At 31.4% G+C, this 72089-nt stretch overlaps 3 protein-coding genes and 1 long non-coding RNA gene across 4 annotated transcripts; 1 reads left to right on the top strand and 3 right to left on the bottom strand.

Moving 5' to 3' along the window:
• Positions 1–8203: 8203 nt before the first annotated feature.
• On the bottom strand, positions 8204–9040 carry LOC105436001 (zinc finger MYM-type protein 1). The gene has a single exon (XM_011660124.2). It carries the CDS (start codon positions 9038–9040, stop codon positions 8204–8206), a length of 837 nt encoding a protein of 278 aa, XP_011658426.2.
• A 2273-nt stretch (positions 9041–11313) lies between these two features.
• LOC105435819 lies at positions 11314–12723 on the top strand. Its single transcript, XR_004217740.1, has 3 exons — positions 11314–11477; positions 12376–12452; positions 12534–12723. It is a non-coding gene; the product is annotated as an uncharacterized LOC105435819 (long non-coding RNA).
• A 22077-nt stretch (positions 12724–34800) lies between these two features.
• On the bottom strand, positions 34801–39344 carry LOC101205697. Its single transcript, XM_004149324.3, has 5 exons — positions 39188–39344; positions 37251–37447; positions 36352–37075; positions 35381–35544; positions 34801–35270 (listed from the first exon to the last, which is right to left on the bottom strand). Exons 2-5 carry the CDS (start codon positions 37335–37337, stop codon positions 35106–35108), a joined length of 1140 nt encoding a protein of 379 aa, XP_004149372.1. The 5' UTR covers positions 37338–37447; positions 39188–39344; the 3' UTR covers positions 34801–35105.
• Positions 39345–53541: 14197 nt separating this feature from the next.
• Positions 53542–55518, bottom strand: LOC101205926 (transcription factor bHLH30). The gene is made up of 2 exons (XM_004149325.3): positions 54924–55518; positions 53542–54340 (listed from the first exon to the last, which is right to left on the bottom strand). Exons 1-2 carry the CDS (start codon positions 55191–55193, stop codon positions 53852–53854), a joined length of 759 nt encoding a protein of 252 aa, XP_004149373.1. The 5' UTR covers positions 55194–55518; the 3' UTR covers positions 53542–53851.
• Between the last annotated feature and the right edge of the window lie 16571 nt (positions 55519–72089).

The following is a 72089-nucleotide window of genomic DNA, read 5'->3' as shown; positions in this document are numbered from 1 at the left end:
TTTAAAGACTTCCGCTATTGAAGATTTTAGGTTTCATGTCACGTGTTAGTTGAGGTTGTTTCGAAGGTGAATGGCTTCAGCTGACAACACACCACGTCTTGGGTCAAGCAAGTACGTGCCCGGGGCAGGTTGTGACAATTAACCTACTGATGCAAGACTAAAGGTTAAGTTTGGAGTACGTATTGGGAAAACTCAAATTTGGAGTATATCAATTGTTCCAACATGAGTGATAATCATATAATTTCCCTCAACAATATAAATAGGAGGCAGTGATTTTGCAGGATTAGGTGTAATCATAAGAGAAAAATCAAATGTAATGTGATTGCAACAAACAGAGTCAAATAACTATTGATTACCTAGTGAAACAACAATAGTAGAGAAAGTGGACTACAAGAATTTTGGTCTCTGCTGACGTAGAGAAATGTTGGCAGATCTTAAGGAAAATGTGAGTAGAGCTTCTATCGACATTATTTTTTCGTGGTAACACTTTATGGCTGAAAGCTCAGTCGTCTTTTCACTTGCCCACGCTGTTAACATTATGTCGGTAAAGCTAACCACACCAATTAAATTTATGGGCAAAAAAGACATTTCCGCTCACGAAAGAAACGTCGACAGAAAGATATTTTTACCCAAGATCATCATCACGCCGCCAAAATTAAACTTTCTAGCCACATTTGTTTGGTGGGTAGAAACTATTTCTATTAATGAAAGTACTTTTGTTGGCTAAAAGAAAATTTTTTCCCATGCTAAATTCGTCGGTAGAAGAAACTTTCGCGGGAGTTGTTCGACGAGGAGTGCGGCGAGTCGACATCGACGTTTGGATGGTAGTGGCGTTGAGGGAGAGGCCTGCGAGAAGAGGAAAATGAGGGAAGGGGTGTCACTTCCCGCTCTAATTCACTCTATGTGATGGAATGCAGACGTGACCGCCTAGACACACCACGCGGGATTCTCCATGAAGTAATGTGTGGAATGCCTAGTAAGCGAAACTAAGAACATTTACAATAATTTAAAATGGAATGTGGACATAGATAGATTTAGAAAGTTTCGTTGATACTTCAAAATGGAAGTACATTAAAAACTTTTACATTAATCAATACATAAATTCTAGACATAACTCAAATGACACTCAAACTTTCCTCGCCTAGCTACTATATGTATACGAGTAAACAGTAGACACTACCAAGATGGTACAATAGGGAGGCACGATAGGCGATCAAGACTGCAAGTTTAACATTGGATGTCCTTCGCTACCTAGGGGGGAAGGGAGAGAATAAAACATTTGAAAGTTTAGACAAAATGTCTAGTGAGTGGGATATTTCACAAAAGCCTTAAATAATTAGATTGGCCTTAACGCGACTAACCCATTTTCATGAATCATATTGCAATTACCTCTTTTTAAAATCCTTCATCACAACTCATGAAAATCATTTCTTTTTAATTATTTCATCGTAATTCATGACGTGTTGCATACATTATTCTTATGACATACTCATCTTGTAGAAATCATTCTATTTGTTTAATTACATCTTTGTACCATTTTCCTCAACTCAAGCGTTTACTACACTCTTTTGCCAAGTTGTAGCTATGCAGAGTAATTCCAATGCATTTAGCAAGTTATATCAATTAACATTACACATAACACGTCTTCTAATGCCAGATCATACACCAAGCGAAGGGCATCATATACCATATCTCACAGCAGGTATGAAGCACCCTATTCAAGATCACATAACATGAAAAGGGCATTCTATTCTCACATAGTAAGAATATAGCATTCTATTCCATATCACATAGCAAAAATAGAGCATCTTATCCCATATTACACAGCAGGATAAGACATTCCATACCAGATATCACAGCAAGTATCCCATTCTCATCACATAGGGTACAAAAGATCATCTAAAACTTTACCAAATCTCATATACTCTTTCAAATACATCACATCAACAATCAGTCCAATTTATTTATAAGTTATATTCATTTTAAGGAAATCATACAGATCATGGTCTCGATAAAAATGAATTCAAGGATTTAAACACATTTTAGAAATCTTTTTTTATTTATTTTGGAAACATTTTATAAGAAGAATCACTCACTGCTGCAATCAACTTTCTCTTCCTACTAGCTTTTTTAGCCAAGAGTCTCCTTGCACCCCTTGAAATCCTAGCCAAAATCAAGCTCGTTTTGCGTCTTTGAAATTTTGGATACTTCCCCAATCATTTCTTAAACAACTTAGGACACAAGCAACTTCAAACTAACCTAAATTTCTTCTATTTATAGGTCTCTTCCAATGAATTTTCTCAATGATTACCCTCACCAGTGGCGAGAACTGGCCCAATCTCAAAACACCACGTGTCTCTATCCAACTCTATCCTAAACTTTGATTAGGTAGCAGGGTCCAATCAATCATCAGCCTACTGACAGCAGGGTCACATCACTGTTTTTTTGGTGAAGTAGATCAAATTGATCTGTCATTCGCCGTGTTACCCTTTCTGCGTAGAGTCCTTCCTTCTCACACTCCTTTTAACGTGTTTAACTAATGACGTCCCTTCGAGCATTTTCTCTACTGTAGGACCTTCATTGCGTTGGTGGTACACAATTAAGGCCTTACAAAGGGTTTGTGAGAAGAAGGAAATTAGAAGGGGGTTGTGTGGGAGAAAGGGAAAAAAGTAAGAAAGGGGAAGAGTAAAGGAATTAGTTTTTTTTTTAAAAAAAAAACAACTTATGCCCACATTTTTGTCACCATATGTATAAATCTTGCATCGACATAAATATGTATAAAAAACTTGGAGTTTTTCGCCACGTAAATTACGTCGACAAATATTTAAAATATTTGTCCACACACAATATGTGGTCATAAAATAAAATAAACGTTGGTAGAAATTCAACTTAAAAGTTTTTCTTAAAACCACATAACTTTTTGTCCACGTATATATTTTCATGGGCAAAAACGATGATGTGTCGACGCAGTACATAACTAATTATCGATATATCCATAATTAGTGGTACCCATATACTATTGTCGACCATTTCACCTATAATCAAGTATAAAAATATTTGTTTGTATTTTGGATATATCCATAAATGAAAAGATTCAACATTAATATTAAAAATTGATACATGTGTACAACATTTGTTATAAATATTTTGAAAAAAAGAGGCACCAATAGAAATAGCACGAGAGTAAAAACAAGTTAAACTATTTATTATCTAAATAAAATTTATAAATTTGTTGGATTTACACAAAATTTTTAAAAGATCCACGAGACACATGTGTTAAAAACAAAGGCCCACAAAACGTAGGTGTTGGAGGATAACAACATATATCTTTCCTAACAACAACAAAAATTAATCAAATGCTCTATACCATATCATACATTAGATTTGACATTCTTATTGAATGAGATCCCATTTGTACAAAGTATACCAAATATACACATAGATACAAGTTTAAAATAAGAAAGGAAAATATAAACTGTGGCCTAATTTGTGCTAATTGATGCTAAATATGCACAAAGATATAAGTATAGAATGAAAGTGTAAAAATGAGAAAGGAAAATACAAATTCTAGCCTAATTTAAGCTAATTGGCAGCTAAATACAACTTGCATGTGTTAAGCTTTATTTACCCCTTACTTTTAAAGTAACATGGTGTATTTCAACTCTTATAGTGTATTTCAAACTGTTTTGTGAACTCTTTCATTCAAAAACTATCTAAAACTATAACAATTTTTTATTACGGTGAAAACTATTTAAAAGTCTCTAGTTAGTGATAGTAAACAATATTTCAAGGCCTTTCATTTGCTACGATATTTACTATTTTACATTTACTATTTTTTTTAATTTTTTTTGCTATAGTATTTACTATTTACTTCTCAAACTAAAATAATTTACACTTCAAATACATATATTATAACTCAAATTAAAATAATCAAAATTAAAATAATCTACACCCAAACACATACTATTATAACTTATCTATAATAACATATGATTATAATAATTCACGCTCTTTGTTTCAAATGCCTCTGATTAATTTTATCTCTTTTTTTCTCGCACCATAGATAGTGAGATATTCATATTATATCACTTAAGTTACGTGTGTTATGAGAATATTTCTAATGAATAAGTAGATTTTAAAAAGTTTATAGATTATTGCGTTACAATTACTACTAGTCATCTCAATTCTAATCAAGAACACCATTGTCCTTCAATCTTTGTTGTGTCTAATTCTTTCGAGTTTATAAACATCATCAACAACTGAATGAGTGATCTTTCTAAACCTAAATATACTGTAGAAGAAATAATAGTAATCTTCATGTTAAATGTTGAGGTTTGTCTAAGACAAGGTCGAAAGCTGATGGATTTGACCTAAGCCCATAAGATAGTAGGAGAAGGCATGGAAGGATGTACGTGTGCCCCAAAGAAGAGAGTTGATGAATATATAGCAATCGAAAAATAACCAAAGTGTGGGACCTTGCAACCTCTAGGGTTGAAAACTAGCCTCATTTGACATCTCCAAGATGAAAGAGTAAATAGTGTTTGCATGAGGTACTTTACATTATTTGTATTAACTTAGAGATCATGAAGTATTGTATTAACTTAGAGATCATGAAGTGTAGTGGGGTTGGACAAGAAACTAGTATAAGAATATGTTAGATGAGTAGTGTGGAAGAAACATTTGGAAAGTGTAGTTATGTAGTGAGAGAGTGGTGTAATTAAGGAAGGAGTTGGTTAATGATTGTGTTGGGTGTAACAAAAGGCGTTTAATGTTTCGAAAAAGAAGAAAAGGAGTGGATTAGGAAGTAAGTAGCCAAGTTTAGAAGGGTGATTGAAGTCTTGGTATCCTAATTCCCATGTATGGGTAAAACTATGCTTGGATTTTTTTAAATAATGAGAAGTATTGCTAAAAAAGTATATATAAATGGAAGGTCAGTTGGGGTTGCAACTAAAATAAAATTATATTATTTTTTTATTTTATTTTATTTAAAAGAAAAATAAAAAGGAGAGATTGTACGTTTGAAATAAATGAGATGTAATGAGAGAAGCCCAGTTTTTATTGCCTTGGGTGGGCCCCACTTTATTAAAGAAGCAACGCCCTCTTTCCTTTTAACGTTTGATCCATAAATCAATAATAAATAATACTAATACTATTCTCTCTCACTCTCTCACTCTCTCTTTTATTTTGTTTAGATTTATTTTCTTTTTTACTTTAACCAACAAAAACAAAAATCTATTCCCCCAAACATCATCACAAAAATAACCATATATACACACACACCCACCAATCTAACTTTTTAAACTTTTTACAATTTCAAATCATATATCATTTGTTTATATAATTATTAGTAGCAGTTATCATTCATCACAATTCACTATCACTAATACCATACTACTCATACCACTTATCTATCCTTTATGTTCATTAATAATACATTTCTCAAATTAAATGTAATGATCCAACCTTTCAAACTAAGTTGAAGTCATTATTTTAGCATAAACACACTTTGTTTGACACAAAATATAGTAAAATTTAATTAAAGAAACTTTATTCATGTCGTACTTCAAACAAAATAAAAAATTTAAAGTATTGTTTGTAAATCATCAATAAATAAATAGTTGTTCTAAATATAAAACTTATTTCAATCACCAAAAACTTGAAAACGGTAAAACATTAAGCGGAAGCAATTTTGGACATAATGTCCCCATATGGCGATCACATATCCTTCTTGTCTCTTGTCGGTCTCCCTCTCGTATTACCTTTGCCTGAAAAAGTTAAACACGAAAGAGTGAGTATAAAATATACCCAGTAAGAGACCCACTACTTGTCCCATTAAGGGTAAAAATTGTTAACTTCATATTGGAAGGTACCTTGCATCATAACAGTTTTGTGATCCCGTAGGATGCACATAATCAGTCTAGTGTCCTCGAAGGATGCACATATCGGTCTAGCGCTTTCGAAGAATGCACATATAGGTCTCGTAGTCTCGAAGGATACACATAATCAGTCTAGTGCTCTCAAAGAATGCACAACAAGTGGTGATCCCGTAGGACACCTACAAGGTACACTACCCCATAGATAAAGCTAACAATTTCCCCTCAGTCCATTCTAACAATTCAAATATTCCATTCAAGAAAATATAATCCAACCCATTGTCAATGTTTGAGTTCAACACATAAACAGTCAAATTAACTATATTAGTATATAAACAATCATAAGCATAACAATTCACCAAAACAGTTAAACTTATGCATAACAGTCAACCTCCTCAAATCAGTCAACAGTAGACCAACAATACATTCTAAGGCATGGCAGTCAAACATTCTCAATTCAAGCAGTTCAACCTCTCAATTCAGTAAATACATTGCAACTTTGATATAGGGATCAGTAGTAGAAAATCTCTTACCTTAGATTTACCTAAGCTCCTTGATCAAATTAAAGTCCAACGAATCAACCTAAACATAATGATAAGAAACTCAAATACTTTCGAAAACTAATTCCCTCATTTAAATCATTGAATTGTGACATCTGCAAACTTACCCATGTAGTGGAGAATCGTACTCCAACCCAAACCTATTGAATATTCAAGGATTCACCTGCTAACTTCAAACAATATCTTCAAGAAACAATAGCAACCAACTAATTAATCCAATATTACACCTCAATGTATTTACAATGCAAAACCATAAAACCCACCAAATACACACTTGTCACCAAAACCCCTACTGTTCGTGGCAAGGCAAAAACGATAGTGCACGAGATGAACCAAACGGTGACGTGTAAGGCAAACTTGGGCGTGGATCAGCTTACTTGGAGAGGTGAGCATCGAATAGCAACTAACGACTGAAAGAGGAGGAGTTGCACGAAGGCTATCGGAGAAGGAGAACTGAGTGACGCGAGGTGGACTACAGCTCGGCTGGCGCAAAAATTGAAGGCAAAACGACAACAAACGAAGAACGTAACAGCGACAGTGCTTTTGCAAATGAAGAAATGACGTGGACAAAATCGAAAGCTTTAACTTGGCTTCGTCTTCAATGGAAGACAGAGACGACCGGTGGTGAGGGCTACCAGAGACACGACGATGGGGGCATGATCGGTTGACATCGGCTGCACGCAGTGGCGAATCCAGAAAATTTATTGACGAAGGGCTTTATAGTTTAGTCAAAATAATTTATAAGTGAATGGTTCTAAAAGTTAATAAATTTACTGATTTTCGTACATCACAATTGTTCTCTACAAGATTTCATATTTTGAAATCGATACATAATAACTTCATTATCCATCTTATCAAATAAATCTCTCTCAATATATGTTAAAAGACAATCATTCATCCATTGGTCTCTCATTCGATTGCGCAACTGAGTCTTTATAATGCTCATAGCAGAAAATGCCCTCTCCACGGTAGCTGTTGTAACTAGTAAAATCAATGCTAAGCTAAGCAACCAATAGACTAATGGGTAAACTTTATCTTTAGCTGTTATCATCATTTTTGAGAAAGATCACCAATACTTGTTAACTCAACAAACATATTATCTGCACGTACATCAATGATGTAATTTTGAAGTTGATCGTCATGAATAATAAGCTTTGTAGTTGAAAAATCTCTAGGATAAAATTGTGCAAGGCAAATGAGTTTTTTTCTGTCAAAAGTAGTAAATGAGTTGCTCGGATTGAGACATGCCGCACAAAGAAGCAACTCGGTACTTTTTTCAGTGAAACGATTATTCAACTCTTGAAGTTGCATGCCAATAATTGCATAAAAAATCTCAACACGATAATGATGTATATTTGTGATTTCTTGAGATTTTCGTTTTTGCCTCCCTCAAATCAAAAATGCATCATCCATTTTAAGCATTAGAATACCATGCTTATTACAAAAATTTGAAACTTCATCCAACAGTGATTGTCATCCCGATTCTCTCATTGACTGCAATCTTACTTTACAAATCTTGACCAAATTCATTGCATTCACAATATCTTGATCTTTTCTCTGTAGTGCTTGAGACAAATCATTTGTGATTCCCAAGATAGCTTTCATAAGATGCACATGGAAAATGAAATCAAATGATTGGATTGAATTCATTAGAACCTTTGCTTACTTTTGTTCAGAATTTGATCCATCATCTATGATTGTCTCAAGTACCTCACAAATTGATGAGAACATTGAAATGCATCTCACCAAAGTGATGTAGTGTGATCCCCATCATGTATCTCCCGGTCGTTTAATCTTTGTTTCCTGATTTAATCCTCTTCCACTTGACAATTCGCCATTATTCAAAGCTTCAAAAGTGTTGGCACTATGTTTCTCTTTTAACATGTCTCGATGCTTTTCTGATGCACCAATAACACTCACCACATTTACAACTAAAATAAAAAGACCAACGATCTCTACATGATTTTTTGCAATAGCTACCAAAGCTAATTGAAGTTGGTGGGAGAAACAATGAATGTAAAATGCACATTCATTTTCTCTCAAAATTAATATTTTCAATCCATTAAATTCTCCTTGCATATTGCTTGCTCCATCATAACCTTGTCCTCGCAAACTCGCCATGCTTAATCCATGTATAGAAAAGAATCTAGTAATAGCTTCTTTGAGTGATAATAAACTTGTATTGGTAACATGGATAATACCAACAAATCGTTCAATCACACACCCTTTGTCTACATATCTCAACACAATTGACATTTGCTCCTTTGAAGATATATCTTTCAACTCATCAATCAAAATTGATAATAACTTATCACCATTATCTCCTATGATTCCATTAACAATTTTTACACCAATACAATTCACAATATCTTTTTGGATGTCTGGTGCAGTCAATTTCAAGTTTTCAGGAGCATTTCTTAAAGACACGGCTTCAATATGTTTATTATAGTTGAACCATTGTAGGAGTTCAAAAAAATTTCCTTGATTTTTTGAATCTTCAGTTTCATCGTGCCCACGAAATGGAAGACCTTGTTGTAACAAAAATCGAGCACAATCAATTGTTGCACCTAATCGAATCCAATAGTCAATTTTTGCTTGATCAGACATCTTGTTAAAAAATGTTGCAATTTGTTGTTTTTGATTTAAAAGAGCTTCACATTTCCCCCAAGCTTGGTTATGTGCACTATTTGGTCCTTCAAGATAGTTTGCAATTTTTCTTTTTTCTTCCAATATGAAAACACTCACCAACAAAATGGTTACGTCCTGATTGTTCTCCAACTTCTGGTTTGAATAAATAACAACATAAACAATAGGCAGAATCATTTGAAATACTATATTCCAACCAATTTGGATATTAATTAAACCTTCTTGACTGTGACCCAAATTTCTTCAATGGAAAAGTATGATTTCGAAGTTGACAGGATCCTTTTTGTAGATATGCTCTACGAACTTCGTCTCGAATATTACAATCGTAATCAAGAATTCTAATTCTTAGATCTAGATCTAATGGCTAAATCATCTAATTTTACTTTAGTGTACCTCTCATAACTATTATTAGCTCTCTTAAAAGGAGATATGGCCCAGTCAATTTTCTCTTAAAATATTTTTCTATTTGGATTTCAAATTAAATCTACAACAACATAAATTTGTTATTTTAAACATTTGACAATGACCTCCACAGTCGTCTTTTCTAGATTTTGGATCTAGTTTTTGTTTCGTTATGTTGAAGATGTTACATATTTATTTCTTAAATTTCAATTTGATTTAGTTGTTTCAAGATTTACACCATTAATTTTGAAATTTCATTAAATACTCACTTTTTGGTCATTGTCAAATGTGGATGAATGTATTTGAAATAGTTCCGAGGTGAATTTATAAATTTAATTTTAATAATGATGCAATCTAATAAAATTTGATTTATTACAATTATTACAATTATTGTAAATTAATTAAAATACACTAATATTAAAAAAGAAAATGTTTCCTAAAAGAATAATATTAAAATTGAAAACAACTATTCAGTAAATCAAAATAATGAATAAAAGTGTAAATCTTGAAATAGGGATGAAATTGAAGGAAAAAAATTCAAACGAAAAGTAAAATTGTTATGTTTTGACAATTTGACAACTAGAGACTAATAATATTAGGGTTGACATTTTTATTGAATTGAGATCATATAAAAGTTCATTACAAACCAAAACTTATAGATAAAAAATGTATTTTTTTTTCTTTTATTTCTTTTAGAAACAAAAAAGCGTGGGTTAACTTATTATTAATTTTTTCAAGGTTCATACCAAATTATATAATTTTAAAGATTTTACTAATTTTAGTACTATTTATGTTTATTACGTTTCAACTATAAATAATGTATATGATCTTCTTCCAGAGGTCAAATGTTTAATTCTCCATCTTTATACTTATATTAATTTATCGTTAATTCAATTAGATGTCAAATATAAAATCTCTCATATACGAATCAAGAAATTAGAATTGAATCAAATGAAAAAGTTGAAAAGATATAATAATACTTAGAAGTTGAAGAGTTATTTTGACAATCCAAAAGTCATAATATTAAATATTTAAAAAATTATGTATTTATGTGTTTTAACTTATTAGAATAGTTGAAAGGACGTAAAATTAAATGTTGTGACTTTTCGTTTAATCTTTTAATTAGTATAAATAGGTTTATAATAACCACATTTAAAAAAAGAAAAATTGGAATAAATGAAATCTGAAATTTCTAGAATGTAAAATTTTATTTTCTTGTGATAGAATGCATGAATATGTGGAGCATTCAAATGAGAAGTGATCTATCTTACTTGTGGAATGCAATGAAGATCGATGGTTGATGGAAGTTTCTAACTTTTTTCAATTCTTGGTTTCTTAGATCATTTAAAGCGATATGTATCTAGCCTATTTTAGAGGTTGAAATCAAATTGGTTTTGGGATTGATGGAGTTGTGTTCTGCCCAGAGTTTTCATATCACTCAGGACATTACAATTTTATTTAATTATATACCACACTAACTAAATATCTACTGTTTAATATATATATATATATATATATATGTGGATGCACCCCTCCCAAATTAGTAAATGAAAAGAAAATGACTTTAATAAGAATATTTTAAAGTTAAAAGAAGATGAAGATAAGTAAAAAGATTCTTTCACAAAAGCTCTTTTATGGATACTAATTTTTAATTCTATTTTCATCTTAATCTGATGCTGCTTTCCCTTTCAGCTTTTATCCTTTCAAATGTTCTGTATCAACTTTCACATTTTACTTTAAAAACTATTCTACTTTTTACTTTCAAATTTTAAAAAGTATAAGCAACGTCTGAAGGATCAAACTTTGGGATCAACCTCTAAATATTTGTTCTATATATCAGGTCGTTAGAATTAGTTGTTGAGATGTATGTGACGCTTACTTATTTAGTTAATTTCTTTTTGTGTATGACACTACTTTAAGTAGGTAACGTTATGATATTGTTTGTAGGCCGTTCAACATCTCAAAGGAGAAAAAACCAAGTTTAAAGGTTATGAAGGTATGTAAATATCGATGGCAGGATAGTTATAAATGAATTGTTATATTTAACATACATATGATTATTGTATGTGAATGCACAATGTCCTAAGTAATTAGGAGCAGTTGAATGCGATTATTATGTCATGCAGTTTATGCATGATATGATTTTGTCAAATAGTATTTTGATTATAGACATAGTAAGCATAGCAATTTTAAAACTATCATCATGTAATTTATTAAGAGTGACACTCATTTAAAACCACTTTTTTTCTGTCTACAAATGAAATGTTCACCCTGTAGTTACACACAAGATGACATTGACTGTATGAGGTCTGAATGGGCTAAGTTTATAGGCTTGCCTGTATATTTTGCTTAGCATCAGATATTACTGTTTTGAACTATTTTGTTACCTATTTTGGTGGAAGTTATGTTTTGAAGACAAATGACACATATATATTGATCAATTCATGCAACTTTTAAAGGAACTAAAACAACACAGCCGTAAGTTTCTAAATCTTGTCTGACATTTACATATTTTTATCTCACTAATATATTAGAGATTAATGTGTGTATTTATATTTTATCTTAAAAAGATCCCATCATTGTTGAAGTATAAGTGATAGTTGAAAGAACCTACATTTTTAAGGGTCAAGGAACTTTGTGGTGGCAAATAGGTACAAAATTTTTGCTAACCCCCATAAGAGAAGAGAAAAAATCAGTCAATATAACAAAAAAAGAAATCTCAAACTTATGACATTCTTATATGTTGTCTTCATTATTTGCATGTGTGGTATTGTTTAACTTGAAATTGTTATAGTGTATGTTTTGGGTTGTGTAGATAGACCTTTGTGAGACTAAGATGGGTATAGGTTAGTAAGTGTTTTGTAACTAAAACAACCACACAATAAACATTGTAGGTACTCATAGTTTTTAGTGTGCGTTAAGACATCAATTTCTTTTGGAAAGATTGACGACTGTGACAACTAATTGCAAGGTAAGCACACATATTGTATCTATATTATTGACAATTTTTGAGTAGTGTGAACTATGTGGTAACCCTTTGCTTTCCTAGTAGGTTTTACAATAATCTATTGAAGTAATGAAGCAACGGTAACACTATCATTATGTTCAACTCTACTATTTCCTTTGTAGGATTTAAAACTTGGATTGCAATGTACTTATCCTACTTTACTATATCTAGATTCTTGTAAACCTTTTACTAGAAATGATTATTAATCAATCTTTTTGTACAAAAATATTATAAAGTTTATGATAACGTATATATATTAAAGTGTTGACTGTTTGTTTCCATATGAGTAAGTAATTAGAAATACTTTGTAATTAAACTGGTCTATGTAATAGTAGGACTACAAGAAATAACGACCTTCAATTAATGTATTTTCTTGTAAAAATATTGTGTTAATACAAGTATATGACATTTGATTTTTAAAAATATGTTAAGGTAAAGATATTTGTTACATTCAATTATAGTCATGCTAGGCATGTTATTGACATTCAATGATAGTCATGCTAGGCCTATTCTTGACATTCTATGGAAGTCATCCTAGGCATGTTCTTGATAGGCAAAGCATGTCAAGTTATATAAATTCATGATATTTTGTAACGACAAACTTTTCTAAAAGGTTAAGGTCATTACTATTTAAATAAATATAGACTTTTTTAATTTTTTAATTTTTTTAAAAAAATATACAAGAAAATAAATTAGAATTTGCAAAAAAGCTTTAAATAATAAAAATAAATCAATAATTAAAATAACTAATCAAAATACTAGTTTGGGCCCATAAAATAGAAGAAATACTTAAAGTAATTGAACCGGAGTTCTGAAATAAACCTATGAAAATATAACTACTTAAATATAAATGCGGAAGAAAACTTAATTATTTCCTATGGTGATCCTCAATCACTTATTATCATTCGCCGGTTTGCCCTTCCCTTGCCTCTACCCTTACCTGAAAATTAAACATTTAAAGGAGTGAGTATAAATTTATACTCAGTAAGAGACTCATATTAGTCTTACTATGTGTCTATTAACATCTCGTTAGAGTCCTGTAACATGGTACCGTATACTATTGCGCTCCCGAACGCATATTATCCAATGGTCCCGTAGGGACACATCTGGGCTCTCAGTGAACTCGAAGGAATCACCCTATAGGATTCACATCTCAAACTAGCCACACAAGCATACATATGTGGTAACCTGAGGGGCCCCCATACGGCACGACTCTAACAGACAAAACTAACATAACACTATAGCCTATACATGCTTATCATAACATCAACATCTTAGCTCAGTTAGACATAACTCAAAAGTACATATTTGGTCATAACATGCCTCAATAAATAATATTGTATCTAAATCATAATATGGTTCCCGAAGTAACTATTTATAAGGTCATCTCAAATATACATATTATACATCTCTTAGTTACACCACTAAACAAGCAAAAGAAATAGTACTCCTCTCATTGAGAGTCAAATCCTCCCAATAAACTCAGTCCTAAAACATTATCAAAATTAATTATAAATTAAACTTAAATCCTCCCAATAAACTCAGTCCTAAAACATTATCAAAATTAATTATAAATTAAACTTAATAATTTTTTCGACTTTTAATTAGGCAACCAACTTATCTAAACTTACAGCAGGTTTAAAGTTGATCCCAATACAACCTTGAATGGAAATTTGCACAACTCAATTCCTCAAACCACACCTTAACCTTTAAACAACATAATTCAACTCATTCCAGCGCTAACTCTTTTAAGACCGAAAACAATAATTATTTGCGCATACCAAACCCAACCAGAACTAACCAAAACTCACTAAGGGCTCAAATATATTGCAGACGACTAAAACTGAAGGTGGCTCGGCTAGCAAGGGCTTCGGCTCGGGTCTTGGACTTCCGGCTCGCGTACGGCTTACATAAGAATGGCTCGATACACGTGGCTCGCGTATGGCTTACACGAAACTGGCTCAGTGAGTGTGGCTCGCGTACGCTCACACGAAAGTGGCTCGGTTTTACGTGGCTCGCGTACGGCTTACGCAAAACTGGCTCGGTGAAGGGAAAACTGGCTTGGCTTCGCGAGAAGGTGGCTCGGACGACGGACTCACGTGACAGACTGTGTGCGGAGAGAGACGTTCGGATCTGATGAGTTGAGGCGGTCGGTGACTCGCGACGGTAAAGAACACGGCGCAGACGAGGACTCACGCGACGGGCTCGGCTTCGACAGCGTACAGTGGATGCTTCAACTTCGGAACGGAAGAGGATTGTAGTCGAGATGATGGAGATGTACCGCTTGCGAGGGTGGCCAAAGATGCATGGTGAAGAGGGGTGGCGCTAGGGCTTTAATCATGAAGGAAAGAGGAAGAGTGTGGAGAAGAAGGTGAATAGTAAGTTCACGCTTCCCAAAATTACTCTATTTAATAATCATATTATTATTATTATTAATTATTACTATTATTATACCTTTAATTTTTCCACCATAACAAACAACCTCCTTATCTCTCCTTAATTAATAACTCATTCCATCCTCTTTAATCTTTCTCTTTTTCCAACAAAAGATACATTTTCCTTTATAATTGTATTTATTTCAAAATAAAATTAGTCTCACTCCTCCATGACTTAAAACATATCCATAAAAATAATTATCCATGCACTTTTACTTTACCAACTTAATTCACCAATACTATCACTTCAACAATTAAAACTTTAAACATAGAATTCATATTTCCAAAAATTAATTACATGACCTTCTAAAATGCTTAATTTCCACAATTTCAAACAATTTCTCAAATAACACCAAAATTCATTATATTAAAATTAAGAAATTTAACTTATTATTTTTAGGGTGTTACATATTTTATAACAGACGTCAATATTTAAACATAAAGCTCATAGTTGCACTCCTTATCTAATTTGAACAATCTAAATTATTTAAACATAAAGCACAAAATTCATATTTTTTATATTTAAATCATATTTAAACATAAAGCTCTATTTCAAACTAATAACCGACGGTTATATCATATATATTTGTTGGTTTCTCTCTCTTTATCTAATTTGAACAATCTAAATTATTTCATCATATTGTTCTAAGTTAATTCCATATGAGCTAGCAAATGATCTAAATGGACTTATAGATCATGGGCTCCAACGATCTGAGATAAACAAGCTAAACCTTTTAGATATCGAGCTAATCAACATTTATTAACTAACATGTCATTCCACTAAAGTCTCATAGTTGCACTCCTCGCACAATAGAGATATTTGTCTCCATATGATATAACCATGATCAGTAAATTAATCTTTTACAAAAAGTGGTTCATAACTTTGGTTGCTTCAAAATATCATTTTACCTCTGAGATTACATCTTGATCTTTAGTCACATTGATTCATTATTGAACAATTTGTTTTAGGTCAAACTTATAAATTGAATCCCTCTTAGGCCAATGAAAGAGTGGGGCTCTTTGTTCAAGACTTGGATTCAGTCCTTAAGAGAACAACCTATCTACTAACCTTGTTAGAGTGAATTCTCTCTGGCGCTCTATGTCCTTAGATATCCACCCAAATTTACCCCTAAAATAGAGGCTTATTGGGCCAACGTTGTTGAGATCTCCCCATCTACGCAAATCTAAGGATAATTTTGTGTGAACAGAAGTTCATAGTTATCTCATGATTAAAAAGTTACCTAGTTCATTAGTAATCGAAATAATCAGTTTTAAACAGTCAACGATGTTATAACATAAAAGTGACTTGTTCATGGTTCCACTTTTATGTAAACCTTTTACATAGGATGTCCTCACTTACATGTCTCTACATGAGCAACTTAGGATCACATCGTTTATACTAACTACAAAGAGAGTTGCATCCATAGTGTCCCCAGAATAAGACACCTAACCTTATTCCTATTCATATACTATAGACCGTTTAGGCTATATACTCAAACTTGATCCACGTTTATGTCACTACATAAAGTTCAAGTTTATACTAGATAGCCTCAGGACCTTAGTTTATTGGATTCAAGATTATAGTATTCAATTTTCACTAATAAATTCTCAATAACAACTTTATAGAATAGAATATAATTTAAACTACAAACTACGAGTTTAAGGACATAAATTCCAACACCCTTTATGTGTTGGGCGCACTCCTTACATTTATAGCCATGACCTTAAACATACTCAAGTTCACTCCTCAAGCTCACACATGTGTTTTTGTTGGGTATCCTCTTCATGAATGTGCTATACATGTTTCGATTCTCCATCTCGTAAGTACTTTGTTTCCATAGATGCCACTTTCCTTAAGGATCGACCTCTCTTTCTCATTAGTCTGCTTCAAGGGAAAAGTGTAAGTGAAGAGGTTAATGGTGTGATTCCCTTAGAGTCCAATAGTTCTACTTCCTTAACTTTATCTTACCTCAAATCCTCACAATATTGTCCAACCAACAAACCAAGTTCCTTCGATAACTTTTTATAGGAGGAATCTAAAAAAGGAAGTTGGGTTCCTTACTGCTCAATCTTCCCCGGTCTAAGAATCTGAATCATCACAAGGCCAAGGTATGATTGAATCTAATGACTCATATGTTGACAATAAAATGGTTGAGAATAATATGATCGATATAGCCATTCTAGAAGATATGGATGAAAAGGGTTCTAGAAGATGTGGGTGAAAGAGGTAGTGTTGATGAAATTAAGATTGTAGTAAAACTAAAGTTGATGAGACTAAATTAAATCATTTCAAGCAATCTTGATGAGCATTGTCCATCCCTTAATAATTCTATTGCACCGAGAAAAGAAACCGAGCTTTGCACGAAGCACTCTATCTATAATAATGTGTCTTAGAAGAACCTATCATCCCAGTTCGAAGCATTTACAACTAGTCTTGGTTCTACTACTATACCTATGAATATTCATCTTCCCTTAAATTATTCTGAGTTGTAGGTTGCATCCATGGAAGAGATGAGAGCGCTTGAGAAGAACAAAACTTGGGAGCTTTGTGCTCTCCCTAAATAGCATAAAACAGTGGGATGTAAGCAGGTGTTTACTCTAAAATACAAATATGATGAAACTTTAGACAAACACAAGCCCAAGTTAGTTGCAAAATGATTTACTTAGACTTATGGGGTCGACTACTCTGAGACATTTTTTTTCTATTGCAAAGTTAAATACTGTTAGGGTTCTTTTATCTGTTGTAGTAAATAAAGATCGGCCTCTGTATCAGCTAGAGTTAAAAACACATTCATAAATTGAGACTTGGAAGAAAAATTCTATATAAGTCCTCCTCTAGGCTTTGAAGCTCAGTTTGACCATCAAGTCTATGGCTTCAGAAATCCTTGTATGGTCTAAAACAATTGTTGATATTATGGTTTGACAGGTTTACCACATTTGTTAAGTCTCAAGGATATAGACAATGACATTATGATCACATTTTGTTTACAAAAGTTTCTAAGTTTGGACAAATTGTTGTGTTGATCGTCTATGTTGATGATATTGTGTTATATAGAATTGACATTATTGATATTGTCCAACTGAAAAAAAGGATGAGGGATGAGTTTTAGATTAAAGATTTGTGAAGTCTAAAGTACTTCCTTGGGATGGAGGCATCAAGATCAAAAGAAGGTATTTCTGTATCCCAAGAAAAGTAGGCCCTTGACTTGTTAACGAAAACATGTATGATGGGATGTAGACTTAATGATACTCTCATTGAGTTCAATGATAAACTGTATAATTTTGTAGATAAACTTTTAGTTAATAAAGAAAAGTATCAGCATCTAGTGAAAAAGTTGATTTACTTATCTCACACTAGACCATATATCTCCTATGTAGTGAATACTGTTAGTCAGTTTATGCAGGCTTCTTATCAGGAACATATGAAGGTAGAAAACAAAATTATGAGATATTTGAAAACCACTTCTAGTAAAGGTTTGGTGTTTTGAAAGATCAACTGGAGGTGTATTGAGGCTTATAATGATTATGACTGGGCATGATCTGTTGTTTGCAAAAAAAATCCACTTTTTGGTACTGTACGTGGGGTAATCTCATAACTTGAAGGAGTAAGAACCAAGAGGTTTTTTCAAAAGCAATGCTGAAGTTAAACACAAAGATATGAGTTTGGGGATATGTGAGGAGATTGAGCTACAGAAGATTCTGGTCGATCTTCATCAGGATTATGGTGCCTATGAAACTATTATGTGATAATAAAGTTGCTATTGGCATTGTCAATAACTCAGTTCAACATGATAGAACTAAATGTGGAAATTTATATACAGTTTACTAATGAAAGACTAGACAACGACAACATCTGCATTTCTTACATTCCCTTAGGTTAACAAATTGTTGATATTCTCACCAAGGAATTTCTTAGACAGAACTTTGATTCTTGTGTTAGCAAGTTGGGTCTTATTGACATTTATGTCCCAACTTGACGGGGAGTGTTAGAATTTAGGGAATTGTTTGTTGAAAGCCCCAAGGGTATTTATGTATTCTTTCGTTTTATGTTAAGGCTCATGTTGCCTATTTATTTTTTCCCTTTGTATTTTTCTTATTGATAAGAAAATAATAAGAAAAAGTTCATATTGTGGTTTTTCTCCCTGTACAAGGGTTTCCACATAAAATGGAGTGTTATCTCTTTTTTGTCTCCTTGAATAATGGTGTTCCTCTTGAAGATGTCATATGTATCGACAACATGTTGGCAGCCTTATCTACTTAATAGTGACATGTCTTGACATTGCTTATGTTGTTCATATTTTTAGTTAGTTTATGGCTACTCCTTGGACTATCCACTCTACCGTTGTTCTTCGCATCCTTCGCCTTGTCGAGTACTTTGGGATAAAGCTTCAGCTCTCTTTCTAGTCATCCCTTGTATTATCTGGCTATTTTGATGCTAATTGGGCTAAGGATCCTATAGATCAACGATCTACTGATAACTTGAAAAAATACAAGCTATTGTGGCCTTTTATGTAGAATAATATGACGTTTATGTGATATAAGGGAAGATAATGTATGAAAAAAAATGTTGGAATAAAACAAATGCGTTATGCAAGTTGTAAAAGTTAAAATGTCTACTTTTTATGGCTTTTATTGTCCTAACGTAGAATTTTAACACAAAGAAGTGGATTAGCAAAATGAAGGAGCACATTAGGTGACCTATGGTCGCATTAACCAATCAGGCGATGAAGAAATTGATGTTATATGTAATGAATCACTAAAAGAGAAAAGTGGTTGGCACCTCCTTTACCTGCGTGTGTGGGAGGATAGAGTGAAAACAAGTTGAACTTCGTCCCTACATTCTTTTTCCTAGGGGAGAGCTTAGATTGAGAGATGTAAACAAATACAAATCCCATTTTTCCTCGATGTTAAAGGTAAAAATGGAGTCAAAGAACAAGAAGATTGTGTTATGAGGCTCCCATTCCAATTCATTTTCATTTGTAATTTCCAATTCTTTTGTAATTATATTTCAAACCTCATGACCTTGCCTAAAGTTTTATTTATAAATACATAAATCTATCACTTTCTTTCTCCCATTTCCTCAACTTGCAATCACATGAGCTCCTTGTAGTGTGATGCGTGCGAAGTGGAAGTAAGTTCATAGAGCATCTGAATGTTTGTATTACTTATCTTGGTTAGTCAGTGCTACATTCAACCTCTCATTCTATTTAAGAGAAATAATGAATCATTGGGCATGATTGTTCAAGATAAAATTAATTGAGACCTCACTAAACAGGGGTGAAAAAGTTGTAGTATTATCATTTTAATGAACGCATCCTTAACACAAATGTCAGAAATGTAAGTGTGTCACAAGGCACCGAGAGGTTGCTCGCTTTAATATACGATGAAGTATAAATAATGCGAATAAATAAATTAGATGTAAAGCTTTTGGTAGGTTCAAGTATTTATATCCCGAAAGGCGAGCAAGTATGGGGATAAGGCATCCATAGGATGCTCTCAATCGTTGATCATGAAATTAGCATAAGCTCTATATCGCATCAATAAACTACTTAACCTTCATATTGTATCATATTACATAGAACATTCCTTCATCACTCTTGCCTATTTTTAATGAGTTCAATTACATGTACACTAACCACTTCCATACCCTTTCGTTCACCTTACACTTGGTGTAAATAATAGAAATACTAGTCAATATTGAATACTATACAAATACCACATTAAATCAACCTACACGTTTTAATAAAAAGTCATATAAGTTTCATGTATTCAACCTTGTTTACCCAGGAAACCTCTTTTTCTGCATATATTTTGCCAAATTAGAGAAAAACTTATACTTGATTGACAAATTATTACAATTAAGCAACGTACAAGTTAGTGTCTATCCCTTTTATCGCATGATATTAGTTTAGTCATCTAGATTAAGTCACATACTTAGATCCTTAATGTCATATCCACGATAGCATGATTCTAAAGACATACATATAAACAAATAAGCGTCTACCACAACTTACTGTTTCTACCTAAGGGACTCTCATTTCTTGGTGAAGTAAGAAATAATTTATTTTCTCTCGAATGTGTTTGCTCTCATTCTAGTACTGACACTACAAGAAATCAAAGGTCTCCCAATGCCCAAAATCATATCAGAGAAAGAGACAGTAAAAAAACAAGCCTTTTGCTAATGACTGAATGTGTATGTCTGTATAATTAATCTACCCTAATGTAGTGTTTCTGACATCGAGCAAAAGGAGATATCCTCAACACTATGAACACAAACATCGAGGAAGGTGACACAATTAAAAAATATTCTCCTTTTTCTTGACGTGGTTTTAAAAACGTCGAGAATGGCTTCCAATAGTTTTGACGTTTACCCTTACAATGTCGGAGGAAAGGAAATATATTATTTAATTATCTCACTTTTCCCAACGTCATGCATGGAACATCGGATATGTGGCTCATATTTATGACGTTTTCACCTACAACATCGAAAGAAAAGAAATAATTATATATTATTTCTTGTTTTCTCTGAAGCGGATTGCATGGGGTCGGGAAAGTGGATACCTATTACCAACGTCATTAGTAATATGTCGGTAATGTGAGGCTTTACCATAGATGCATTACTAATGGCGTCGGGACTGCATGGGTTCTCCCGACGTTGGCGTGATGTGTTGGTAGTTTCCCTATAAATAACCCTCTTTCAGTTTTGTAAATCACAAAACTGAAAAGAGAAAATGAAAATGAGAAAGAAGGAGGACGAGAAGAAGAGAAGTTTGTTTGTTCATCCATCCACCGTCTTGTCGTTGCTCAATGTTGTTTCCTTGTCGTCGTTCTTCGTTGTCTATTGTCGTCGCTCCTAATTCCAGTAAGTTTTTGTTTCGGTTTAGTTTTGGTTTATTTTAGGATTAGTTTTGATTTTGGTTTATATGTTGATTTAGATTATGGAATTAGATTTTGAATTAGTTTTAGGTATTGAATTTGAATTTTATTATATTGATTGAATTTTTTTAGAGGAAAGGTTGTATTGAAAATTTTAGGGGGTGTATAAAAAATTTGATATTGTCAATGAATTTGAATTTTAGGCTTAGGGCTTAGGGTTTAGGGTTTGAATTTTAAAGTTTTAGAATGGATTGAATTTGATGGGGGTTGTATAGAAAATTTAGACCGGGGGGTTGTATTCAATTCGAGGAAGGGAGTGTAGTGATTTCTGTAATTGGTGGTTGAGATTTGTTATGTAGCATTTAGTTCAAACTTAGTTGTTTATTTCTTACTGAACAGGCACGTGCGAATCCATCATACATATTGATGAAACGTCTGGAAGATTGACACTTCATGTTCAATCACTATTTGAGCCGAGCATTTCAGGTGAGACTTACATGTTGCAATGCTACATTACTTCATTTAGTTTTTTGTATGAATGTATTACATTAAAAAAAATTTGCATGCAGGAGCAATCAAGGGCGAACAGCCTTACAACCATAATAGTGGGTCAAAGTCATTTTCAACGATAGCACAAGCTCATTGAACAACGAGGTCAGTGAGTTGACGGAGTTGTTCAGAGAAACACACGCTCGGAGTGACCAATTCATTTCGCAGGCGATCGCGAATGCTCATGTAAGTTAATGTGGATTTTTGTCTTATTTTGTACTTTTATTTCTGACTTTGTAATTTAATAAAAAAATTTGTTGCAGAATCAAATATTGGGAGTTCCGTCTCAGGCCAATAAGAGGGTTCTCAATCACTTTCTAGGGACAAGATATGCGAGACCATTTTGGATAGGCATCAGACTACTCAAAAGGTCTTAATTTGAGCCCCAAGCCCAAAGTCCCACAAGAGTAGTGCTAACAATTCTTTGACCTCATGTTCGCAATCTAGTGAGATTGAAGAAGCTAAAGTCATTATTGAGCAACAAAGAATCGAGCTTGAAGAAACTAAACTCTTGCTTGAAGAGTATAGAAAAATGTCGGAGCTCCATTCCCAACAAATGAAAGAAATGACTGATAGATGGAGAAATGAGGAAGATGATTGAGGAAATGAGTCGCACACAGAGAAAACTGTGAGCACTTGCGGTACGTATTTTTTAACTTTTAAGTAGTTGTTTAATTTTCATTCAGTGATATATATATATATATCGAAATTTAATTTTGTGTCATTATAGGTGTGGACTTGTACGAATATGGCGTTTGCGACCATTTCTATGTAATCTTTTATTTTCTATGTAATTTCTTTAAAGCATTCGAACTTGTTAGACAATGCACATTTAATTTTCATTTGTATTTTATATAATTATTACTTAAATTTGTTGCTTATTTTTTTACAATTTTTATTCAATTTAAATCGAATTAGAACTAAAAAGAATACCACACAATTGTAAAATGAAAATTTTAATAAATTTAAAAACAGTATATTTAAAATATCTTCAGACACAAGTAAGGTGTCGGGAATAATGCCCATCTTTGAACGGTTGAATAACTCGTCGGGAGCACAAGTTTCTCGATGCAACGTTAGGGGAAGGCTTGTCCCGACATCTACATGGGACGTCGACAAAGACCTACTCCCGACGTAGGAAGATGACGTCGGGGAGTGAAGTTTCACCGATGTCTTTCATATGTCGGCAATAGAAGCATCAGGAGAAAGGTATTCTCGATGTTGTTCTGTTCGTGTGAGGGAATGGATCCCGTGGCGTAATTCTGCCGACATCCTTTCTGACATGTGCATGTGCGTTGGGATAGCTTGTCCCAACGCTTTTGGAATTTACATCGAAGCAAGCCAGTGGCGAAAGACCCTCAATTTCTTGTAGTGTGAATCAGAATATCGTACTCTTACTGATGCTATTTCAAAATTTTTATGACTATATTGTCTCTTTTGTTGATATGGATGTACCTTAACAGTGTCTCTCGCCACACTTCATTTTGATAATCGAAGTGTCATCCAGATTACCTCACAATGATATTTTTCATGAAAATACTAAACACATTTAGAATGACTGTCACTTTGTTTGCCACTGTTTCTTTAGTAGCACCACTCCATTTTCAAAACTAAGCAACTTGTAGATATCTTCACTAAAGCAGCTTTGTCATCTGATCATTTCAATTAGTTGGTTACTATACTCAAGTTGACCACTACTCTACCACCTTGAGTTTGAGGTAGAGTATGAGCGTAATTTGAGCACTTTAGGATATTAGGTCCTTATTTGTAATTTTTCTTGTCTATTTGTATTATTTTGTGTATTTAACTGTGTCATAATATACAGTTTCAAAGTATCAATGAAATATTGAGAGAAAAACTAAAAGTTTATTTGTCACCATCACTAGGGTGATGTTCTTCTTTTACAATTCATCTCTACTATTTAGCAATCAACCAATGTTTTCGTTAAAATAGTTTGTACTAGTAATTTATTCAATTACTTATTAAACACAAGTCATATCTAGAAGGGAGCAAGGGAGAGAGTTGTATTTAGTTGAATTAGTATCAATTAGGTAGAATTTCTTTTTTCGGCCTTTTTCTTAATTCCATACTTGTATTTTTCTATAGCATAATTTGTACAATAACATGTCATTAAATAAGAATATGGATGAAATTAAATATATAGAAGGTTTTTTTAGAGTTCAAAGCTGGACTTTGTTTGAGTTTTGAATTTGTATTATCTTATGCCATTGAAGTCCAAAAATTGAGTTGTCAGTGTAATGAATGACTCCTTAAGTCAATTGCTTGTCCAAACAGAAGTCCTTTCAGATAAAGAACTAATATAATTAATGATCTGATGTCTTATATGAGGGAAATTTTTTAATTCAATAATAACAGCCTCATCTTTTTCTTTAAAAAAATATTATAAAAGAAAATTTTAAAACGGATCCAATCTCTTGTAGAATTTATAAATAAAGTATCCAAGTATCTTATAATATTTTATCATTTAGATGGAGATAATAAGAATATTCCCTTATGTCTACCACTTTTTTTACTTTTTTTTTCTTTTTTATAAAATCAGAAAGATAACTATTAATAAAAATGACATATATCTGTTTTCTCTAGGAAAATAAGAAAATCATTCAAGGAGTGAAAAGGATGGTGCTAACAAATTCTTTTTCTTTTTTTTTTTGACAAGAGAAAGAAATCAAATTTTAAACACTTAGCTTATTCCCAAATATGATAAATATTTCATGATACATCTATACATACATACATACATACATATACATATATATTCATATATATATATATATACATGTGTATTCATATACATATACATATATGTATGAATATATATAAAAGTATAGCTTTATATAATTGAAGATAAGAGCAAGGTTTTGGATTTCTCTGTAGCCGTCCTAAAATTATTCTATTCAAACTATATGACTTTTTAATTTATTTTGAAAATTTTATATTAATAAAGTCATATAATTAATGTTTAAAAGAAAACTTGCATAAATTTGAAGGTGTACTATAGTGTGCAAAATAATGTATCGATGAGGAAGCATTTCCATGTTGTGCATGTGCTTAGCTTCTTTATGTTTATGGCCCTTTTCTTTTCTTTTTACATGGATTTTATGTCCTTTTTGCTTTAAAATTGGGTTGCTAATGAAAATACAAAGATAGTGGGGAGTGGGAGCATATGGTAAAATGAAAGTGACTTTGATTTTTAATTCTTTCACATGTGTATCCACTACTTGAAGAATGAAACCTAAACTACAAAAGCTATTTCATCCATATTTACTTGTAACCCTTTTTTCTTCTTTTTATGTGGATGATATTAACCAATTTCATGAGCACCCTCACATGCATGTAACAAACATTATGAAAAGGATATTCAATTTAATGATGCATTTTGTCAATTATATTCATAGTTATTTTTAAGTCTAAACGTGAGAACCTTACACTTTATGCAATTTGAAATTAAAAGGAAAGGCTAATATTTAATGGAAGTCGTCAAGAATAATTAATATAAATATAAATATAAATTCAAAGTTTTTTAAAAAATATAACAAACCGAAAAAATATTTACATTGTATAGAACAATTTTAAAAATGGAAAAAGTTCATAAACCTATAATGAAAAATACCAAAAAAGCCTCAGTCAACACACGATTAGTCAATCACACGTGCTCGCGAGTAATCTAGCTTCTTCCAAATTTACTACAGTCTAAACAAATGATCTTCCATCATTTAAGTCATGATACACGATCATGTTTAGTTCTTTTTTAACAATGGAAAAAAGACTTCAAATTTAAACTGTTGTGTTGATCATAAAAAACGATCGCATGTTGATCATAGAAAATGATTGCGTGTTAATTATGATAAGTTATCGTGTAGTCCAATGTAAATTATCGTTAAGAACTCCAAGTCAAACGATCGTGTTGACTATACTAAATGATCGTGTTACCATGGCAAGTGATCATTTAAATCATGCCAACGTGATTATGTAGTTCGTTTTAAACTATGGGAAAAAAGTTTTAAATTTAAACGATCGTGTTGGTCATGATAAACGATATATTAAAATGATGTTTAAACAATCTTGATATTCTTGAATATGAGAAAAATGAAGTAGCTTCAAAAAAATCTTACCAAAAATAGTTAAGATGAAATAAAAGATTTAAACAAAATAAAAAAATTTGAAAGAGAAGATGAATAAATAGCAAAGAAGAAGTAGAAAGAGGAGTAACAAATGTTCTTCAACAATTAAGAGTAATTATTAAAGTTATGAAAAATATTTTATCGACTTTATCAGTTTTTGTTTTTGTCAGATAGGTGTTAGATATGTTTACGTTTTAATACATTTACGTAGATTATCCTATAAATTAAGAATTGATGCGGAGGTTTTATCTTAGCTAGGCAACAACTTGTGTAGGTACATGCAATTTAGAATTGATCTATTATACTATATATCATTTTATTTTTTAAGTTTGTTGAAAAGTTTTCCAAAAGTATTAATGTTATATTATGCCAACTTGAAATATATAATTCAATAGCTTTAAAACATTAAGGAAAGAGGTAAACATAAAACATTTTAGTATATCCTATCACATTCGTGGTTAGCCTTTTCAAGTTTAAAATATAAAAGTTATTATAAAAAGCAAAACTATCGTACAAATATGACAAAATATCAGTTTTTAATGGTAATAGATAATGATAGATACTGATGAACTTTTTTCAGTAACTATCAACGTTGATAGACATGATAGAAGTTTATTCGTGTTCATAATTGACAAATCTAAAATTTTGATCTATTTTGTAAATATTTGAGTTTATTTTAATAAATTTTCAAAAGTAACAAATTTTACAAAATGCTTACCACCTATAGCAAAAATTTATTTTGCAATTTTTAAAAATACCTCTTTATTTTGTTATATTTGAAAATGTCCATTTCTTTCCATTTATATAAGTAAACACTAAAAAAACCAATCCAAAGTTATCATTAATGTAAAGCAGATTTCTGAAAGAAAAAAAATGAAAATAAAAAGAAAATTTTTAAAGGTGTAATGTAAATTCACATTTTTCTATTTACTTTCAAACATACGAAGGCAAAAATTGATTTTAAAAAAATATGACATTATTTTCTTAAACTAATAAAGTATATATTATATTCGGTCATATTTATGTATAATTTTATTTTTGCTTCACTTATTCCTACAATTTATTATATTATCGAAAAAGATACATCTTAGTCGATTCTGATATCGTTCAGGAAAATTATCTATCTATCACCAGTAATAGTATTAACAAACAATATATGATGTCTATCCTAATCATAAATCGACGTAAACATAAATTAGAGTTGAAAAGTGAGTCTATAAATAAACCAGAGCAAAAATGATTATTTAATTGAAGACATAATCCAAATATGTCACTTGCGCCACATACATTTCTTTCTAATTATTTTATCAATTAATGTTTTATACATACACATACATAGACATAAATAGATAAACCCAGCCAACAACAATCATGCAAACAATTATATTTATAGAATATAATATAATATTTTTTTCCTATATATTCTATGTTAATGTGATCATAATTCATATATATCAATGATAGATGTAAATAAAAAGTAAGTATGCAAAGCATTTATGGATAGAAATAAAGTTAAATATCTCATACTTAATTACCATTAATCAGTATGATAAATCTATTATAAACTATATACCAAATTGGGTTGAGTATGTGATAAGAAAACAACAGTATATTAACTTTGTATATTCATATTTAAAAGTAAAGAAACTAGAGTATAGTTTATCAGATGGTTGCTTGTGTTGCCCTCTTTTTGAGCTCACTGAGTTATTGTGCAGTATTATTGATTATAAGACGATGAGTTTTTTAATAAAATACTTTTTATAGAAATATAAAAAGAATAATGATGGGTATGAAAAAAAATATATAAGAGATGAAATAGTTAATGGCCACATGCCATTAAATATAATGGCAGCTTCAATATTCAGAGTTTAAAACTAGTTTAGCTATTTTAAAATATTTTTTTTGCTTCTTCCAATCAGTACATATATCATTAATATTTCTGTTTCACTGTTTCTGAAATATATATTATATAGTATGTACTTTTTTCAATATTATTGGACACATCAGCCATATCATAAAAAGATTGATCTTTTGGATCTTTTGAAAACGGCCAGAAGAAAAATGAGTCCTTACAAAATATTTGTATTGAAGTTACAAAGTGACAAAATTTTTGTCAATAAAAACTGGTTTATAGCAACACAACAAAAAAAACACACCACAAAACATTATTATTAACGACACGTTTTTAATCCGCACCACTAAAAGAACTAGCAACAACAACAATAATGTCACTAAATATTAAATAGTTTTAGCAACAAACATGTATGTTAGTGTTAAAACTTTACCAAATCCTTTTTCCCACCGTTTTTCCTTTCTTCTTCCCTTCCCCACAAAACTCAAAACCCTATCACTCCCTCGTTCATCTCTTTCTCCCTTGAGCGAAACTCCCTCACTCACGAAATCACTAGTTCGTGTGTCATTGTTTTGCCCTTGTCGATGGATACTACTACATGTTTGCCATTGTCCACTAAGCCTCAGTAAGCACAAGTGAGCATCTCCATCTATCTCTCTTTTAAGTGCAAGATTCCCTCAGCCGCCGTTCACCCTCAATCTCTAAACTTGATCTCCAACGCAGTCCAACCATGATTGTTGTTACCACATTTGAAAGCGTAGGTTCATAAAATTTTCATTATATATATACATATATTTCTTTTGCATATATAACGTTACAAAATATGGCCACGAGCGTGTTGCACTCATAGAAGTACATAATCATTGTGATGCTATCGTGGATGGAGCAAATGTTGGTCTCTATCAACATAATTTTGCAGATTCTGGATTTAATTTTCTTCAGATTGTAAAGTATATATTTTGGTCTTAGATAGCCAGACAAGCTAAGCGATTATGTAGATAGCCAAGTGATCGTTGAAAGTTGAAGACTATGAAGGCGTTTAGGATTTCTTATTTAAGTCTTGTATTAGGATCTTGTTTCATGTATTATTGTAGAATGTATATACAAACACAAGATTTCATTTTGTGTATACAAATGTAAACGAAAAATATAGTAGTTTCTAAAATAATATTAATTTTATTGATTTGCTGGTATAAGAAAAAGATATTTATTTACGCGTACACAATGTCGGTTTATTAAAAATGGACACTAATGCAACAATTAAATAAAAATAAATTTATAAAAATAGATCCAAAAACAACACTTTAATGTCGATTTTAAAACGACATCAAAGGTCAATCAACACTGAAGATCTTCAATAACACTATCAAAATTGTCGGTTTAAAAACGACATTAAAGGTCTTTAATGTCATTTTTAAACTGACATTAAAGGCCTTTAATAACACTAGTATAGCTGTCAGTTGCAAATCGGCTGCAAATCAACACTAAGGGCTATTAATGTCAGTTTTAAACCGACATTAAAGGCCAAATTTCTTATAGTGAGTTAAGGTAAATTTAACACTACTCTAATACTCTCCCTCATCTGTGAAAATGAAAACTTGTAAAATCCTAAAGTAATACAATCAAATCCATCATGTGCAAAATTGTTTCATCAGTTCTGCATGATCATGGAAAAGCTTATCTTCTGATGCATGTTAATATGATTCTTGTACCAAGATTTTCAATGTCTTTGGTCTTTCGTCTATGTATAATCTTTAGTGAATAATCTTTAATGTTTCTTTTTCGAACTTCAAAGAAAAATTTCCTTCCATGTTTTTCTAAGTTTCATTTTCGAAGTTTTTGAAATTCAAAGGTTCAAGAGAGTTATATTCTTTGTATTTGTCGTGAGAGCTTTGGTTTTTAGTTCTAATTTGCATAAAAGAATTCCAGGTTTGGACTTTTTTCTGGTTTTATATACTTCAAAGAATTTCAAGTTCTCTCTCAGTATGTGGGTGTGAGTTTATTTTTTTGGGGTGTTCTGGTGGTTATTGCATCAAATCAACAAAACTCCAACATCAACCCAAATTCAACTCCACGAATCAAATTTCTCCAGAAATCTCGTACGAACAACCATTTACGTTGATTTTAAACTTATAAACACAATGATATGAAACTATGTTTGTATAATTTTTGTCAACATGGTACATGGTTTAGTCTAAATTAGGTTTTTTTTTTTTTAATTTTAAAATTTAAGACAATTGTTTTAATTACTACGAACAATTGAATATGAGGATTTGACAACATCTAGTCTCACATAAATAAGTACATATGATCAATTATAACTAAGTTATACACTAAGAAAAAAGTAAAGAACTTCGACTACCAATATCTACGTTTTTTTGGTTGATAACTTCCTTTTTAAAAAAAGAAAATTACAATTTAATAGAAGATAAAAATTCAAGTAGTATGTAAAGAGGGTGTCGATATTATTGAGCCAGCAGTTTAATATATTGTAAACTCATGCAACATTTATAACACGGTTTGAAAGGTCTAGGAAAATATAGTTTACGACTTAATGAAGGAAGAATATATTTGATTTAACGCACATATGAAGTATAAAGAAAGGTTATTAGATAAACACAAACTTTGTTCTCCAATAACTCTTGATTTGGTTGATGAGAGGATATATATGAGGGTCGGCCTGTGAGATATGATGATTGGTGTTTGGGATGGGAGGCCCAGCCATGGGGCAGGCGCCACGCTTTGAAATTGGATGGAGAACACATACTCAAGCAAAGTTGGAAAAGGGAGCAAAGACATTACCAAATGAATCAATAATTGATGAATGATATCATATGCTTCTATTCTATTTTTATGTGGTTTCGTTAACGGCACGTTTGTTTGTGGGGTTTACATTTTGCATTATTTACTTACCAAATATCAATCACTTTTACTTCTAATTCAATCATCCCCACTATTACACTTTCCCCCATTTTTTAAATTTTAGAATGAGAATGCTAATAAATAATGTTTTTTTTTTTAAAAAATCATCAATAAACAAATAGTTGAGATTGAATTTTAGCTATTTGAAAAGTAGTTTTTAAGAAAGTCATTTTTTAAGACTTAAAAAGTTTTAGGGATATTTATAAGCTTAATTTTAAAATTAAAAAAAAAAAAAAGAATCCTTTTATTTTATATATTTTTAAAGTATAAATGTAGAGATAGGGAGGATTAAATGGGAAAGATGAAAGATGCAAGATGAAAGATGATGCATGGTTTGAACATGAATGATTAGTTAGGGTAGGCTAATTTTTGAATTGGAGGTTAGAATAGAAGTAGTGGATGAACTGGGATTGGAATTGGGATTGGAAATGGTATTGGAAATGGAAATGGAAATGGAAATGGGTGGAAAATTCTCAAATGTGTGCAAATGGGAGGGTCCCATCATAACAAAACACAGAACTTTGCAATATATACCCTTACAACTTTTATCCACAAACCTCCTTTGTTTGGTCACTGGTGGGGGAAAAAACAAAGGGGAAGAAGAATATTGAATCTTAAAAGTGAAATTAATTAACAAATTCATTGAAAAACAAAAAACAAAAAAGAACAAAAAGTAGTGTCATTTAAAATTGGGTATTGGAAAGTTGGGCCAAGTGGGCCATAGATGCCCAGCATAAGTATGGCCCATTGGCATTGATTGTAGTGAAAGTTGCTTTCTAAATTAGCAAAGGGATGTTGTAGCATACATTTGTTTTTGGAAAAAAGAAGCTATGTTTTTGTGCTTTTATTACCCATCATTTACCTTTCAAAATGTATCTATTTGCTTTCTCCACTGTTCATCCTTTTTTTCTTTTTCAAAATAGAACTATCATATATCTCTACTTATTTATTTATATTGAATCACCAAACTATATATATATACTTTAGACATGAATCATAAAAAGAATCAAATTTACTTTAGACATGAATTACAAATCAATCAACGAGTATGCTTCTGTATTTTTGTTGTAGTAACTATTTTTAGAAGTATAAATCCCATCTCTTAAAAATGTTCATCAGATATAATTGGATGACAATCATATATCTTTATTTTAAGAGGTTACAGCAAATAAGTTTTCCATTTATTTAACCAAGTTGGATAGAAAAATAACATTCTACTTCACACAAAAAGGGAACAAACTACATCCAAAATTATATTTAGAAGAGATGAAAATAGACTTCCTCGATTGTGATAAGACGAAGCTCAAGAACTTATTAAGTCCATATAATCCATTTCTTTAAGCCTCATCCTAGAGCGAAGTGAGGACAAAAAAAGGAAAAGAGAGGGGAGAGAAAACATGATCAATTTCTTTTTTCTTTTTCTTTTTCTTGCCAACAATTAGAAATTTAATTATTATTATTATTATTTTGAGTAAAAATAAAATCTATTTTATTTGGTAAAAATACTTTAAAAACCACCAAAAAAATATAATAATAATTTTCTTACCTGTTCCTTGCAAGGGAAGGAAATCTACTTTAGATGGAGTTGTTGGGGAGAGAAATATGAAGAAAGAAAATGCTTAAAAGCTAATAAAACATCTTTAAACTTATTTATAAATTTAATTTGATCTTTTGCTAAAAGAAAATTCAACTCTTTTTTTTTTTTTTTTGGTGCATGTTGTTCTGTTTCAAAGTTCAATGATGACACCCAACAACTTGAACAGTTCTTTTCATTTTATATATTAGCCGCCTTCTCTTGACTTTACATATGTAAGTTGTAACACACCACATTATTCATGAAAAGTTGCTTTCTCTTTTCTTTTTCGTTTAGGACATGTCATTACTTGAAAATTCATTCTACATACGTCTTTATCCATCTTTGTTCCACTTCATCATCTACCTCATCACCTATTTTCATCTGGTTATAAAAAATGATCCCCCAATATTCAAAACCAACAACAAAAACAAAAAAAACAAACAAATCTAAAATTTATAGAAAATAATAATGACTTTATCGACTTTGTTTTTTTTACACCGGTCGTTAATATTTTTCTAAGTTTTGTTACATTTACGTAATTTATCGTATAATATTTATTAAAGAAGTTTTCTAAAAAATATAATGGTAAAATATTTACACCATATAGAATAATTTTAAAAACGGAAAAAGTCAATAGACTCACAATTGAAAATACAAAAAATGCTCCATTGTATGTGATAAATGAACCACACACGCGCACGAGTAATTTTTAATGAACAATCGTGTCTTACAGTCATGATACATGATTATGTAATCGTTTTTTTTTAACGATGAGAAAAATGCTTCAAATTTAACGATCATGTTGACAATGAAAAACAATCATGAAAAATTATCGTGTTAATTATAGTAAACACTTGTGTAATCCAACATAAAGTATCATTAAAAATTTCAAATCTAACGATCATATTGACCATGTTAAATGTTCGTGTTGACTATGATAAGCGATTATTTAGATTATATCAACACGATCATGTAGTTCTTTTTAAACAATGAAAAAAGTATTTCAAATTTAAATTGTCGTGTTGATAATGATAAACAATTGTTTAGGTCTTCAAATAATATTTAAACGATCTTGATATTCTTGAACATGAGAAAGATGAAGTAATTTTAAAGAATATTATCAAAAATTAGAAAAATGAAATAGGAGATTTAAATAAAATAATAAATCATTTAAAAATATAAGAAAGAAAATCTAAAAGAGATAATGAAAGGTAAAAGAGGAGATGAAGAAATCTAGAAGATAAAATGAATAAATCGTCCACAATATTCAAAGACACATATGAAAATTATAAAAGTATTTTATAATATTTTACAACTTTGTTGACTTTTGTTACACATATCATAAATATTTTTTAGTTTTATTACATTTATACATTATCCTTAATATTTATTAAATTTATTAACTTTTTATTAGTTGTTAACGCAACCATGTATCTAAATATGTTTTGAAAAGAATAAAAATTTCTTTTTTCTATTACATAAAAAGTAAGGATAGTTGTAAATTTTGTAATTAGATTCAAAATAATTAAATATATAACAACATTTTAAAAAATTTGTCAAATTCTATCCATAATATAAGTCTATCGATAGACCATGTTGCAAATATTGGTCTATAGATCATACAAAGTCTACCAGCCATATAAGTCTATCAGTAATAGTTTTGCTATATTGTAGCAATTTTTTTAAATATTGTTATATACTTTAATTATTATTCCTAGAATAGATTGCAATTTTCCTAAAAAAACATATACAGATGCATAAGGATGATTTGATCCAATCCAAATACTGCAGACACGAAATGGAACAAGAACCAGCCCGATTACCAAACTAGTGATCTATGTCCCATCCAATAAATAAATGGATTGGATTGAACTAAATCAATCATGGGTCGAATCTAGACTAGACTTCAAACCGACTTTGGGCTTGGGGCCGTTGATGAGGCTGAGAGAGAACCAGAAGCAAAAGCAAACTCAACTCTTGAAAGACTATACATAAACATTCTATCATAACTACCAAGTAAGTAACATGGTTATATAAGATGTAATTAACCCATGATACACTCAAGAGACTACAACCGACTCTTGCCAGTTTTATATAAGGAGATAGACAATGCTTTTGCACAATGAGATTCTGATATTTGTTTTTTTTTTGTAGATTTCTCACCTTAGCAAGGAGGGGATGAGGATGGGGTTTATTTTTTTACATACTGTCTCCATTCAAGGCTATTAACAACCATGGTGTCATCTGATTTAACAGATTCCAAGCTTAGAGAAGCTGCCAATCCTGTTCCAAGACGTCTTCTGCTGTTAATTTCTGTTCATCTTGCTGGTTTGGGATTGTACCAAAGCCATAACCATGTTTCATTGCAAGCTCTTTGTATTCTTGCTTCCTCTTTGACTTCTTTGTGAAAGAGAATGCTCCTGCTATCTTCTACTAGGGGAAAAGTAGTTGAATAAGTGAATGATGTATAACACTGAACTGAAAAAACGAACTTGCAACTTGGAGTTGGATTATGTTATGGGTAGAATGATTGGAGTTACCTTGTAATGTCTTTGTTTAACTTCTTCATTGAAATCAAAATGTAAGTCGTCTCCTTTCACTAAGACGCATGCTTCTTCATCCAGTTTTGTCTCATCTGCTTGTTGAATGTTGTGTGTTCCTTGTTCAAGCTCAATATCATCAAGACTCCAGGAATCTGATCTTCCTGTTTAAATTACAATTCATACAACGTTTATCATCAAATCACTTAAATAAAATAAAATATGTTTAAAAAATATAAATCATCTTAGCAGAATAACGGTAGAAAGATGAATAATATTATTTTCAATTTCCAAGGAAAGAGGATCAGTCTTTCATGTAATTTACTGTAACTGGCTATAGGTGGTTTTGTTTTATTTTTTATCTAAAACAACGTGTCTGACCCTGTAACATTTGAAGGACAAGGAAACTCATAGAATATTTTCTAGATAAGTAACCACGATAACTACTCAAGTTACGTGCTGAGTTGAAAGCCTTTTGTTTTGAGAGGCAAAAGTGCATCAGCAAGCCAAACCATTAATCTTGTAATAGCTAACAAGAGAGGTAAGAAATGTGAAAAAGGCAGAAGGCAGAAGGCAGAAGAAAGAAGAAAGAAGAAAGAAGAAAAAGTAATTCCTAACTGATAAATACCTACTTTGAAACTATAAGCTAGAGTGAGTTGATCATGGAGGTGGTCTGGTTGTCCTAAGTCTATGAGTTTACCACCATCTTCCATGACCTTTTTATGCAATTTTGCTGAAAAACCATTACAATCAGCATCAAGAACTTCCCCTCATCACATGAAAATATCTAAATTGGGTGGGAATAGATCAAAATGATGCATGTCGATTTCCTCACCAGGATAGACTACTACACATCCTCATTCAGAATGTGTTAGCTCATTGTAACTGACCCACCAATGGTTTGAATTATCTCCAGCTGCCAATCAAGAGCAAGAGAAAGTGTGACATGAAAAAGCAGATTAGAATATTACCATCTAACTCAGCTGATGAATCACCATAGGATAGAAGTCTTGTCTCCTTCTCAGTGTCCACAATGGCACTTGATGGAGTGTCAGGTAGTATGTTGTCAGTTTTAATTTCCGTCTCATTAGCACTTTGCATCACTGAATTACACCTTGTGTCTTTAACCAACATGGTTTCCATATTACCGGCCAGCTCGCTTGAAGCTTCAGATTTTCTATTCAAGATTGTGCAGCATGATGATGCATCATTTTCATATTTCTTCTCAAGGTTTGTTGGAGAAGTTTCAGTTAGAGACTTGCATCCTCTTGTTGTAGATTCCCTACCATCAAGGTCTATCTTATGATGTATATTCTCATCATCCTTTTTTCTGGAATACCCATCAATTTGGGCTCTATTAGCAGCAGAATATGGAGAAGATACCAAGTAAAGATAATTGGCATGGTTATGTCCACGTGGCAGCTTACAGGCAATATCTCTTTTGGCATCAGCAGTTACTTTCGAGTTCTCATTCGACTTTTCTTCACTAAATTTTGAACGCTCTATCTTCATTCCCATTGTTGGTTTCTTACATATAACAACATTTTCATAGTTCTCAAGAGCAGAATTACAAACTGCCACCTTCTCATCACTCAATTCAGATGGGGGAAGAAAATCTTGCATGACATCAGAATAGAACCTTTTGACACTTGCCCCAACTACTTCCACCTGATTCTCAACATATTTAACAGTATCCTGTATCAAGATCAGGAGAAAAAAGTAGACTTAAGTTAATGAAAGAGTGACAACTTCAAACACAAAAGAAATTGAAATGAAACATTAAGCAGAATTAAACAATGAATTGAATGGGTAAGGGAACCAGAGGAGAAGAAGGAGGAGATGGAGTAGACAGCTGAATCAAAATGCAAACCTGGCATATAATATCTTCTACCTCAAGGCACATAGTTTCAAACTTTTCGTACAAACGCCCAACCCAAGCAATGCCTTTTACATCCATTTCAAAATTTTATTTAACCACTCGGACACTGTGACAGCTTTTTTGAGTGATATGATGATAGTACCAGCGCCCCAGCACCAAACCCAGTAATAAAATGACGTTTCCCTCTTCTGCAAGATGCATCATATAATTTAGAAAACCTCCAAAGCAACCGGACCATAATACATGATCAAAAACATATCTTTCTAATGGATGATCATGCAAGTACAGAAAGATCATACCCAATCCAATATTGTAACCCAATATGTTACTAAACTAGCTAATTAATACCGAAGTAGGCCCAAAAAAGGCCATGATCACAAGAATAAAATCCATAAGAAATAACTATGATAATAGTACTGATATTGATAAATGATAATATATAGAAAAGAACCAAGACCGAGGGAATAAATATGAAGGGAGGAATTTTAATTTCTTAATCACAATTTAAATCAGATTAATGAAATAAGAATCAGAAATAACAAACAAAAAACAAAGTCATTGGTTCTAAAGATTATTGCAATGCTCGCACATTTGGTTATGAAGATAAAGACCAGTCAGCCATCCTAAAAGTTCATGATCAAGGCTTTAAGATAAAATACATAGATCAGATAATCTGTAAAAGGAATACCATCTAGAAAAAGTAGCAGCATGATACAGATCAAGTAGTCCACCAGAATAGGTTATCCATACCCCATTGTCATACCAATTAAAATGCAAGCCGAAGCCAGAACTTTTGTATGTACCCAAAAATAGAAAATCGATGGGCCATCAGTGAGATATTCTTAACAAATGTTTAGGCAACTACTTTTTTCTTAGTTGTTTTGTGTTATCATTTGCTTGGCTCTCTACTTAATAGTGAAATCATGCCTTACAATATCCTGGGGTTTTTGAATAGAATTTGAAAGGCACAACAAACTCAAAAATGTCTAGAACAGCCTCTAGAAGCAATTTTGAAGACAAAAAGTAATAGGCTAATAGAGACATTTTTTTCTTGTTTGTGCATTCAAAATGTCTTTCCAATGCACTATCAATGGAAATTGATTTAAAAAAAAAAAAAAGAACTACAAGTCATGATAAACAAGGAATGTGATTGTGTGTTTTCCTTTTGAGAAGCCTTAAGATTAGGAGAAATGTTTCGAACAATGCAAATAATGAGCATTTAGGAATGATCGCTCCATATCATACAAGAGCTATTCTCATATTGGCGTAAAATATTACCTATCGATGAAAGAGAAACCCTTTAACTCTCTTAACAAATAAACACACTATTGTTATTTCCTTTCCCGATTTCTCATTTCCAAGATAGATAGTTTGAAGTACCATTTCCACAATCAGTTCATAGAACAGAGTACCACGAAAATTTACCTCAAACATAGCATCGAAATTCAAAGCACCAAAATAAACAACTGTTTGTTAACTCTCTTAACAAAACAAACTATTGTCATATCCTTTCACTAATATTCTCTTTACCAATGAACTGATTGTTTGTCATAGCTGCAGTATTTGTGCAAAAAACTCACTCTGATCCTCACTAGTTAACAAATAAAAGACATAAATTTAAAAACTTCAAATTTATCGACCCCAGAAATTGCATACCCACTTAAAAAAAAAGGTACAGCAACAAAGTTGTTGGAGAGAATTTCTAGAAAACTCCAGCAGTATGTACAGTGATCATCAACAATCATCTAAAAAACTAACAAAATTTGCGTGAAAACAACAATCATACACCAGCTAGATTAAGCAAATGAAGATGAATATGAAGAAAACACAGAAGTGGGAAACTCAATCAAAACAAAACCCAGATGATCAAAAGAGTTGATAAACAAGAGAAAAATAAAACAAGACGATGAAGAAGAACAAAGGCGAACCTGGAAACTTGAAAGCTTTGTAATTGCAGAAAAGGGTCAATTGGAAATACCCAGAAGGCTAAAACTTGAGAAAAGGGGGATTACAATTTATGTAGGATGATCAGAATTTTGGATTTGAAAGGCCCAATATAAGAATACCCGGATGGAAAAGCAAGTGGAAAGCGTAGAGGGAGGAAATTCCTATACCCTTAATATTTGCCACGTGTCAATACATGACAAAATCAATTTAATCTTATTATCCTCTTCACACTTTCTCTACTTACATACTTAATTAAATCCCATTTCTATACCATTTTCATGATCTCTTAAAATAATTAGCTTCTTCTTCTTTTTTTTGTCAGCATAGTTCAATTAATTCTTAAGTTTTGTTCAAAATGAAAAAAAAAAAAAGCTAATTGTTCATAACTTTTAAAATGTTGGGGATTTAGAATCAAACCTAATGTCGTCCACGAGGCTGGTAAAACACAAAGGTATTGCTTCCTCGATCCTAGTCTTCATTCCTCATCCTTACGAAATTTTCTGTCCAATCAGAACAAATAAACACCCATATATTGAATTCCACCAATAATTATACTATTCCTTGTTTAATCTCTTGAACAAAAAATTGATCAAATTAAGTTTTAAGAAAATTCTAATTTTCATTCCTTCTTTGTCCCACTCTCTTCTTTATATCTTAAGTTAAATGGAGATTATGTGAAAAATAGACATTTTTATCTAAATCTTCCAACTCAATATGGTTGAACTAAAAACAAAACCTTTATTTTGTATAAAACCAAATAGAATCTCATGGTGGATTTAGATTATTATCAAAGAAAACTACTTCCTTCTTGGTTGGAATTACAATTTCCTAAATAGAGATCTATCAAGATTCAAAATACTATTTATTATGAACTTTGTTAAAAAGAAAAACTATCCCTTTGTACGGTTGTATACAACTCTTGATAATCATTCAAAATAGAAACTTATTAGGTTTCAATACTTGTATCTATCACATCTAACTGGTTTAATGTTTTTTTTATAAATTAGTTAAAACTTTATAATTTCAAATTCGAAAGATAAGAGGTTTATATTGTCAGTCCAATATATTGCTTAGCTGAAATAGAATAACAAATATCAATCTATAATTTTAATGTTAAAGAATATCAATGAATAAAATGGCAATCTAATATTAAACGTTTGTATGTAAATCAATTTAGATTGTTTATTAAAAAGATTGTATAGAAATGGTTAGTGTATAACACTTTGAGACTTAAACAAATCAAATAGATAGTAGCTGTGATGTTGTTCATGACAGACCATCTAAGTTTATTCGTCGTTTTGGGTTGTTATGTTAATTGGTTGTTTAACGGTGTTCTGTTTTTGTTTATTTTGTTTTTTGTTTTTTTTTTTGAAATTGTTAGTTGGTTGAATGTTTTGGTTTTGCTTGAAGTAGCTAAGTTTTGATAGGGCAACTTCTTTTTTCCATCGTAAATTGTTCCTCAAAAGCCTAATATTTAACCTGTACTCCTTTATTTATTCAGAAATTCCATGAGATAGCATTTTGAGATAAAGATATAACAATTATAGCGCATTATTCTAGAATTTTGCAAATATGACAAAATTTTCACTTCTCCATCTTAAATTTGATATTATTCCTAAACTACCCTTCAATAACTCACTTCTCTTCTTTTTTTTTTAATGTCATATTCATTATTTATCTATGCTCTCACTTTTTAAGGCTCTAATCATTTGAATTTGATTTCAAATGATTTTGTTTTATTTTTTTACATTATTTTTTTTTTTGTTTTACTTTGTCTCAGTTTCGTATATCAGTGTTGTGATATACTTATATTATATGTATTAGTTGGTTAATATACTTACTACGTGATTTTCATTTTTTCAAATTTTATGCAGTTCATTAGAGTATTATTAAGTATATAAATGATGTAACTTAGTATATCATTATCAAGTATATCAACAATATATTGTTAAAATATATCAGTAAAGTGAATCATTATCAAGTTTACAAGTGTATATCAAGTGTATAAGTAGGACTTCAAGCATATCAAGTGCGTTTAATCAAATCGATTATATAAGTGAAGAATACTAAATGTATCTGCAGTGTATCAGGTGTATCAAACATCTATTAGTAATGTTTCGATATCGAGTGTATAAAAAAGTATTAGGTACATCAAGTGTATCAATCAAATGTATTGGGTGTATAAAAAAGTATCAAGTGTATCAAGGGGTGTATTAGGTGTATTAGACGTGTATAAGGTGTATCAAACGTATATTAGTAACAAGAGCATTTGTGACATTTTACCTCTTGATGTGTGAGTCGGGCTTCGTTTTTGCCATTTTCGCAAATAATAAAATATGTGTGCTATGGACTTAATTATTATAACTTATTTTTTCATTTTTGCAAGTGCCCCTTATTCATTTACAATATATTTTTTTTAATTTTAAGAAAGATTCAAACAATTAACCTAATTTATAATAATAATAATAAAAATAAAGTGTTATTATTATTAATGGTTATAAATGGCTAAGATTGTGCATCCAAGGAATTGTAAAAAAAAAAAAGGAAATAATAATGATAAATATTATTATTATTATTATTATTTGGATTTATAAATAGGATCTTTTAAAAAATATAACAAAGCGCTAAAATATTTATAAAATAATTTTAAAAACAAAAAAAAACCCACATGTTCACAATGAAAAAATACTAGAAATGTCCCCTGATTAATTAACATCCAGCGCGTAATATATTTGGAAAACGATGGTTTAGATTTGACTATTCATTCCTTATACGGTCATTTAAATTTGATCATATAGATTTGGCTACCCAAATCTAAACAATTTTTTTCAAGATTTGTTTGTACACGTTTGTTTAAATTTAATCGTTTAAATTTGCGTAGTCAAATCTAAACGATTTTTTCAGTATTTTTTGGTTCACGATAGTTTAGATTTGGTACATAATCAAATATTTAGCAAAAGATTTGGTACGTAGTCAAGATTTGGTACACGCTCGATTGTTCTGATTAATTAATCGTTTAGCTTTGGGAGCCAAATCAAGATCCTTTATATTTGGTAGACGATCTTGAACAACTAACACTTTAAAAATTAGATCTTTTATATTTGGTATACAATCTTGAACCAAATAACAGTTTGAAAAAAATGAAAGAAGAATGACAAAAGAAGAGAAAAAAAAATTGCAAGAAAGGAAGAGAAGAAAGATGATGAGAGAAAGGGCAAATTTGAAATGTTTTAAAAAATGACCATCTTAATGGGCTTTTTCATTTTGTTAGACCTAATTGTTATATTTATGTAAATTAACTTTTATAAATAGCATTGGAATGCTTAATTAATTAAAAAGAAAAGGAAAAAGAAAAGCTTCTTTATTTTCTTTACTAAGATAACTTTGTGTTGCTGCCTCACCAGTTTTGGTTAAGATTGGTAACTTAGGTCCTTTTGACAAAAGATTTAAGTGATGAATTTCTCTTTCAAGGTTAATAGAATTTCTCAACCTCCATTGGATAAGTTTGGTAAGCTAAGGTAATTAAATTATTAATTTGTTGGAAAATTGTTAATTTAATTATATGATTATGTATACGTGGAATTATGGTTATATTTGCACCAAAAAACTTGGCATAACTAAGAATTGAATTAATTGGAGAATTTTTACTGTCAGCTAGGGATTATTTGTTAGCTAATCTCTCAGGTAAGAGATTTTACTACTGGACTTTCAAATTAAACTTTATGAGCTTGCATGTATCTTCCACTATGCATTGATGTAGTTAAGATGCATAATGTGTTGATGTTGATGATTGATATGTTATGATGCATGATATATTAATCACATGATAAGGACATTATGATTGATATTCATTCCATGTTATGATATTTATGATATGCTACATGCTTTGGATTGTGGTGTGTATGTTAACTTTGTTTGTTGAGCTTTTTACCCCACATGTATTGTGATCCTACCTATGAGATCACTCGCACGACTAGGGGTGTTCCTATGAAACCACTTGCAAGATTTAGGAGTGTGCCTATGAATCACATGCATGGTTAGGGGATAATTTTACTGTGTATACAGGTCACTTGCACGACTATGGGTGTTCTGACGGGACCACTCGAACGATTATGAGTGTACCTATGTATCACATGCATGTTTAGAAGTGTGTACCTACGATCACTCGCATGACTAGGGGTGTTCCTACGAGCCACTCGCACTATTAGGGGTGTCTGTACGGTCTCACTCAGTGTGCAACTACGGTCACTCGCACGATTAGAGGTGTTTCTACGGGACCGCTCACATGATTAAGAGTGTTTGTACGATCTGACTCGCATAGGTGTGCTCCATTGGACACACGACACTATTATTATGTTTGTAATAGGAAGTTAACAAATCACCTAGCAGGACCAATAGTGGGTCTCTCTCACTCTTTTCAATGTTTAATATTACAAACAAAGGTCGAGGATCTAGAAAGATGATGAGCAATAGGAAGGGTCTGTTACATGTCATATGGGAACTCAGTTTTGCTTCCGTGTCTATGTATCCGTTTTTCTATATTTTCGTTTTAAACACCTTATTTAAAGTTTGGTCTCATTTGTTTATCTTTATTTCTTTAAAGAATTGTTAGAACCCGCGGGTCACGTTTTCAAATTATTTTTATTGATTTTATGTCTTACAAACATTTATTGATATGAATTTTTTTTTTAAAAAAAAATTGTTTTCACATTTTAAAAAAGTGTCTTTTAAAATTTATCTTTTAGATAATGACCTTAGCTTAGCTTAAAATTTTAGGTCGTTACACCTTCCCAGCCAGATAAGACGAATACAAAATCAACTTTCATATCACATATACGTTCATGGCAACTTCGTCCTTTCGTTTTCTATATCTCGGACGATCAGTTGCAATCATGTTTACCTTTATGTACGTGTCATCTAATGCACCAAGGCAATTCTACATTGTAGGAAAATCATAAATTTGCAAACCGTAAATAGGACATGTCCAACTGCCGACCATAGATAAAATAGCTTACTTCAAACCACTTCCATCGAAGATCTGTGCATGTGTTCGTTATTGGCTGCGATTTTTTCAACAACTCGTTATACAAGCATACCATTGCAAACAAGACTATGTTGAAATGTTGCGAAATTGTCTCACCAGACCGCACAAACTCCTTTTGAATCATTTGACTCTTCGGGTCGTGAGCTAGTATGTGGAGGAACATGGCAACCATTTCCTCGACATCTACGACTTTCATTGATATTAATCCACCAGTTGTCCTAAGTAGATGGCATAATGGAAAAACACTTTCTGTCCATTCTAATACTTTTATGCTAGACTAGATCGGACTCATGGATTAGGCGAAAGTATGCTAACTGCCTAATTCTATGCCTAGTGTCGAAGATTGAATGATGTATCATCTCGTCATTAATAACTGACATTGGGAGGTTGTGAACACAGTTAGTATTCTAGCAATATCTTGTGGATCCATTGGTAGATCAGGACTAATAACCTGTTCGATTACATGTTTCGTTAAGTGATTACTTTCGGTCTAGTTTTACAAAAGAAATATAACTTCCATAATTTTGGAACATAAAAAATTGACGACTATACACCTAACCTAACATGAAAAATTTGAAAACGTTACATCAGTTAAGAAAACATCTAACCTAATATGACATATTTTAAATAATTTATTTTATTTTCTGAAATAGCAATTTTTTAAGAAAAAAAATATAGAACCATATACCTAACTGAATATGACCAATTTAAAAAACGAAACTAATTTTGCCAACAAAAAAATATAAAAAAAGTGTAAAAATTGTGTAAAAATATGTTTCTTTCTATTCAATTTTGGAAATAAAAAATACTTAGTATGTCTAATATGTTTTGGAAAAAAATATGGTTTGAATATCTCTCTCTCTCCCTCATTCTGAAATAAATAAGTTAGTCTTTTCAACTCCCTCTTTTCCCCTTCTATTTCTCACTCTTTTTCAAATTATATGATAGATTTTTATAGGTTCAAATTTGAAACCAAATTAAATTGAAACTGTAATTTACATTTAGAAAATTTTAAAATACTAAACTGCGTTACATATTTTGTAAACTTCATTTTTACTAATTTTTTTTCCAACTAACCATATTCCTAATTCATTTTTTGCAACCTATGGATTTCCTCCTTTATTATTCCTACTTATTATTATTTGCAAAAATTGTGCATCACTGTTATATGTGTGTTTGAATGTGTTTTCCTAAGTTAATTCTAAATAAATGATATTCCTAAGAAGGACTTTGAAATGAAATTTCGAAGTTAATTTTTTTTTAAGTCTACGTTGATGAAAGTATTACAATGGAGAATACTATATTCATAATGAAGGATAAAAGTCTTAACAACGAAAGATTTTACAAAATCATTCTTCAATTTAATTTGAAAATCCCAAAATATCGGTATATTGACAATATTTAGAAACAAAATTCTAAAAGTCTAAACATGCTTTTAAATTAAAAGATACAGAGAATGAAAAACTCACATAGTTTGACGCCTCTAAATCGACTAAAACTCTAAATTGGAAACATCATCCATCGGTCACCTTCCTATCCTCTGGGTGAAGTTCCTAAAAATTCCATCACGCCTGCCTTAAGATGGATAGCTCATGGACCTTCTCCAGATGTGACCACATATTCTGGTTACATGATCAATGGTTATTACTACCACACAAAAATATGCGATGATATTAGGAGAGTTCAAAATAATGGAGATAGTATAACATCCACTACAATGCAAGTGTCTAGTTCTCAGATATGACATTTTATGGCATAATACAAGAGATATGGGAGATTGATTAACACCAATTATCCTTTGTTTTATTTAAGTGTGATTGGGTTGATAATCGAAGTGGAGTCAAAGTGGACGAGCTTGGGTTTACCATTGTGGATCTCAAACGTATTGGACATAAATCAGACCCATTTGTTTTAGCCTCCCAAGCGAAACAAGTATTCTATGTGAAAGATTCTGCGAATCCTGAATGGTTAGTGGTTTTAACATCTCCACAAAGAACCATTGAAGAAGATTTCTTTGAAGATGAAATAGGAGATATGCTACTAGAGTGTGGTTATGGAGTTGTTCAAAAGATGCCCAATGTTGATACACCTCACGGGATTGATGATACAACTTCATCATATATTAGACATGATTGTGAGGGTAGATGAGTTGATAAGTAATAATTGTATAAATAGTTTATTAAGGTATGTCATTTACTTTCCTTTATAATAGATTTATGTTCAGAGATTGTAATTACTAAGCTTATTTTACGTCCTTACTTTGCTCACTAATGTGCTTACTAATGTATATATGTTTTTTTTTTGCAGATTCATAGATGGAGGAATCACATACTAGTAGTGAGGACGAAAGACAAATGATTCCCGAAGTAAGAAACAAATCATTCGTGCCACGTGGCCAACGACTGTGTCAGAGTTGGCATCAGTAAGTAATTTTGGGCAACGGTTGCCTGTTCAATTTAATGAACACGGGCAACCTGTGGGAGCCATATCTAAGAAAATGCAAACTTACATTGGTGTGTGCGTTCGACAACAGATTCCTATCACATACAAATCTTGCAAACAAGTTCCAAAATGAGTTGAAAGATAAAATCTACGATTGTATAGCGGTATGAATTCTATAATTACATTTTTCTTACAATGTAGTTTGATTTCCCTAAGTCTAAATATGTTTTTCTTTTTTCTTGTGTAGATGTCGTTTGAGTTACATCTCAATGCTAGACATTCTATCCTAATGTCTGCATCAAGAAAGTATCGAACTTTCAAAACTACGTTGACTTAGAAGTATATACTTCCGTTTAAGGATCAACCATCATGTTTGTAGTTTTCTCCTAAGATCTATTCTCATATTAATCAAGAAGATTGGAAATCCTTTGTGGACGCTAGACTGACTGAAGAATGTGAGGTAAATAAATTTAATTACATGTTAACTTTAATGTTGGTTTGGTATGTAACTACAAACTAATTTTTTGTATAGGATTATAGTCGTATTCAAAGGGAAAGAAGATCAAAATGCATATACAATCATCACATTGCTAGTAAGGGATATGAAAATCCTGCCGAAGAATTAGTAAGTATTTCTAATTGAATGAAATAATTTATCTTAATATGTTTATGCTAATTAAATATATATCTTTAGTTGCATAATATAACGCGTGATCTTTCCTATCGTTCAACTCTTTGGAAAGAAGCACGAAAAGAAAAAAACAATGATTATTTTGATGATGCTACTCGAGATTGTGTCTCTCGGATTGTAAGTTTGCTTATGATTTACTTATATACAATATTTAATCTTTTGTTAACTTAGTTAATGAGAATATATTTGTATTGTTCTATAGGATGCATTAGCTGAAACACATAGAGATGAGGACATATTGACTGAGGCATTGGGTTCTAAGGAGCATGGTGGACGTGTAAGTGGCATGGGTGGTTTTGCCTCTCAATCACTATATATTCCAAGACAGTGAAAAGAAAAGAGAAAATTGTAAGTTCTCAAGTTGAAGTATGTCATATAGAAGATGACTCAAAAATCAAGAGTTACAAGAAAAGTCATAATCACTCAAGATCGTCCATCGAAAGTGTTAACATAGATTTTAATGCCGATGAGGATTTAAGCAACACACCTATGAACGAAGAAGTGAAGGTAATTAATTTTGTTGTCACTTTTAAAATTTTAATGTTTATAAGATAAATTTTTCTTAATGATGCATTTAATACTTGTAAAGGGAACACCGTGCAAATTGGCTATAGAAACGATTAATAATATTGTTGCAATAGCAACCGTACTTGATGATAGCAATGTCGGTCCCAATGTTAAAATCTTGGTGGACTTGCTCACGGGAGGAGATTGTAGTATACCTATTCCAGTGAAGGGCAAGATAGAAACCTTAAATTAAGCATTAGGTAATATTTTTGAATGGCCTCATCGACTTGTTTATGTGATTCATGACAAACAAGTAAGTCTCTTTTTCACTATTGAAGTTTTGATATTATTTGTGGTTGTATTTTATGTTTTGATATTATTTTGTTTGTGGTAGGAGCATTCAACCCCAAAGGATGTTCTGTATTCTTCAAATTACACAAATGTTAATGGAACCATTAAGATCTTATATGGACATGTCGTGAATAGTATGAAGGATGTAGATATGGTTCGCATCTCAATGAATGAGCTAATATTCGGTAAAAACAAATTCGTTTATTTAGCTCGTGAGGACTTGCTCCATTATTGCGGCATGGTAGAAATAGGATATATGTGCATCCTAGCATATGTTACATAAGTAAACATCTTTTACTCATCTTTATGTCCAATACTATAACTATAGTTATTTTGTTCCTTTTTAATTAAGGTTGCTTTTACTTAGATATCTTTGGGATGAATGTGATTGTGGAAGCAAGTCTTTTGTTATTAACCAAGCAAAAATAACATCACATATCAAGGATCGTGATCTCCGATCCAGAAATTTTGCCAACCAGTTAGAAGCGGCTACCTTGAAACAAATAGTTCTAATTCCGTATAATACTCGGTAAATAAATAAGAGGAACACATTATTATGTTTTTCAATGAGGTTAAATGTATACTCACATTGAAGATGTTTATTGTAGTTTTCATTGGATGTTGCATGTCATCGATCTTCGAGAGAACTGTGTTTATGCTTTGGACTCTCTTCGAAGTAAAGTTAACGAAGACATCCATGGAGTCATAAATGTGTAAGTGTACTTACGATTTACTTCTTATTTCACTTCATTGTCTTCTAATTCTAGTTATGTTTCCAAATGTATAGAGGATTAAAAAGATGGCAAGCTAAGCATGATTTACAACATTATCGGTCAACTCCGAAATGCAAACCTATAAAGGTAATTTGCATTGACACATAATTATTTTCAATGAATCATAAGAATAATTTGTATGTAATTTATATACATGCAGTGACCTCGTCAATTGGATTCGGTTGGGTGTGAGTATTGTCCAAAAGTATATACATGAAATCGTGCATAATTCTAGTACTCCCATCACTAGCCTTGTAAGTTTCTACATTCACTTTTTATATGTTACAATTAAATAAATCAAAATAAATTATCTAAATTTATTCTTTTCATACCTTTCTTTTTGCGTAGTTTAATACAAAAAGTGCATATAGGCAAGAGGAGATTGACGAGATTCGCACAAAATGGGCAAGCTTTGTTAGCCGATTTGTGTAAGCTTTATGAATAGGTGTTGTATTGTATTGTTTTAATTGTTGACTTTAGAGTGTATTTGTTGTAGTACTATGTGGAAAATGTGTATTAGTGGATGAATTTGTTGTACACATACTTTAATACTTTACATATTATTTACTTGATTGATATGTGTATTTCCGTAGTATTATGAAAATGTGGAAAAGTGTACTTCTGTAGTTTGCCATGGAAGTGTGGAAGTGTATGTGTTGGTTTTGTAGGTGTCTTACATGTTGAATTCTATAGCTAAAACATATTAGTTTGTCATGTAAGTGTGGAAGTGTATGTGATGGTTTTGCGTAGGTATCTTACATGTTGAATTCTATAGCTAGAAATAATATTAGTTTATCATTGGATGTGTGGAAGTGTATGCTGGTTTTGTAGGTGTTGATCTTCTTCCTTGCAGGTGAAATAGAAATATTGGTTTGCTATGGAAGTGTGGAAAAATGTATATGTTGGGTTTTTAGGTGTTGAATTTTGTAGCTAGAAATATTATTAGTTTGCCATGGAAGTGTGGAAGTGTATGTGATGGTTTTGTAGGTCTCTTACATGTTGAATTCTATAGCTAGAAATAGTATTAGTTTGTCATTGGATGTGTGGAAGTGTATGCTGGTTTTGTAGGTGTTGATCTTCTTCTTTGTAGGTGAAATGGAAATATTGGTTTACCATAGAAGTGTGGAAGTGTATGTGCTGGTTTTGTAGGTTTCTTATATGTTGAATTCTATAGTTATAAATAGTATTAGTTTACTATTGGATGTGTGGAAGTGTATGCTTGTTTTGTAGGTATTGATCTTCTGCCTTGCAGGTGAAATATAGAAGTAATAGATAAGGTTTGCCATGCAGTGATAGACAGCTAGCAATCGTGCAACAATTTTTTAAATATTTTTTTAATATACGATGACGAACATTTCATATCGTAATTCATGACAAATAATGTCAATTTCGACACCATAAAAAATAATTTAAATAAATAAATTAAAAAAGCAAATAAGGCTTCGATGTTAGTTTAAAAACGACATCAAAGGAAAAACGACACTAAAGGTCAACAACAAAAAAATGTCGGTTTAAAACCGACATTAATGATGCCTTTGATGTCGTTTTTAAACCGACATCAAAGAAAAAACGACAATAAAGTCCTTTAATAACGCTAGCATAGATGTCAGTTCCGAACCGACACCAAAGGTCATTAATGTCGGTTTTAAATCGACATTAAAGGATAAATTTCTTCTAGTGTTAATTAGACATTCAAAATTTAAAATTCATCCCAGTGTAATCTCTTAATTTAATCTGGTTAGAAAAACATGTTAGTACAAGTTCAACATTTCATTGTTTAGCTAATTAGGTCATTGGGACCATTGATCGAGGTTCCCAATAATTGGGCTAAGAATAAGTGTAAGAATCAATTGAAACTTTGCTAGAGTATCTTGAGACCAATTCCTCTCATCTGTTACATTAGAATGTTCTCAATTAGGTGCATCTCTTGTTTAGATTCTTGTATTTTATGTACTTGTATCCATCTATCTGCCTTTCCCTCCCTTCCAACTCTCTCCCATTTATCATTTTAATCAAATGTGTGTTTAATTCAAGTTATTTTCATGCATCCCTATAGTGCTACATTTTAGTAGTAGTGGTCTGCATGTTCAGGTGAACTATAAGTATTATTTTACCTAAAGGTTCTTTTGGGAGTGACACCAAGTGTAAAAACAACCTTTATACCAGTGTTAGGGCTTTTATCTCTATAGATTTAATTATAATTAGTAAAGATGTTACATTCATAGAGAATGAACGGTTATGCAAAGGAAACAAGTGACAATTGGAGTTACTAAAAACCCTACCACTAGAACTGATGTGGAGAATCCTAAAAGTTTACCTACATAAAACAATGACCTAAGAATGATTCAAAAGAAGAAGAGGTTATAATAGGGAGAAGTTGAAAATTTTGAAATTCAACCTATTTGAGTCAATATTCATTAGCTAGGGATAGACAGAGAAGGGTGATTATTCCTCCAGCTAGGTATATACTGAGACTATGTGAATCTAGTTCTTAATGCTACTATGGTCCCAAATCACCAAGAGTCAACTACTTTTGAAGAGGAAGTAAATTGCCTTGAAGCTAGAAGTTGGATAGAAGCTATGAGTAAGGAAATGCAATCACTAAGTGTTAATGACACTTAGACCATACCTTTTATTCTTAAAAGATGCAAATCAATAGCATCTAAATGGATCTACAAGTTGAATGAAGGTGTTACTAATGATGAAAAGCCTAGATACCAGGCTAGATTAGTGATTGAAGGCTTTACACATAGAAAGGGCATTGATTGCACATAAATTCTCACTATGGTCAGATATACCCCTATAAAATTCCTATTAGTGGTTGCTAAATAAACTAGATGTCAATAGTGCTTTCCTAAACGAACATCTAGATAAAACTATATATATGGTGCAACCTAAAAGATTTGAGGTTAAAGGGAAAAAAGATCTCTATTGTCTTCTAAATAAATCTTTCTATAGACTTAAACAATCTTCTAGATGTTGGTATAGAAGGTTCAATAACTACGTAGAGATCATTAGGTTCCAATGAAGTTTCAATGATATTTGTGTCATCTATGTTAACTTAGCTTCCTAAGAGGACAAGGAATGCTTACTTCTCTATGTTCATGATATTTTATTCACACCAAGGATTAAAGAAGATATTACTCATGTATATAGTTTATGCATTTATTATAGATGTAATGTTCAAGCCCTGATTTGAAATTCATATGTGAATCTCACAATAAATTCAATGAAAGTGAAAATATCATACACATGAACTATAAAACTAATTATAGATTCTACTTACTAAAATAATTTGTGATATGAACATTTTCAAATATAGCAAAATGAACTATACTTTTTCATGAAAGTGGATGATTTGTACAACTTGATATACTAGTTTTATTAAGTTTTATCATTTTCAAATCTCTAATTCTAGATACATTGAAGTTGCTTTAGAATATGTAGTTTTCAATCACAAAAAACAATTTTAATTGATGGATCAATTGCAACAAGCTTGAATCACAAATGTAATTGGAATGCTTTTGATCGCGCCTACTTAAAGTTATGAATTTCGTCAATTTTTTTGTTACTATTACTTTTACCTCTAAAGGTCAAGCGATAGAAATAAACGTCAATGTCAAGATTGATAATTTTTAGCTGTAACAGTTACAATAATTATGGTCTTAATGGTAACTAGAATGGTAACAGTAACAATACAACGTAATTCTCATGCACAATCAAATTGAACACTTTCAATTCATTAATCAAATTGTGTTATTTCACTAGTACACATGCAGAACACAAGTAAACAACACAAAAAATAATTAAATAAGTTACATATTCTCGTTAATCTATCAAGTTTTTCATTGGGATGAATGTAGCATAAATTGTTACTATTATCCACCAAAATTTGAGGGTGGGGCGAGAATAGCCATTTTTTACTAGCGTTCAAAAGCATGTGAATTAGTGACATTAGGACATAAGAATTTGAAAGAACTTTATAGAATAGATTAAAACATAGTCATCTCAACAGTCATAACAAATACTGTTTACAAGAATCCAAAAGAAACTCAAATAGTATAATTCATTATTTTGTAACTCAAACCAAAGTATCTATAATCTTCGTTGAATCAGAAGTTCACAAGACATATAAGAATGGATGATCGTACGAATACGGGAAGATATGCAAAAGAATGAAAAGGCCAGGAAAAGAAATAGGAAGCAAATAAAGAGAATAATAGAAAGAATGCTATGAACAAGGCAGTCTACTTTAGTTTTAAAGTCTGCACAGACCTATCATCAAGCACATCAGCTTTGTCCCACCATCACATTATTGTCTGTCAATCCTTCATAACTCTATTAGATTCACAAATCTTTGGTGTACAAGTACAAAAAAAAAAAAAAAAACTGAGGGACCAAATTTCAGTGAACATTTTCGATGAAATTGAAGAATATTCAACTGTGTGTATTCATACATTTTCTGTCACTATGATCACATTTCCAGTCGTCGAGAGAAAAGGGAAGGAAGAAAGAGAACACAAAGAATTGGTAATGGTATGGTTACTTTTAATTTTTACATTATATCACTGAACAAAGATACAATTTCCACAAATATTCGTAAATGAATTCAGAAGATACATATTTGTAACACAATCTATTTAGTCACTCCTGTCATTTGAAATGATGGCTTAACATATTAGTGTAATTTGTATGCCTCCCTTGTACTATTCTAGTAGATGGATTATTCATCATTATCATTACTCATTTATCACCACAGGCCTGTTTCTTGAGTCTTATGGACATATATTAACTCAAAATTAAAGAGGCAAAAAACCAGTACAAAGAAATCATATGCTCACCAGAAATCACCCATGGAAGATGAACTTGATGAATTGAACAGAGAAATTCGCCGTCTCTTGTTTGGAAATGTCATAAATGAAAACTCTTGTGGATCCGAGAACTTGTTAAGCACAGATTTGATAGCTTGGTGCACGGAGGTCTCAAGGAACCGCCGCAATTCAGTAGTTTCAATGTTTCCTTCTTTGCAGCTGGTTAACACAAACACATTCTTCATCCTGCCATTTAAGGTAGCAATCTCTGCCCTTTGTATAATCAGATCCAGTGCATGAAGTGCCCTTCTTAAATCAGGTAGCAATCCGGGTTTATAATCACAACACAGCGATGCTCTAATCGAATATGGCACTCCATTGAATCCATCTTCCTGTTCAACTGTTATTTCATCACTTTCTTCTGGTATGATATGTGCATCACTAACTTCTGCAGCAGCTCTTTTCAGCACATTCAAATGGCTAATTACTTCAGCAAGAAGTGTTGCTTTGTCCATCTGATGATTGAATAAACACAGAAAGTCAGAATGATAATCATGGCAAGCATAAAACAAGACCATATCTCATAAGAGTTCGCTTGAACAAAGATAAAGAACATACTGAAAGAGATACTAGAAATTGTCTTATATCCATAAATAAATCTGGTCGGTGCATTAAATATGGAAAATTGAGAAGTAACTTAACAGAAGCCTTTAGATAGATGATGTCTTCACCATTCGTCAACATGAATATTCATTCATACAATTTAAAGTCAAATGAATGACATCATGTCAGCTAACACCAAAACAAGTAGATGCTGTGAATGAATGAACAAAAGTCATGACAGAAGTTTTCTTAAACTAGAATAAGTTTACCCATTCCAAAAATTCTCAATTATCTTATCATTTTAGAGCAAACAAGACATAAATGACCCAACAAGCATATCCTAATTAGAACATTTAATACGTCCTTACCATAAACAGTGTCTTGGACTAATCTCTCCTTTGTTATATTATTAAAGACAAAACTAAAACCCCAAATTGAAACAAAGCTCAATCAAAACCCCTAATAACTAAAAATGGCAGGAAAAAAAGACCCCACCTTCTTCCCACCAGGAACAAGACTTCTAAGAATCCCAAGATGGTCATTGATTCTCGCTCTACGCCTTCTCTCAGCCTCGCTATGGTTCTTCAGCGCCGCAGCGCTCCTTTCAGCTGGAACCCCTTTACTCTCGAGCTTCAATGGAGCCTCCACAAGCTCGTCCCTCTCGCTATCGAGCACTAATGAAGAAGTGGAGACCGACCCATTTCTCATTGACGCAGAGTTAGCGCAAAACCCATCATAAGAGTAAATCTGAGAGAAATGTCCCATGAGCGAAAATGCGCAGTAGGGGAATTGAAAAGGGTATGGAAGATTGATGGTATGACGGTCAGTTACAGAAGAAGATCAAAGGGGTATTTTCAGGAATGGAAGAATTAGAAAAGGGAAGACGGACATTGTGGTGTTGGAGTTAGAGAATTGGGTGGCGAACAGAGAGATCTTGAAGGTGCGTTAATGGCGAATGAGTCAGCGTGCAATAGGAAGGAGACAAGTAGGTCGAGTGGGAGTGAGAAGAAAAGAGAGGGAAGAGGAAGAGCAAAAGTCGTGGATATGATTTAACAGCGGAACACATTAATAATGTTGCAAATAAAGGAAGTGGAAATTGTTCTTACAAGGAAAAAAAAACAATTTTTTTCCAATTCTAACACCCCCATGGAAATTATAACTTCTCTATACTTCGTCAAATAATTCAACTAATATATATAGATTATGAAAAAAGTTCATGGATAGATCCAACTCTATTGTTGATTGAGCTAAAAAAAAAAATCTACTATTACTTAAGATGTTATAATTCATATTAATAACTTAAAGATTTATGTATTTATCATTTTCCAATAAGCATGGGTACACAATGTCAATATCTATTATTATTCATTTGTTAATAGATTGCCCTATAATAGTTGGAGTAAAATGTATATGGCCATTCTAGTTGAATAGTTATTGACAACCTAGAAAATAGAACTCCTTCTTACATTCTTTAAAATTCAATTTCCTTGTGCTAAGAATCCAAAAAGAAAATGGGTTATCTATGTTCATATTTATAATGTTTAAAATATCATTGTCTCAATTTATGAAAATCTCAAAAAAAAAAAAAAAAAATTTGATAAAATGATAATGTCATGAATAATTTTAGAAAAGTTATAAGAATACAAACTGAAATAAAAGCATTCTAATTAGTAAATAAATACTCTACACTAAGTTAAAATGTTTATCGTTTGTATTATATATATATATTCACTTTAATAACATATTGTAGCTTTTATATATATATATATATATATATTTTGTAGACTTTTAGGTAATAAATTAAAAACCTGGACGAACCTATTAAATATGTCAAAGTTCAAAAATCTACTCTAATTGATTCTATTTTTCTAAAAATAAATGTTTTTAGTTATTAATTATAAATCCATGTGTTACATGAAATGAGATCTTTTGGATTAATTAAACTTTTCAAGTGCGTGTATTAGAAACATTCTTTATTTGCAATCTACCCTCAGCTTATTTCAAATGAGTTATTAATAAGTTGAGTAAAATTTTTTGGTTAGATGTTATATTCTTTTTCATACAATAAATAAATAATTATCTTGGTGATGATTAAAGTTATAGAAATTAGATATTCTTCCATAACATTTTAAAAATTAACAAAATAAATTAAAATATTTATAAACTATAACACATAATTTGCTATTCGTAAATATTGTGTCAAATTTGCTATTTTTGAAAATTTTCCTATTCTTCATCTATAAAATGGTTTTTCAAATAAAAAACACAAAAATCGCACTTTAAATGAACAAGACGAAAACTGTGTCTTATTTTTTAATTTCTATTATAATTGTATTTTGTTACCTTTATCACAATAAACTCTTTAAATTGTTTAAATTAAGTTATTGACTGTTTGATTAGGTACTTTTTGTTTTTTTGTTTTTTTGGTTTAAATTGAGTGTTCCGACTTGGTAAATGAAAATGGTAATTTAATAATTGATCTAATAAGTTTGGGGTATTTAATTAGTAGCATGCCTATTAAATGTTATATTATATATCTTTTTAGGTCATAGTTGAAAAAAAGAAGGAAAAACACACATAAACCAGTGATTTGTACTTTATGACTTCTGATATATATATATATATATATATATATATATATATATATATATATATATATATTAAATTGAAAATAGTTTAATTCATGTGTGTGGGACACAAGTCTTGATAAAATATATAGAATTTCAAGTCAGTTTTTTCTATTATGCGATTCATATTTCCACTCAACGATAAGGTTATAGATTTGAAGGAGGTTTACGATTGAAATTAGGCCAATGAACTGAAAACTCTTCCTCCAGGAAACTAAAAACGGTTAAAGCAAAATAATAATAATAATAAATAAATAAATAATGTTAAAGCTTCTCATTGGTGACTTGCTCCTATTCAATTTACTTTTTAGCCTTCTTTTTTAAAAACAGTAAATGGCAAAAAGATCACCTCTTAGGTAGGGTGGACTACACCTTTTTGAATTTTTAATTTTAAAAATTAAACCATTTGTACTCATCTACTTACCCTAAACAAAAAGGAGCAGGTTTCATCTCATGACGTTATGTTTCCAACTCCCTATTTAGTTAAGTCTCAAGAACCATAAACTTATTGAGTCAACAACTTAACTCGCACTCACTCGTACAAATCAAAGAACAAACCTCACAAACATACAAAACTTCATAACACACTTAGAATTAAGATCTAATCAAATATTTTCAACCTATGAAATATTGATCTAATCAATTAACGAATTTATAAAAAGAGATTATTAGCATGCATGCAATTTAGTCTTATATCCAAACTCTTTGTACACTCACATTTTATCACATGAATGATTTGGATTAAACTATTTGCCTAACTATATTATAAAGTGGATTGTATCATATAGTGTCACTATGATAAAGCACCCAACCCTTATACATTATAGACCTTTAAGTTATAAATTATTTTTGAACATCATCCACATGTATTGTAAGGTCCTGATTGCGTACCACCAATGCGACAAAGACCCTATGACAATAATACTGAACGAAGGCAATTTTAACCATATAATATATAGTCTGCAAGAGGAATATGTGTAATGACCTAACCCAAAAAAAGGAAGTCTGGTTGAGGAAAAATCATTGGGGAGAAATCATTTGGATAAGAGTGTAATGTGCTCCATGATGAAACGTGCAAAAAATGGAGGAAAATGGCGATATGAAGAGAAATACCTGTCTAAGTTATATCGCGCGAAGGTAATCGACACAATAAGAATAAGTAGCAAGGAAGAGGCATATGTTGTATATTAGAAGTTGGGCACTTAATATAGTAATGCAAGAAGAAGTACTTATACTTAAGAGAGTTTGGCGGAAAGTAGGTGTTCTGTTGACGAGACTAGACGATTCTATGGGGAAAATAAATGTTTGTTGCTTTCCGAGAAGATAAGGAGAGTAATGAATTTTAAAGATTTTGGTTTCCTAAGGAGAGATAAGATTGACGTTTCAAGGGAACGTCCAATCGCCGCTGTGTTTTAGCCTATGTGTCGAGTTCAGATAGGTTGCATGATGCGGCAAATCAACGAGAAGACACGTGTAAAGTATTGAAACAACTCTTGGATGTAGGAAGTCACTATAAAAAAACAAAGGCCGAACGGAAAGGGAAGTTTTTCTTTCTCTTGGAAAAGTTATATTTTAGATGAAAATAGAAAGGAGAGATTCAAAATGCTAAACAATCGGTTGTGTGGGAACAACAAAACGAGAAGAGAAATCCAAAAGCAGGAAAGAAATGAGTTGGGACCAAAGTATATAGGTTGTTAGCCATGTTGGAAAACGAACTAGGACTAGATGCAATGGAATTAACATTAAAAAAATTTATCTAACCCTTAAAGCGCAACAGACCATGCATAAACAATTAAATCGCGAAGAAACATACCTATATGCCAATGTGAATTATTATTCTTCAAGTTTGAATTGTTTTTGTTATGAACAGACGATCGATCCTTCAAATTTGTATCACCAAAACGCTTCAAAACCACTAGTGTTCTTTGACAGTATCCACAAACGAACTAGGAATTCGACTCCTCGAATTTGGGTTTACTAGAACCCCATAAAGTGAGAATTTCGACTTTCTCTATTATTTCTTTGTGTAGAACGAATTTTATATCTTTGTTTGTATTTGATTCTACATAAAATAACACTACAAGAAAGGGGGCTCTCCCAACGCATAAAATCATCGAGAGATATATGAAAAGCGTCGAAAAAGGCTTTTCCGATGCACAAATATATGTCGGGACATAAGTAAGGAAAAATGGGTCGGGAGTTCCTAACATGTGCGTCGAGAGTTCTTAGACATCTCTCGACGCTTGAAATTCAAATTGAAAATTTGAAATTCAAACTCAACTTCAATCTCAACTTCAACACTTCAAATGTAAATTCCTAAAAGCTACAACTAATTCAAAATCCTAACAACACTTCAAATTTAATGTCAATACTAAAACCTACAAATAATTCAAAATCTAAATACTAAAACTAATTTAAAATATAAAATATAAAACTAATTTGAAATCTAAAATCTAAAACTAATTTGAAATCTAAATATTAAAACTAATTAACTAAAGCAAAACAATAACTAAACTAAACCACTTACCGATATATGGAATGACGACGATGACGACAACGGAGACGACAATGTCGATGAATGCCCTCTTCTTCTTGATCTCCCTTTTGGTCTCCCTCTCCCTCTCTCGGTTTTCTTTCTCTTTTTTGTTTTCATTCTGTAAAGAAGGGAGTTAAAAAAGATGGAGAACTCCCGACGCACAACGAAAACGTCGAGAATAGCACCCTAAACCCGACACGATTAGGACACGTTAGGAATCCTTAAACATATTCCCGACGTTGTTGACACCACGTCGGAGGAAGGCATAATGTTCAACTAATGATCTACCCTTCCTCCAACGCAACATTGTAGACGTTGGGAATGGGTACCCATTTTCCTGACGCATCTGACACTACGTCAGAGGAAGGTCAAACGGTACAATTAATTGTCTGCTCTCTTCCGACGCTACACTTTCCACGTCAGAGAATAGGGGTCCATTTTTTGATGTACCTGGCACCACATCGGAGGAATCCTAAACCATTCCGGCCAGTTCCAACGCTCATATGTCTACGTCGGGGGAATGCCTTCCCTCGACGTGCACCAAGATGTGTTGGGAAACACCAGCTTCTACCGATATCATGTTTTTTGACGATTTTTCCTACGTTAAAAAACTCTCGATTTCTTGTAGTGTAAGACCCTTAGGGGACGTTTGACACGCATGTTTGGAAACAAATGCTTGAGAATTAAATGTCTATAGGTTTATTTCATGAGGTTTTGATGTCTAGGTATTACAAATGTCTATGTTTGGGGTGCAAGATTTAAAAATATGGATTTTCTAATGCTTGTGTTTAGGGTGCCGGTTTTGAATTCCTAGACCTAGTTAATTTGTTTAGTTTTTTTTTATTAATTGTATGTCCTAAATTTATTTTGTATCAAAATTTTAATTGATTTTTTTATTTTGTACTTCTAATTTAATTTCTTGACTCTATTGATTTTAATAACAATAATATAAAAATGATAAATTTTAATATTATATAACAATAATTTTGATTGCAGTTGCATTAACATGAATGGTCTAAGTAGAAATATTACAAATCATTCACAAAATATAACAAATTATTTAATCGGAAGGAGTTTATGAAAGTTCGCAACATTAAAAATGGTCTAATATGTTTCAAAATAAGCATAATAAAAAAGGTCATGCAAAAATGAAAGTCAAGTAGAGTTACATTTAGTCATAGTTATGGTTGTCTTTGTATGATACACATGCAATGTATTTTAAACCACTTTTATCAAAAGAGGTCTAAATAAAAATGATTGTTTAAAATACGTTTTCTTAAGTCAATCCAATAAATCTTAAGTCTTCTAGTTAAATTGACTAACGGAAAAAAATGAAAAATGTTATTAAACTAAAAATAAACCATGATATATATATGTGATATAATTACAATTTTCACTATATTACCAATATATTAATATTTGATTTATACTCAAGATCGCAATATATAAGTCATCAATTTTCACCTTGGAAAAATATAACAAAATAAACAAAATCTCCTAAAATGAAGGAAAGATAAATTTTAAATAAAGAATAGAAAAAAGATTATTAAAAAAATGATATAATAATAATAGTTATAAAAAAAAATCGAGAAGAAAAGAAAATAGAAGAATGAAAAAAAATGTGTATTTTAAAAAATATTATTGTGATTAAATCAAAGACGTATGGAATGACTCGGAGAAAAAATTCAAAAATTCATTTTTATTAATTTTTCAAAGTTTGTAGCAATTGCAAAAGTGGTGGTTGGAAGTTCGTCGACCGAGTTTGTGAGAAATGACATCTAGTGGTCGACCGACAATGGTCACTAGGGTGGTGTTTGAAGTTAGTCAATGAATTTTCTAGATTGAATTAGAAGAAAAATGTAATCCATGGGCTTCAATAGTGTTTACTATTTAATCCCATGGAAAAGAGTGTAGGAAGCATTGGTGAAGACAATCATTGATAAATGGAGAAGACAATCAACGGTCTAGGTATTACAAATGTCAATTCTAAGACAATTAAGTTGGTCGTCGACCATCAATATGATCACTTGTAAATAGGCATGAGATCGATAATTAACGATAATGATTGGTTATCGTCGATCAAAATGTTCACCTTATAATAGTAACATCCAAAGTTGTAGGTCACAAGCAATCAAGATAACTCGTCACCGACGATCTGAAGGGATAAAAGTCCACAAGAGCGAAAGATTTTACAGAACCATTCTTCAAAATAATTTGACAATCCCAAAATACCAATACATTGGCAAAACTTAGAATCAAAAGTTTAAATAAAAATTAAGCATACTTTAATTTTAATTTAAAAGATACAGAGAACTTACTTTAGTTGACGTATATCTACAAACCACTGAATCTCTAAATTGGGACACCACCAATCGAAGACTTTCCTATCCTCTAGGATGATATTGGTTTTTGGAAACCATTTTCAAATTTGAGAGAAACTATTTTCTTTTTGCAGATAACAAAATTGTTGACTTTTTTTTTTCTTGATTAATTCATTAAAGAAAAAAGTTTTATTTTAGATATTTAATAATTCTCTTTCGTTCAGGGAATAAGAAAGAGTAGAAAAGAATCGTGAGATTCTATTAATTTAAAAAATATTAAATTAATAGATATTTTTAATCTATTAATTAATTAACCATTAATTAATTAAATCATATTTAATTAATATTTCGTTTAAATCTTATTTAATAAATATCTCTCTAATATCTTATAATTTTATATTCATTTACTCAAATCAAATTTATTTAAATAATATTAAACTAAACTATTAATTAATTCTCCAATTAATTAATAACTAAATTAAATATCTTATATTTAAGATAAGTTAATTTTGAATCATATTCAAATATAAGTTTCTCTCATAACCAATAATTTTAATATGAACCAAATTCACATTAAACTAATATTTGAACTTATTCAAATATTTTATCTCTCAGAAATTAATTTTTGAATCATATTTAAAATTAAATTTATATAATAAAGTTTGATAAACTTTATATTGTAATGTATCACTATACATTATACTAATTCCCAAAGTAAATTTGAACATTTCACATTACACCCAATATAAATAAATCTCATTACCCTTTACGAGCTAGGAAGGGGACCTAATGAACCTACATATCAGAAGCTACAATGATATGAGATTAATTTGCTAAACTTATTAACCACATTAATCAATATTTGTTAACTGTGTGTATATTCCACTAAAGACTCATAGTTGAACTCTTCTCACTCTATATATATTTTTGTGTCCATGGATATAAACCAATAACAGTAAGTTAGTCATTCACGAGTGTTCGTAACACCAGTTGGGTCAATTTATCGTTTTACTCTTGGGTTACCTCTAATCCTTAAATACCAGTGCTCCTCTAATAAACAACCTGTTTATGGTCCTACCAATAAATAGAAACCTCTCTCATGTCATAGAGAGGGTAGGACTCTTTGTTCAAGTCCTGGGGACACCATTTAAGGAAGCACTCATCTACTTACCTTAAAGTAGGAAAGTAGTGAATTACATCTTGTGTAATTATGTTCCTAGCTCCCCACTCGATCTTGTCCTTAAAATGATAAACTTATTCAGTCGGTGGTCTGACCACTCTCACTCGTAAAATCAAAGGACAATCCCTCATGAACATGAGTTCATAATACACACTCAAGATTAAGACTAAGTTATCTAGGTCATCCTAATGAAATAGAAATCTAATTAGTTAAGATAGTTACATCTAGTGGTTACGGTCCAGTCTTATACAAACTTATTGCATAGGATATCCTCACTCGCATGTCAAGTACATGAACGCGTTGAATCATTGCGTTTATATAAAATCAAAGTGAATCGTATCCATAGTGTTACTAGGATAAGGTATCTAACCCTATCCCTATACTATAGACCTTTTAATCTGATCCCGAATATTGATCTCAGTATGTAGACATATTAATCAAGACTCATTAAACAGCTTAAGAGGTTAGTTTATTGGATTTGGATTATTAAAACAAAACTAATAATATAATCAATAACAATTATTACAATAATAGTACTTTATTAACAATGGTCAGTGGATTATATGTATAATCTACGAGTTTTAGGACATAAATCCCAACACGATCAAGACGATTAATAATCAACGGTCAAGACGATTTAGAACTGACAATTAAAATGATAAGTCATTATAACCGTTGATCGATTATCGTGGTTAATCGTGAAGTTGGCTAACAGTTGTTGCCAACAATCTTGATAAGATGTTGGAGTGAAAATTTTTCTAAAACATATCACATTCAATAATAATAATTTTTAAAAAAAAACATATTCCAAACCCCTTAATCCCAAGAATTTTATTCTAAGGGGACAAGCATGAGTTTGCCTTTAAATGCTGGACCCCCTTCATTTCAAACTCATGGGTCAAACACCCCCTTATGGTCTTATTTATAGGCTTCCTGGGGTTTTCTAATAAGCTTAGGATTCCTAATAAGCTTTCAATTCTCCAATTGGACTTATTAATTACATTTCCTAATAGGATTCCAATTGTCCAATTGGATTTATTAATTATCCAACCTAAAGATAAATTTGATCCAGTTCTTTCGTGTGTGACCCGTTAGGTTAATTTAATATGGCAGTGACCCATAACTTGTTTTATGGTCCATAAGTCATAATTGGTCTCTAGCAAGACATTATGACTATCCATATTAAATTAAGTCAATTATCCAACATAACCTAATATAATTATTGTTTTAATCTTTTTATTACGTGATATCTATAATTGAATATAAGACATGAACAAAGTTACCTTATCTAATTTAATTGTTTTCTCAATCAATAAGCATATTAAAATAATAAATGACATTAATACCTTAATTAATTTATTTATAGCACGACCATGCATTTTCACAGTAAAGCTTAATCGAGGGTCCAAAGATATCTCTCCATAATAAGAGGGATAAATTTCAACTTGATTAATCATTGTCAACTACATAATTTATAATGTATTATTCAAGTACAATCTTTATAATTATCTAGTTAAAGATAACGTCTGATTGCATCAGGATATATTAAATCTTATGTTTGACACTATGATAATCTCATGTCTAAGGATAAAAATAATCAATTATTTGAGATTATTTATGACACATGTCCATGTAAAAATCTCAAAAGGGTCAGTCCAATTCTTATTCTCTAATAAGAAAATATTATTATAATTTTGTTGGAATTTGTACTTGTAGTTTGTAATCATATTCTGTTCAATAAAGTTGTTTTTGAGAAATTAAATTTTATAATCTTAAATCCAATAAACTAAGTGCTGAGGCTATTTTTTAGTAAACTTGAACTTTATTTGGAGACATAAACGTGGATCAAGTTCAAGTATATAACCTAAATAGTCTATAGTATATGAATAATGGTTGGTCACCTTATTTCGAGAAACTATGGATGCGGCCGTACAAACGGAATGATTCTGAATCGTTCATGTAGAGACATGAAAGTGGGACATCCTATGTAAAGTGTTTACATAAGACTGAACCATGAAATAATCACTTTTACATTTTAACACCGTTTACTGTTTAAAACTGAATATCTCGATTATTGATGACCTAGGTAACTTAATCTTAATCCTAAGCTAACTATGAACTTCTGTTCACATGAGATTATCTTTAGATCTGCATAGGTGAGGATAGCTCATCAACGTTGGTCCAATAAGCCTCCCATTTCAGGGGTAAGATCAGAGTGGATAGTTGGGGACATAGTATGCAAGACGAAATTCACTCCTACCCGTTTTAGTGTTAGTAGATAGGTTGTTCTCTTAAACACTGAATTCAAGTCTTGAATAAGGGGCTCCACCCTCTCATGAGAGGGATTAAGTTTATAGTTTGGACCTTAAACCAATTGTTCAATAGTAGATTATTGGGACTTAAGGAGCAAGAAGTAGTCTTGGGGTAAAATGGCATTTTGACCTAGTCAAGGTTACAAACAACATGTGAAGGATTAACTTACTGATTATGGCTTTATCAAATGGAGACAAATATATCTATAGTGAGGGGAGTGCAACTACGAGATTTTAGTATAATGACCTGTTAGTTAACAAATGTTGATTAACTTGGTCTAAAAGAGTTTAATAAGTTAATCTTGAATCGTTGGAGCCCATGATCTATAGGTCCATTAGGTTCCTCTGCTAGCTCATATGAAATAAAGTTAGAACAATGTGATGGAATAAGTCGAATTTTTCGAATTTGGAGAAGAGAGAGAAACCGACATATATATGTGATATAGCCGTCAAATTCCAGATTAGAAATAGAGTTTTATGTTTAAATGAGATTTAAATACTATAAATATGAATATGGATTCATACTAGGAATCTCGAAATTGATGGAAATGGTGAAAGTCGTAAAAAGTCAAAATGTTGACTTTTTAATTTTAAAAGTCAAACTTTGATTTGCCTTATATTCAAATGTAATTTGAATTTTTAAAAAATAAACATGGATTCATGCTTGAGAGGTCAGAATTAATCAAGACGAATAAAATGGTAAAAAGTCAAAGTTTGACTTTTGCCTTGAAAAGGTCAAATGACCATTTTACCCTTGGACTAAGTTAGTGGAAAAATCCAACATTTAGTTGGATAATTCCACTAACACTTAGTGAGATATGTGGCTACGTGAGATGTAGACACTTAGCCCACTAAGTTCATTAATTGTTTGTGGTTTATTAGGTGTTGAGATTTGACCAACTAATTACATGCAATTTTGCATTTAATTAGGTTATAAATAGAGTTGTTTTAATTTTGAATAAAAACTTTTACCCTTTTTCTTGTAATTTTAGAAATTACAAATTTATTACTCTTCAAAATCTCAACCAAACTTTTTCCTTCCAATTTTCACATATCTCCCTTAGTTTCTTCACCAAATTGGGTCCCACAACTCGGTTCTAAGTCCGAAGATTAGCAGGTCAATTCTAGTGGTTGTCCCGGTTTGAATATGCGAGGAGAAATTGAGAATTTTGAAAAGCTACGAAGGTTTTTTTCTTTAAAACCCTAATTTTTTTAGTTTAGGGTTGCATGTTAATTAGGTGCAATTAGGGTATTCTTTTGATCTGTTTTTTCCGCTGCGTTTGTATGCTTTCTATCAAATTTATGTAGACATATAATCATCCTATGATTAACAATAACTCATATTAATCTTAATTTATTATTGTTCTTACAATAATAATCGATTAGGTACATTTAGAATATAATAACATATTCATGTATATTATTATTACAATAACATCCAATTGCATAGTAGTGTGAGAATAATAACTTTTATTAAATAATAAAATTATTATCCATAAAATTATTAGAGTATAATAAAAAACCAACAAGTCGTTGAGGCCATGTGAATGTTAGATTTGAGGCTGAATAGCCAAGTTAAGGAGGAAAGAAAAAGTGTTTATGTAGTCTTACATGGTGCATTTATTGGAATCTATGTCTTAAAACTCGTAGAATGTAAATATAATCTAGAGCCGTTGTTAATAAAATGTTTACTATTGTAATATTTATTATTGATTATATTATTAGTTTTGTCTTAATAACCCAACTTCGATAAACTAACGTTCTAAGTTGTTTAATGAGTTTTGAACAGTATGTAGAGACATACATGGATCAATGTTCGAGATCAGCTTAAAGAGTTTATAGTATAGGGATAAGGTTGTGTACCTTATCCTCTTATCTTCGTAACACTATGAATACTACTCACTTTGTATTTGATACAAACGCAATGATCCAATGCGTTTGTATGGTTGACATGCAAGTGAGAGTATCCTATGCAATGAGTTTACATAAGATCGGACTACGAAATAGTAACCATTAGATATAACTCCGTTATACTAGTTATGTTTTTATTTCACTAAAATGACCTAAGTAACTTAATCTTAATCGTAAAACGAAAAGTTGATCTTATACTATTATAATTTAAATAATTTGAACCTCAAATATATACTATTACAGGTTAAAGTAAAATAATACATAAAACTATTATAACCCACCAACATTTATGGTAAGGGGGAAAGAAATTTAGATACGGCCGATTAAAGCCAATGAAAAAGAAAAGAGGAGTGGAATTTGGTTTGTTTAATTAAGGTACATTTGTCGAGGTGGGTGTCACCCCACTTTAGTTGAAATCTATTTTGGCATTTAGTAAAGGTGGGAGTTTGTGGATAATTTAAAGTTAGTGTAAAGACAAAAGCTTAGGGGCAACTCGTGACTTTACAAATAATAAATGAAATTAATTACAGCTATAGAATAAATAAACAAATTATAACAAAGATTTTTTAGTCCAATCTGTAACACAATTGGTGGGAGTGGCAGTGGCAGTGGCTCAATCAAATAATTAACTTCACTAAGTTCAGAGAGTTGCCCGATTGAGGCAATCTCTCTCTTCTCTCTTTTTCTATATTTCTTTACTAATTAATTAACTTAATTGATTATCTTTGAAAATAATTAATTACTTTAATTGATTTAATTTAAAGAGCCCTGAGGCTCTCTACTCGCCTTTCTCCCACTTTCAAGATAAAGTTTGGCCACCAATTACCAAATATGCCCACTTTATCATATTCCTTTATTTTGAACCAAAATCCTGATGAGTATGCAAATGTGAGCTAACTTCAAGCTCAAATATTTACAAAACAACCCAACAAAAAGCTTACTTACATTGCATCACGGTACTTTTCGTTGGAATCCTTCTCTTTCAATTTATACAACCAACAAAGGTTGTAAAAACATAATATCAACAAAATTATTTGATTTTTTTTATTTTTGTTATTTTCAATGTTAACACGTTATACCGAAGAAGAAAAAAAGTGAGTACTTATTTAGTTAAGTACAAAGACTAACCCATAACGTCAACCATCTAGCCACAATATCTGGCTAAGTATATGAAAATCAACTCATAGGATCAGCCATCTAACCATATATTTATTTTGAAGTATGGAGACCAACTCATAAGGTCAACCATCTAGTCATATATTTATTTTACTAAATACGGAGGTTGACCCATATCCGATCATCAATCTAGCTATAATACCTAAGTACAAAGGATGATCCTATGCTAGTAACAATTATGCCTCATGGTTGCACCTTTTCACATGTTTGGATCACTAGTGAAATAGATTGGACAATTCTCATTTAGTAACTTCTTAATTAATTACGCAAAAAATTAATTATGTTCTCTAACTCTCTCTCAATGATTACGAGCTTGATCGTTGGAGTGTTGTTACCACATCAGTGCAAGTTTTCTCTGTTATTTAGGGCGTTTGTTTGATTCTCCCACAAATATTACAAATTTATTATTGACACTAAATTTTAGTATCAACAGTTGGCACCGTCTGTGGGGAGAAGTCCAAACCTTCCTTAATGAATTCTTATTTTGAGTTGTGTAGGTGATGTAGAGATGAAAGCTTTAACACGACAAAAGAAATTTAGAACTCAACTCGAATTTGTTAGGAATTCAAAAATATATACTAGTACATTGGAAAATTGCATAACATAATTGATTTTAGGGCAAAATGCACTTTTGGTCCCTTAAGTTTGAGGCTAAAAACAAGAAAGATTTAAACATAAAAACATTTAAGAAAGTCACTCACCAGACTTTACTAAAGAAGTCATTATTCTTCTTCTTGCAAGCATCTTCTCGCATGGGTAAACCAGTAGCACTTCAACATTTAAAAAAAAGCTCTTATCATCCCCTCCTTAGTTACCCAAATGGTCTAATTTATAGAGCCCTTAAACTAACTTAGTCATGCATAAACTCTTCTCAGTTTGCCAGCTCCTACTTCATACTTCACACACATAAATTTAATATTCAACCTAGCCATGCCTAAATCCTTTATCTTACATGTTAACCCTTGTCAAATCAGATTTAGTATTTTCATCGTTAGCCTTCCTTTCCGCCTAACCCAAATTGTGAATAACTTCAACCACTTGATCATTTCTCACGAATAACTTTATCACGTGATTATATTTTACTATAAGAAACCTTCCACGTGAACTAACTAACTTTTACTTCTTAACTTACGTGAAGACTTTTTCTCTTCTTATCGCACAACTTCTTTTGCGAACTACCCACTTAATCGCAAAAACGTATACTTTTAACCAGAAAATACTTTATCCCTTAATCCTTTCCACAAATTTATTCAAACGCCAACTTCTTAATATTTAGCCGAATTTTACTTCCTTACCCAAATTAAAAATGGGTCACACAAATGAGTCCCAATTTGAGTTCATACATATCTTGCATGGACACCTTGTCCATTCGTACTCATTGATATGATATTTTGCAACCTCTAAAAATTGGGACACTCACTCTCTATACTCAACCGATAACTTTTTCCTAAGTTTTATCCAACCTTTGTCCATCATTAAAAACCTAGAACATAAATATGTTTCATTAGTCTTATATTTCTTCTCTTAAATGTGAACTTACTCCATGAATAAGCTATACCTCATAGGTACCCAATATCTCAACTTTCACTACAGCTAAGTTTAAACTAAAGGCTACCATAACTGCAAGATAACTAGATCAACCTAATCACATATTACTTTAATCTTTCCAAGTTACTACCACTTCAAATTAACAAGCTTTACAAGCTACCTAACACTTCAAACAAATTATAAACTACTAAAGACTACCATAATTCTAACTAACACATAATTCCAACAAAGCATACTAACAAATTAAAAACTAAAGGCTACCATAACTGTAGGACAACCACAAAAAATCAATAAAATTGACTCAACACAATTTCAAATGTTTAAACTATTTCAACAATTTATAAATTTTAAATTTCAACAATTCAACAATTTCAAAAACAAACCTAACAATTTCAACCATAAAACTCTAACAATCTCAACCTCAAACCAATCACAATTTCAATATATTTCAATACATCTAAAATTTTATACATTCAATTTCATTCCTAAACTTCAAACAATTTCAATACATATAAACATAAATTTCAACACTTTCAACCCTAAACCTATAACAAATTTCAATATACATTTCATACATACAATTCATTTTTTAAACTTTCAACAATTTCGGTACATTTAAACATACATTGTAACAATTTTAACTCTATCCATGCAAAAAAAATTCAATATACATTCAAAACATACATTTATTTAACTTAGAAAAAAAAACTGTGTACTACAATGTAGAGTGGCGGCAGAGGCGAAATACGGCAATGAGAGGAGGATGGTGAGCGGGGAAACAACCTGATGGCGACGACAAGTGGATGACGGACGACAAGGCACTGAATGGATCTCCCTCTCTCGCTCTCTAACTCTCTCTTTAATTAGTTTTACGTTTCGTGTTCTGTGAGCACATAACTCATATTTATAGAGGATCTCCCAATGCACCTTGAAAATGTCGCGAGATCCTCACTTTGCCTGAAGCCATAAGTGAAACATCGAGCTTAGTTGGGACCACTTCCAACGTTTCACTTATGGAGTCAATTTTTTTAAAATGATTAATTAAACGTTACCTCTTCCCCGACGTGGTCAACATTAACGTCAGGAATAGTTATTGAATGCTCGATGTATGCATGCAGAACGTTGGGAAAAATGGAAAATTTAAATAATAATTTTCATTTCCTCGATGCCATGCACATACACATAGGAGAAAACTAAAATTTAAATAATAATGTCACTTTTCCGCAATGCCATAAATGTCCACGTAAGACATACCTAAGTTTTCCCCGATGTCGATATGCATGGCATTGGGAAAAAGATAAATTATTATTTTAGTTTTAGTTTTCCCTGACGTACGTGTACATGTATGGCGCCAGGGAAGGTCTATGCAGTCCTGACGTTATGTTTAAGACGTTGAGATAGATGACCACTACCGACACAAACATCACGACTCGGTGCAGGCTATGTTTTCCACATCATTGATGGAAATGATAAACATGCATAGTAGAAAAAAGATCAAACTTTACTCTAATTGCAACTAAACAAATTTAGTAATCAACATGCATAACAACCATAATTGAAACAAAGATAAGGTTAAAAGAAAAACTCATCTTTGATGCTTTTCTCTTCTTGTAATCTCCTCACGAACTCGAAGCCAGGATTATGTGTGTTGACCCGCTATTTTTTGGATTTAGAACCAAGTTATGGGACTCGAAATGGTGGAGGATATAGAGAGATATGAAACCTAGCATTTTCAAGTCTAAAGTCAACATTTTGACTTTTTTACCATTTTGTCCGTCTTGACTAATTTCGACCTTCGAACATGAATCCACATTTATTTATTCGAAATTCAAATCACATTTGAATATAGTCTTAATGAGACTTAAGGAGCAACATTTTGACCTTTCACATCTTTGACTACTTCCATCAATTCTGAGCTTCTGAATGTGAATTTGTATTCATATTTTTAATATTCAAATCACATTTAAATATAAAGTTCTTTCTTACACTTATAACCGATGACTATATATTCGTCGGTTTATCTCTCTTTACCTAATTTGAATAGTTCGAA

Source organism: Cucumis sativus, chromosome 6 (genome assembly GCF_000004075.3).
Source record: "Cucumis sativus cultivar 9930 chromosome 6, Cucumber_9930_V3, whole genome shotgun sequence".
Lineage (NCBI taxonomy): Eukaryota > Viridiplantae > Streptophyta > Magnoliopsida > Cucurbitales > Cucurbitaceae > Cucumis > Cucumis sativus.
The sequence above is the reverse complement of the archived record's forward strand: the minus strand, read 5'-3'. Positions and strand labels throughout refer to the sequence as shown.

Excerpts from the sequence above, each read along its gene's own strand:
- LOC101205926 (XM_004149325.3), bottom strand. The coding sequence starts at position 55,193 with ATGGGACATTTCTCTCAGATTTACTCTTATGATGGGTTTTGCGCTAAC. Across the intron at positions 54,341-54,923 it reads TTGTTCCTGGTGGGAAGAAG|ATGGACAAAGCAACACTTCT; the intron begins GTGGGGTCTTTT and ends TTCAATCATCAG.
- LOC101205697 (XM_004149324.3), bottom strand. The coding sequence starts at position 37,337 with ATGGATGTAAAAGGCATTGCTTGGGTTGGGCGTTTGTACGAAAAGTTT. Across the intron at positions 35,545-36,351 it reads TTCATCAGCTGAGTTAGATG|GAAGATCAGATTCCTGGAGT; the intron begins GTAATATTCTAA and ends TAATTTAAACAG. Across the intron at positions 35,271-35,380 it reads TTAAACAAAGACATTACAAG|AAGATAGCAGGAGCATTCTC; the intron begins GTAACTCCAATC and ends TTCCCCTAGTAG.
- LOC105436001 (XM_011660124.2), bottom strand. The coding sequence starts at position 9,040 with ATGTCTGATCAAGCAAAAATTGACTATTGGATTCGATTAGGTGCAACA.